Source organism: Nicotiana tabacum, chromosome 13, assembly GCF_000715075.1.
Source record: "Nicotiana tabacum cultivar K326 chromosome 13, ASM71507v2, whole genome shotgun sequence".
NCBI lineage: Eukaryota > Viridiplantae > Streptophyta > Magnoliopsida > Solanales > Solanaceae > Nicotiana > Nicotiana tabacum.
This window is the reverse complement of record NC_134092.1, coordinates 71,176,837-71,248,925: the sequence shown is the minus strand read 5'-3', so window position 1 is coordinate 71,248,925 and position 72,089 is coordinate 71,176,837. Positions and strand designations below refer to the sequence as shown.

The window sequence follows — 72,089 nt, the reverse complement described above, 5'->3', positions numbered from 1 at the left end:
ATACTAGTACTATTCAATGGTACTAACGTTCCTTTTGCCGGGGGCGCTGCATCTTTTAAATAGATACAGGTGGTTCCACAGTAGGAGATATTGATCAATGATAGCAGCACACCTTCTTTCCAGCTGACTTGGTGAGCCCCACTTCATCTCGGGGTCATGTATCTTTTGTTCTTTGTGTATTCTGTTTGAGGTATAGTTGGGGCCTTGTTGCCGGCATTATCATTGCACTCATCTTTCTCTATAGAGGCTCCGTAGACATAGTGTGGGTTGTATAATGGTGCTGGGGAAGTCAAACTCGTGTGTTGTGCTTGAATTACTAATTCCACTTCAGATTATGAAAAATGTGTTTGGAATTGAGACTTTAAAATAAAGTAACTGATGGTAAGAAATTGGTATTGCAACATGATCACTTTATTGGTTGATTAACGAAAACATATGTATTCTATTTATTCATGAATGAGTTTGGGTAGAAGGAAATCTAATAGGGTTGCTCGGCCGGGTTCACTCGGTTGAGCGCCGGTCGCGCTCCTCGATTTTGGGGCGTGACAATCAGCCTCAGGTGCGAGCTCGCATAAGTGAGCCAGCAGCCGCAGAAGCTGCCCAGCGTAGGTTGCCCAGTGATCGTAGAAGTGAGGCAGGGACCGCACCTGCGGAGGCGCGGGTCTGAAGCGGGCGATCGCAGAAGCGGAAGCAGAATAGGTCGCAAGTGCGACGCGCTCGCTGCAGAAGCGAGCTCGCAGATACGAGACGTTAGTCGCAAAAGCAGAGGAGGTCAACCCGGGCTTGGTCCGCACCTGCGTGGCTTTGTCCGTAGAAGTGAAATCGCAGGTGCGGCAGTGTCATCGCAAGTGCAAAAATTCGATGGGCAGTGAGGTTCATTTAAGTCAGGAGTTAAACCATTTTTGACTCATTATTTCATTCATTTAGCGATTTTAGAGCTTTTGGAGAGGGGTTTTCACCTAGCACTTTGGGGTAAGTGATTTCTATATAGTGTGAGTTTAAAACAAAGATTATGGGCGGATTTTAACATATAAAATTGTGAAAATCATGGGTTTAGATGAAAAATCTAGGTTTTGATAAAAATGGAATTTAACCACGAAAATGATTATGGGATGGGATGAAAATTATATATTTGAGTTCTTAAGGTTATGGGTAACAATTTTCTTCAAATATTTCCGGAATCCGGTCACGTGGGCCCGTGGGTAAATTTTAGGAATCTTTCAATTTGGGTTGGGTAATTACTCTAATAGTTAAATTATGAACTTTTGAACGTGTATTAACTAAATTATATAACATTTGACTAGTTCCGAGTCGTTTGGCACCGAGTTGAGGCTTTAGAATGAATTTGGGGATCGGAAGTGAGTTTGAGAACAAGGTAAGTCTCTTGCCTAACCTTGTAAGAGAGGAACTCATCCACTTAGGTGTATTTTTGTTGTAAATTATTTGTGTGGGGAGCTACGTACGCACTAGATGATGAGATTCCGTGCGTAGCTATATTCCATGTGATGTCTGGGTAGTCTTAGGTTCACATCATGCCTTGTTTGCACTGTTATGTTATTTATGCTTGTTAATTCTCTTACATGGACCCGAGATTAAGGATTTTTAGATTTAAAGTCCCCAGTTTGGATTTCTTATGTTGGGAAGAATTGAACAAATTTTGAAATAACTTTGAGAAATCTATGTTCACTCGCGTCGCAAGTATTTTTGCGAGTGAGGTAAATTCCTCTACTCTCATGAGAGCGGGTTGTTCGCCTCGGCAGGTTAATAGATGCATCTGTGGTTCGTGTCATTCGACCCTCGGCAGTGCACATATTATACATACATATATTTTGGGATCGGGCCGTACGACCTCGGCATAAATCATGCATAATAACACTTGGATCCTAATTATACCTGATATTGTTTTTATTGGCTTGAGAGGTTACAATTATTTAACGATGGAACATGACTTGAGATTTACCATTGGTGAAGGAATTATTTATTCACTGCATGTTTTGAGTTTTATTATTATTTACATAACTTATGCTTATTTAGAGTTTTCGGTATTTATATTGTTAACCCATAGTAAGTATCGAAGTCGACCCCTCGTCACTACTTCTTCGAGGTTAGACTTCATACTTACTGGATACATGTTGTTTATGTACTCACTCTACACTTCTGCACAAACCGTGCAGGATCTGAGGCAGGTGCATCTGGTTATCAGCCCGGCGCGCACTCTTGATACTCCGATACTTAGAGGTGAGCTGCCTTCTGCGCTCGTTCTGCAGCACCCTAAGTCTTTCTTTTGAATTTACTTTTTGTCTTCTTTATTTCAGACAGTAGCTTAGTGTTTTGTATATTCTATTGGTAGCTCATACACTTGTGACACCAGGTCTTGGGATTGTTTAGCTAGTAGGAACTTAATGGCTTTTGAGTATTTATTTCACCACACTTGATCTTATAATTGGTTGCGCTTTATTTTATTAAATTTCCCGCCTCTTCCTTATTTAATAATTTAAAATCAATTGTTTCGAAAATGTTGTACATGGTTAGTTCTCCATTGGCTTGCCTAGCGGTGACGTTGGGCACCATCACGGCCTATAGCGAAATTGGGTCGTGACAAATAATACATCAAAAACCATTCCACGACCTACTATCATTGAGTATGTAAGCGCTACATAATGTAAATACAAAGTCTGATCACCAAAATATAGTACTGTAACGACCCGGCCGATCAATTTGAGTATTTCAGTCGTGTTCCCCTATTTATTGCCTCCTCTATGTTACATTGTGGTTATGTGACTTGACGGGGTGGTTGGTTTTGATTTCGGGTGAGTTTCGGAGTGAATGGGACGCTTAATACTTAAGTTGAGGCTTAAGTTGAGAGTGTTGACCTGAGTTTGACTTTTGTGTAGATGACTCCAAAATGGAGTTTTGATGGTTTGGATAGCTCTGTATGTTGATTTTGGCCTTAGGAGCGTGTCCGGATATTTATTTGGAGGTCCATAGGTAGTTTCATCTTGAATTGGTGAAAGCTAGAAAGTTGAAGGTTTGGAAGGTTGAGAAGTTTGACCGGGATTGACTTTATTGATACTGGGGTCGGATTACGATTTTAGAAGTTGGAATAGGTCTGTTATGTGATTTCTGACTTATGTGCAAAATTTGAGGTCGATTGTAGTTGGTTTGGTATGAATCGCGTTAGTTTTTGAAGTCGGATGTTCATGGTTTCAATAGGCTTGAATTGGGTTGCGATTTGTATAATCGATGTTGTTTGATGTGATTTTTGGCCTCGAGTAGGTCCGTTATGTGTTTTGGAACTTGTTGGTATATTCGAACGGGGTCCCGGGGGCCCCGGGTGTGAGTCAGATTGAAATCGGATCATTTTGGGATTTTGGAAGGTGGCTGAAACTGCTGAAGTCTAGTGTTATCGCACCTGCAGTGGATCTTGCCGCAGGTGCGGACACGCAGGTGCGGAGGGCTCATCGCAAATGCGGGCTGGAGTGGACTGGGGGAGGACCACAGAAGCGGTCAACACTCCGCAGAAGAAGGCTCGCATAAGCAAGCCAATGCGCGCAGAAGCAGATCTTCATGGATTAAGATAAAACCGCGCCTGCGATGGAAATGCCGCGGGTGCGGAGCCTCAAAAGTGAGATCACTGGACAGAAAATGGTAAGTTAGAGGGTTTTCATTCATTCTTCATCGTTTGACCTAGAGAGCTCGGTTTGTGGCGATTTTGAGAGGTATTTTCAAGGAATTCATCGGATTCTAACTTAGATTTGGCTATTATACATGAATCCATCGTTATTTTTCTCATTTAATTAGTGTTTTGAGTTGGAAAATTTGGGAAAAATTTGTGAGACTTCATAGACTATATTTTGAGGATCTGAAAGTCAATTTGAGATCGAATTGAGTAATTTTTGTATGGTTGGACTCGTTATCGAATGGGTGTTCGGATTTTTTATGTTTGGTCATGTTTCGAGATGCGGGCCCATGGTTGACTTTTTGAGTTGACTTTTTATTTTTCTTTAAAGATTGCAACTTTATTGTCCGGAATAATTTCCTATGATTTGTATTTATGGTATGATGTTATTTTGGCTAGATTTGAACCGTTCGGAGTTGGATAATCACGGAAAAGGCTTACTAGCGGATTGAGTTAGCGTGTTTTGAGTTAGTGTCTTGCCTAACTTTGTGTGGGAGAAATACACCTTAAGATTGGTGTTGTTTTGTGTTAATTGTGGTACGTGAAGGCCGTGTTCGGAAGGTGACGAGTGGGAGTGGGTATATGGGCTAAATATGGTAATTGACCGGTTAAAGTTATATAGATTCTTTTGTCATAACATGTTATCTTCATCATCGCTAGTATATCCTAACGTGATTTACTTGACATTGTAAATACTTGTCTCATCTCTTACTTGTTAATTTCCTTACATGCTTATTTGAAGTTATTCTTCTTGCATTTCCTTGTTAATTATTTAATTGTTGAGTCAACTTGCTTGAAGTTGTGATTTCTTGGAATATCTTATTTTTTAATTATGGTATTGAAGTTATAAAGGTCGTGATTCACATTGAGAAAAAAAATTGTAAATTATTGAAATAACTATCTTGTTGAGATATTCACTTTCGGTTTCTACTGTTAGACTTTTGTACATATTTGTGGTTGAGCCATGGGCTATTTATTATAGGAACATTATTGTTGTTGACTTCATTGGCAAGTTGTGGTTTTGGGCACTTGAGGTGCAACTTATGATGGTATAGGGATTGGGGTTGATACGCATGCGGTGAGATAAGGGTGGGCTTGATACGCGTGTTGCTAATAGGGGAAACCCTTGAAGCCACATGGTGTGATAAGGTGGACTAAAACGCGGGTAGCTATTTCACGAAAATGATTTTCAAAACTAAATGTAAGGCTCCCGCGGTGAAATAAGGAAAGATTGTGATATGATTTGTGAAATGAGACTACGAGGCGGTACTTCGGTAGTGATTCTTGTTAATACCTTTCATTTACATCACTTGTGTTTTGTTTGCATCATTTCCTTGGCATTCTTATTATGTGTTTGTTCCATGATTTCTTAATTTCCTTAGTCTTAGTGTAGCTATTCTTGTTATATTTCTTCCTTGTATCATTTCCTTTGTTTTCAAAATTATATTATTGTGGTATGCTATATTGCATAGGTTATTAGATGTGTCTTGACTGTACCTCGTCACTATTCCACCGAGGTTAGTCTTGATACTTACTGGGTACCGCTGTGGTGTACTCATACTACACTTCTATACATTATTTGTGCAGATCCAGGTACTTCATACCAGGCTAGGCATCCGTGACTTGAGCTTGGATCGGAGACTTCAAGGTATACTTGCCGGCATTCGCAGGCCTCAGAGTCACCCTCTATCTAATTTCTATTTCATTCTCCTTTTATTGATACTGATGTATAGGGATGTTTCAGCATACTCATGTCGAGCTTGTGACTCGGTATCACCAGATTTTGGGTGTTATGTTCATTTGTGTTGCGGAGTCCTGTTTTTTATGTTAGTTATTGGTTAAAATGAACGTTTTATTAATATTTTTGTTAAATTCTTCATGTATGCTAGGCTTACCTAGTCTTAGAGACTAGGTGCCATCACGACATCCTACGAATGGAGATTTGGGGTTGTGACAAGTTGGTATCAGTGCTCTAGGTTCATAGGTGTTACGAGTCATAAGCAGGTTTAGTAGAGTCTCGCGGATCGGTATGGAGACATATGTACTTATCTTCAAGAGGCTATGGAACTATTAGGAAACTTCACTTCTTTGATTCCTTATCGTGCGTATTTGTTGACTTCGAAATTCTGAATCTTCTTCTTTCTATTCTATCACAGATGGTGAGGACACGCACTGCTGGATTCGCCGATCAGACACCCACGCCCCCTGCTAGAGCCGGAAGAGGTCGCGACCGGGGTAGAGGATGAGGAGGGGCACGGGGTGCAGCCAAAGGCGCATGTTGCTACCCCTGCACTTCAGTAGACCCTCGCCCAGTTCTTGAGCATGTTTGGTACTATTGCTCAGGTGGGGTTGATTCCACTTGCATCAGCCACATCTCAGGCTGGGGGAGGAGCACAGACTCTCGCAGCGTACCCCAGAGCAATGGGTCCATGTTGACCAGGTCCCATAGGTTATATCGGTGCAGCCGGTTGTCCTAGTTCATCCCGAGGTTAGAGTAGCAGCATCTGAGGAGGAGGAGCTCGGACTCGAGAGGTACAAGAACTACCACCCTCCTACTTTCAGCGGCCTTGCTATAGAGAATGCATAGGGTTTTCTAGAGAAATGGCATCGTATTCTCCGTACCATGGGTATTGTGGAGACGCGCGGGGTTGCTATTACTACATTCCAGCTGTCGGGACCAGTGTATTAGTAGTGGAGGGCTTATAAGGAGGGTAGCCCAACCGAGGTAGCTTTACTCATATGGACTCAGTTTTCATAGATGTTCTTGAGGGAGTTTGTCTCCTAGATTCTTCAGGATGCATGGCGCGTAGAGTTTGAGTAGCTGCACTATGGTACTATGACCGTGTCAGAGTATGCTGTTGGATTCAGTGAGTTGTCCACATATGCACCTGCCTTAGTTTCCACAGTCAGAGAGCGAGTCCGTCAATTTATCGAGGGGCTCAACTATGGTATTAGATTCAGCATGGCTCAATAGTTAGAGACAGATACTTCATATCAGTATGTGGTAGAGATCGCATGGAGATTGGAGGGTATGCAGGGTCGGGAGAGGGACGATAGGGAGGCCAAGAGGCCTCGAGATTCTGGCAGATATAGCAGTGCATGTGCCCCAGTTGCTGCCTGTCATGGTAGAGGTTATGAGAGCCGTCAAGTTCAATCAGCACTTCCATCTTCTAATGGTACTCCAGTTACTCCGAGGCCTCAGGCTACCCATTATGCACCGCCATTGTCTAGCGTACCTCCTGCACGGGGTGCTTTCAGTGGTCAATCCAGCCGACCAGGCCCGAGCTAGTTTCAGCAACCACGTCCTCCAATATCTTTTTTTTAGTGTGGTGATACTCGTCATATGGTGAGGGACTGCCCAAGACTCAGGAGGGGTGCACCTCTACCAACTACTCAGGATCCACGTATTCCATAGGGTCTCCAGACTTCTCAGGTGGTGGTTACTACTCCACTTGCTGCTCCACCTGCACAGCCAACTATGGATGGAGGTCAGGCGGGTAGGGGTCACCCTAGAGGGGGAGACCAGGCCAGATATTATGATTTTTCGGGTAGGACATAGGTGGTTGCATTAGACGCAGTTATCATAGGTATTATTCCGATTTGTCATAGAGATGCATCAGTCTTATTTGATCTATGCTCCACTTATTCATACGTATCATCTTATTGTGCTCCGTATTTGGGTATATCTCGTGATTCTTTGAGTTATTCTATTTATGTGTCCACGCCTGTGGGAGATTCTATTGTTGTTGACCATGTGTATCGATCGTGCTTAGTTGTTATTGGTAGTTTTGATACCAGAGTTGATCTATTATTATTTAGTATGGTAGACTTTGATGTTATCTTGGGCATGGACTAGTTGTCTCCCTATCATGCTATTCTAGATTGTCACGCCAAGATTGTGAGGTTGGCTATTCCTTGTTTGCTGCGGTTGGAGTGGAGGGGTACTTTGGGTTATGTTCCTAGCAGGGTTATGTCCTTCCTTACAGCACAGCAGATGGTTGGGAAGGGGTGTGATGCATATCTAGCCTTTGTGAGAGATGTCGGTGTTGATACTCTTACCGTTGAGTCAGTTCCCGTAGTGAGAGACTATCTAGATATATTTCCGGCAGAACTTCCGGGCATGCCACCCGTTAGGGATATCGATTTTGGTATTGACTTGTTTTCGAGCACTCGGTCCATTTCTATTCCACCATATCGTATGGCCCTAGCGAAGTTGAAGGAGTTAAAGGAACAGTTACAGGAGTTGCTTGATAAGGGTTATTCGGCCTAGTGTGTCACCTTGGGGTGCTCCAGTTCTATTTTGTGAAGAAAAATGATGGTTCTATGCACATAAGTATTGATTATCGGTAAATGAACAATGTTACAGTAAGGAACATATATCCATTGCCACGCATTTATGACTTATTTGATCAGCTACAAGGTGCCAGAGTGTTCTCAATGATTGATTTGTAGTCGGGGTATCATCAGCTGAAGCTTCGGGATCCAGATATTCTGAAGACTGCTTTCAGGACTCGGCATGGTCACTATGAGTTCCTTGTGATATCATTTGGGCTGACCAACGCCCCAGTAGCATTCATACACCCGATGAATAGTGTGTTCTAGTCGTATCTTGATTCATTCATCAGTGTGCTTATTGACAACATCTTGGTGTACCCCTGCAGCCAGGAGGATCATGAGCAACATTTGAGGATTGTGCTCCAGACCTTGAGAGAAAAGAAGTTGTATGCAAACTTTTCAAAGTATGAATTCTGGTTTGATTCGGTGGCGTTTTAGGGTCATGTGGTGTCGAGCGAGGTGATCAAGGTAGATCCGAAGAATATTAAAGGAGTGCGGAGTTGGACCAGACCATCGTCAGCTATTGAGAACCGAAGTTTTTTTGTTTGGCCTGATATTACCGTCGTTTCATAGAAGGTTTCTCATATATTGCTGCACATATGACCAGATTGACCTAGAAGGGCGCTCCATTCAGATGGACCGAGGAGTGTAAGAAGAGCTTTCAAAAGCTCAAGACTACTCTGACTATAGCCCTAGTATTGGTGTTGCCTACGGGTTCGAGGTCTTATACTGTATATTGTGATGCGTCGCTGATTGGTCTCGACGCGGTGTTGATGCAAGATGGTAGGGTGATTGCCTACGCGTCTAGACAGCTGAAGGTGCATGAAAAGAACTTATCATGTCCCCGACCTGGAATTAGCAGCTATTGTTCATGCCTTGAAGATTTGGCAGCACTATTTGTACGTTATCCCTTATGATGTCTATACCGGCCACCGGAGCCTACAACATTTGTTCAAATAGAAGGACCTTAACTTGCAGCAGCGGAGATGGTTAGAGTTTCTTAAGGACTATGATATCAGCATTCTATATCATCCCGGGAAGGCCAATGTGGTGGTTGATGCCTTGAGTCGAAAGGCGGAGAGCTTGGACAGTTTAGCATATCTACAGACAACGGAGAGGCCATTAGCATTGGACGTTCAGGCCTTGGCCAACCAGTTTGTTAGATTGGATGTTTCGGAGCCCAATTAGGTTCTGGCTTGTGTGGTTTCTCGGTCCTCCTTATATGATCGCATCAAAGAGCGTCACTATGATGATCCCCATTTATTTGTCCTTAAGGACACAGTACAGCATGGCGATGCCAAGGAGGCTTCTACCGGAGATGACGGTGTGTTGCGGATGCAGGGCCGATTATGTATGCCCAATGTGGATGGGTTACGAGAGTTGATTCTTCAGGAGGCCCATAGTTTGCGATACTCCATTCATCCGGGTGCCGCTAACATGCACCAGGATTTGAGGCAGCACTATTGGTAGAGGAGAATGAAGAAAGACATAGTGGAGTATGTAGCTCAGTGCCTAAATTATCAGAATGTGAGGTATGAGCACCAGAAGCCAGGTGGGTTGCTTCAGAGACATGAGATTCCTGAGTGGAAATAGGAGTGAGTTACCATGGACTTTGTTGTTAGGCTCCCACAGACTCAGAAGAAATTTGACGTAGTATGGGTGATTGTGGATAAGTTGACCAAGTTGGCTCATTTCATTCCGGTGGTGACTACTTATTCTTCAGAGCAGCTGGCTCAGGTCTATATTCGTGAGATTGTCCGACATCATGGCGTGCCGATATCCATCATCTCTAACTGGGGCACGCAGTTTACATCGCACTTATGGACAACTGTACAGCATGAGTTAGGCACACGGGTTGAGTTGAGTACAGTATTCCACCCTCAGACGGACGGACAGTCTGAGCATACCATTCAGATATTGGAAGACATGCTTTGTGCATATGTTATGGAGTTCGGGGGTTCTTGGGATTAGTTCGTGCCGCTTGACGAGTTTTCCTACAACAACAGCTACCAATTGAGTATTCATATGGCTCCTTATGAGGCCCTATATGGGAGACGGTATCGTTCCCCAGTTGGTTGGTTTAAGCCGGGAGAGGCTAAGTTATTAGGCACGGATTTAGTTCGATATGCCTTAGAGAAGGTCAAGTTGATCCAGGATCGGCTTTGTATAGCCCAATCTAGACAGAAGAGTTATATGGATCGGAAGGTTCGGGATGTTGCATTCATGGTTGGAGAGCGGGTCTTGCACCGGATTTCGCCCATGAAGGGAGTTATAAGGTTCGGGAAGAAGGGAAAGTTGAGCCCTATGTATATCGGACCTTTTGAGATTCTTGAGAGGATTGGTGAGGTATCCTACAAGCTTGCATTGCCACCTAGTCTATCTGCAGTTCATCCGGTGTTCCATGTTTCTATGCTCTGGAAGTATCAAAGTGATCTGTCCGATGTGTTAGACTTCAGTTCAGTCCAATTGGACAAGGATTTGTCTTATGTTAAGGAGTCGGTGGCCATTTTGGGTAGGCAGGTCCGAAAGTTGATGTCACGCCCCGAACCTAGGAGCGAGACAAGCACCCGGTGCCTCACCTAACCTGGCGTACCAAATTACGACTAAGGGACTCTGAACACATAATATCATACTTTGGCCATGGGGCCACCTTGCAAGATAATTTGCGAAGCAAAATATAAAACTGAATGGAAATTAGCGCTAACTAAACATCAATATAAAGCTAGGCTGAAAAGGCCGTCATAGCTACTACAGCTGACAAACCACCAAATTATACATACCAGGCCTACAAACCCAACATACTGCACTAACCAACAGGATATGTCTACAAGCCTCTACTGATAGATGTACTATGATCGGAACAGGGCCCCGACCTACCCATAACATATATACAGATATACATAAGATGTACACAACACTCTAGACCTGGCAACTCCGAAAGACGTGGAGCTTACCGATCAGGCTGAACTCGGGAAACACCTATTGAGGAGATCTACTCGTCTGTCTATCTGAACCTGCATGCATGAAATGCAGCGTCCCCGAAAAAGGGACGTCAGTACGAAATAATGTACCGAGTATGTAAGGCAATAACATAACTGAAAATCGAAACTGAACTGATAATATAATAACTGGAAGTAACTGGGAGTCAAAGATGATCTGGAGATATACTTACCTGCTAATACTGACTCAACTCCTTCAATATAGTAAGTAAAATAATTGTACGGCCTTATAAGGCTCGGTATATATAACTGCTCTGCCATAGTAGGCTCGCTCATAGGCGCTCGGCCATACTAGGCTATGTATCTCGACCATGCTGGGCTCGCTCATAGGCGCTCGGCCACAGTAGGCTCGGTATATAACTTTCCATCTGATTAGAGGTTGCCCAATAGGGGCCTGCCCATCGATTATAGCTCGATGGTAATGAAAATACTGTAATACTGTATATATAGGCTTGCTGCTCTCTTGACTGGAAGAAGACAATACTAAAATTGAATATAGAGTCTCGATAAGGAATAATATTGTAACTTATGAGACTAGAATAGTGTGAATAAATTCATGAATATGAACTTCTCTTTTTGTCTCATTACTAATACATGTAGCTACGAGATCATGCCAAAATGAAGGAAGGCTTAGCCTTAACATACCTTATCACAATCTTTCCAATCACCAAGTTGAACTCACCTCTTCGCACCTTAATCTACAAGAATGATAATAATACTATCGTTAAGTTACGAAAGGTACAACTATCGCACAACGAACGACAAACCTATTTTGTATTAAAACGGGCAGCATCTCCCCTATAATCCTTACTTCCTCCAAATTCAAGATAACACCAACAATACAAGAACAGAACAATAACAACATATATACATCATTTTCCAGCCCTATATACACCATCAAATACTACAAAACAGCCCAACACACCCCAATCTCTTCGTACACAAAACGACCACCGTAGTAGTGTCAAACGACCCGAAAATATTATGACGAACGACCAGCCAACCACCCTACATTCATATGGTGTTTATAAACCCCCTTCATCCTCCAAAACTCCACAAAATAGTAGTAAAACACGCAGCCCAACAGCAACACAAAATAGTCCACAAAACAGTCCGCTACAAGTGAATAACTCGAACTCACGGCTTCCGATCACCGTCCCGTGAGTTCTTACAAGTATAGAATGACTTACCATAAATTTACAGAAGAAAAATTGGATGAAAGAGAGAAGTAAACTCACCTTATTTGTTGGATAACTCAGCTCTTATCTTGGTTCTTCAAACTCTAGGTTTTACCTCCAATTGGAACTTGAAAGGGAGAGAAAATCAATTAGGGTTTGTGGGAAATTTTTGGGAGGATTCTTTGCAGATCTTATATTTGGTTATTATGCTCTATTTTAGGTCTAATATATGAAGAAAATAGGCCCTTAAAAGGCCTCTTTGGACGACCCGAAATGGCCCATTTTTTTGGGCTCTCATTTAAGCAAGTAGGTGACACACTTACTTGTCACCTAGCAGCTTGCGCAGTATCGCACAAATGCCCATATCTTTCTACTCCAATTTCGTATTGAAAAAAGGTTTAATGCGTTGGAAAATAGACTCATAGATCTTTAATTTGATGGGTGGAACACCCCATAACTCTAAGTATATTGGGAGAAAATCGCAGTTACATTTGACCTAAAGTTTCAGTAAAACTTATGAATGTAACTTGTGATGACCTTCATCGACTTTTGTTCCACAATTCTCTTAACTTCAAAACATAACACACGGATGTCATACGACTAATATAAATCATAACATAATCTCCTTATCATGTTAAGCACCCTAGTCTCACCCCAAAGGTATATGTTATAACATTCCCAACTTGTCGACTTTCGACGAAACATTATTTTCTTCAATTGCTTTATCTTCTGAACCGTCCAACCCTCTTTGTACTTGTTGTTCATGATCTTCAATATTTGTAACCTCAGAGATAACATGATTAAATTAATTTATATACTTTTAAATATTATCTCATTTTTGGTCCTACATTAGTTTGCTTACGATGCATTTTTACGTACGAAAATATAGGGTGTAACAGTTGAGGTCAAAGAGCATTGCTTCAGTGAAGGTTTAGTGGAGGGCAACCAATCGAAGAGGCGACTTGGGAGACCGAGCATGATATGCGTAGTCGTTATCCTCATCTTTTCATCACTTCAGGAATGTCTCTATCCTCGTTGAGGCTTAAGTTGAAAGAGTTGACAGGAGTTTGATTATTGTAGAAAGGAATCCAGAATGGAGTTTTGACTGTTCTGATAGCTCCGTGTGGTGATTTTGGACTTTGGAGCATGTCCAAATATTGATTTGGAGGTCCGTATATTCTTTTGGCTTAAATTGGCGAAAGTTAGAAAGTTTAAGGTTTGGAAGGTTGAGAAGCTTGACCGGGAACTTTATTTATTTCGCGGTCGAATTCTTATTCCGAAAGTTAGAATAGTCTGTTGTATCATTTATCACTTATGTGCAAAATTTAAGGTCAATGGTAGTTGGTTTGGTATGAATCGGTGTTAGTTTTGGAAGTCGTATGTTCATGGTTTCAATAGGGTTGAATTGGATTACGATTCATAGAATCGATGTTGTTTGATGTGATTTTTGCCCTCGAGTAGGTATGTTATGTGTTTTGGAACTTGTTGGTATATTCGGACGGGGTCCCGGGGGCCCCTGGTGTGAGTCGGATTCAAATCAGATCATTTTTGGATTTTGGAAGATGGCTGAAACTGCTGAAGTCTGGTGTCATCGCACCTGCGGTGGGTCTGGCCGCAGGTGCGGACACGCAGGTCCGGAGGGCTCATCACAGATGCGGGATGGAGTGGACTGGGGGAGGACCGCAGAAGCAGGCTCGCAGAAATGAGCCACCACCCGTAGAAGCATGACCGCATGAGCGACTTCCTATCCGCAGAAGTGGAACTTCATGGCTTATGTTAAAGCCGCAAAGACAATGGAAATTCCGCAGGTACGGAGCCGTCGAAGCAAGATTGCTAGGTAGAAAAGGGTGAGTTCGAGGGTTTTCATTCATTCTTCATCTTTTGACCTAGAGAGCTTGGTTAGTGGCGATTTTGAGAGGGATTTTCAAGGAATTCATCGGGGTAAGTGATTCTAACTCGGATTTGGCTATTATACATGAATCCATCGTTGTTTTTGTCATTTATTTAGTGTTTTGAGTTTGAAAATTTGGGAAAAATTTGTGAAACTTCATAGACTTTATTTTGAGGATTTGAAGGTCAATTTGAGATCGAAATTGAGTAATTTTTGTATGGTTGGACTCGTTATCGAATGGGTGTTCGGATTTTATAAGTTTGATTGGGTTCCGAGACGCGGACCAGGGGTTGACTTTTTGTTTTTCTTTAAAGAATATAACTTTATTGTCCGGAATAGTTTCCTATGGTATCAAGTTATTTTGGCTAGATTCGAGCCGTTCGGAGTTGGATAATCGCGGAAAAGGCTTACTAGCGGATTGAGTTAAGTATACTTACCTTATTTGGTGAAGATCTCAGCTCCTAACTTGGTTCTTCAACCCTTAGGTTTTCCTCCAACTAGAACTTGAAAAGAAGATAAAATCATTTAGGGTTTTGTGTTGAATATTTTGGGAGAAGTTTGCAGGGGTTTATCTCTGATTTTTGGCTCTATATTGAGTAAAATATATGGAGTAAATCATTCCTTAAAAGGTCTCTTTGGCCGACCCCAACTAGCCCCTTTTTGGACATATTTGGCCCTTTCATTTAAGCAAGTAGGTGACACACCTACTTGTCACCTATTCAATTTGTGCAGTCTCGCAAAAATACAGATATCTCTCTACTCCGATGTTGTATTGACAAACAGTTTAATGCGTTGGAAACAAAATTCATAGATCTTCCATTTTATGGGTAGATCACCCAGTAACTCTAAGTATATTTGGAGAAAATCTCATCTACATTTGACCTAATATTCAGCACATTTATGAATGTAATTTGTGATGACCTTTGCCACAACTCGCTTGACTTCAAAACATAACACACGACTATGATACGACTAAAATAACTCATAACATAACCTTCTTATCATGTTAAGCATCCTATTCTCACCCCAAAGTACATGTTATAACATTCCCAACTTGTCAACTTTTGACGAAACTTATTTTCTTAAATTCGTTTAGCAACTAAGCCTTCCAACCCTCTTGGTACATGGTATTCATGATGTTAAATATTTGCAACCTCCACCGTAACATGATTAACTTACTTTATGTACTTTCAAAGATGATCTCATTTCTAAGATTACATCAATTGACTTACGATGTACTCTCACGTACACAAATGTGGGGTGTAACATCATTCCCCCCTTTGGAACATTCGTCCTCGAATGTTGACTGATGCGCTTATCAATCTCATAACCTATAGCTATTAGGAATACTTTAGTACTGTCCTTTCCATCTAGGCAACTGTTCTGTGAATAAATCCAGAGTCCAGGGCATTCCCCTTTTGGCCTCATTCTCACACCACGACTTGTGGCCGGAATTCTTCCAATCTCGTAACTGTTGCTACCTTCTGACATGCAGCCCGTACGACTCTTTCCTTGTATGTGCGCCTATGCGACTCTTCTCTCCCTTTTCCTCCAGCTTTTAGCCAATCTCTAGGCCTCACTTTGTGAACATATACAGTACTATGACAAGCTGTCCCTCAGGGCATCTGTAGGTGTACTAAAGTTGTTCGCTCGGTACTTTGTCGAAATTACAACTATTGCTATATTTTGTTTTATAGACTCGGTTATCTATCCTTATGGCTTTACTGCATCTAGGTAGGTCATACTATACCATAATACTTACTTCGGTTTTATTATTATCGAGGTTTGCTACCCAACTCCAGGTTACTCTCTCGCTGCTTCTCCTATATGTTTAAATCTAAGTCCTTTAATGCTTCCTCATTACTGTTCATCTTAAGAATGACAGACTAATCTCATCTCATACTTTGGAATGTTTATCCATCTATTGTTGATTCACCTTAATGTTGATCTATAATCTACCACTGATAACTTGAAACCTCTTACGTAATACATTATCACTAGGGCTCACGTCTCATGGGGGAACATCTAAAGTGATTTGTCTGATCCACCTAGGGACGATACTATACTTCAATAACCAAATTTATAGCATCCCAACATGATTCATCTTATGGGGGTATTCTAATCCTGTGCAAATCATGAAATCCCTTTTCTTTGAATCATTACTCAATAAAAGGCCTAAACGTCATCCTCTTATCTATCACAATTTTACCTTTATTTTACTATCAGGGCAGCATTCTATTTCTTCTAAATGCTCCTAGGCTTAGACTCATCCGAGTTCGTACAGTATACTGAGCTTTCTATAACTTACGGAAACCATCAGCTCTCTTGTTTTGATGGCTTAATCCCGAGGCTTTACCTATTCTTATCATCTTCTTACTCACCTTTCCTTATCCTTACTCCTATCTACCTAAAACCTTGTCGCTCTACCATACTTTAGCTTATGACCTACACATATCTATTTATACTACTCGCAACCTTCATTTAACTTGCTAGCACCATAGATTTCCTTTTGTGCCTTCTCAGTTGTCTTTAAACATAAGCAATTACTTTTCCTGGTCGTTCTACCACTTTCTGCATGAATACATGGCTTATCTTAGTGCCCACGAATACTGGAATTTCTTGTAACCCATATGATCTCGAATATTACTTTCGATTTTACTTCCCGTTCATTAGTCACGATAGGTGCTACTTTCTCATGGAGTGCATACAATGTTGTAGTGAGACTGTTGTTACAAGATCATTTCTTTTTTAGATCATTATGCTTAGGTTGAAGCTTGTCCCTTATTTCCTCAGCTAGTCTTTCGTTGTAGTACTTAGGGAAGACCCTCTAAATTTTGTAAAGCTATGAGCTTATTACATTGTATACCCGACAGAATTTTTGATGTTCTTACTCGCCTATAATTATCCTTAGTAACTTGCCTCTGTGCCCTTGTGCTCGTAGGGTTGCTTCTGAACTAAAATTTTGATTGTCTCCCCAGTGGAACTCTCTTTTATCTTCGTAACACTTATACGGTTCCTTTAACTACCCCAACTCTTATCTGAATATTTCTGAAGGATTACGACGTCATATCTGCGAGACTGAATTCCCAATGTTGGGGTTCACTACGTTTACCTTGCATGATCTGCTGATTTATCTATATCCTCTTGTCTAGCCATAACTAGGCTCTTCCTGAATCAACTACTAACTACTCGTTGGTCCATTCTCATATCTATATTCTGCGTAATCTCTCTAGGGTTATGTCCTTTGTCTTAACTCACCCCTCACACTGGCTCCTTATGTATCAAGTTTCCATTCATACTTATTTATCAATAAAATCCTGGCCAGGAACCCTTACTGCCTCTCCCTGGCATCGTTCTTTCAAAATGTTCTGGAGTCGTAACATATATGTAGCATCTGAATAAATGCAATCTCATTCATTTCGCCTTTTTACCACATTATTCCTTTACTAATCCATAGTTACTTGAACTACTTAACTCCGACTTAATACCATATCACACCATCTTCCTCCCTTCAGGGGAGTACTAAGCCTCTGATAACTACTCTGATACCAAGCCTCAAATCACACATAATAATATCAAAATCATGAATCATCGATCAAGATTAATCTCTTAAGTTCATAAACTTCAAATTTCTAACCAAGCATCCGATTCAAGCCTAACCTATCCGAAATGAACCCAAATTTTGCATACAAATCCCAAATGACATATTGAACCTATTCCAACTCCTGGAATAACAATCCAAACCCGATATCATCAAAGTAAGCTCCCGGTCAAACTTATGAACATTGCAAACCTTCAAATTGCCAACTTTCGCCAATTAGCGCCAAAACCTTCCAGAAATATCTAAATATAAATTCGGGCATACCACCAAGTCAAAAATCACTATCTAAATCTTACGAACCCATCAAAACATCAATCTGAGGTCAAATATACAAGAGTCAAACTTGTTCAACTCTTCCAACTTAAAGCTTCCTAGTTGAGAATCATTCTTCCAAATCAATCCCGAGTCACCTGAAAACCAAAACCGACGATTAACACAAGTCATAATATATCATATAAAATTACTCAAGACTTCAAACAGCTGTATGAAATGCAAATGCTAAAAACGGTCGATTGGGTCATTACAAGTGTGTGTGTATATATATATATATATATAAAAGAATCAAATTATTATAATAAATTTCGAATATTGAAATTTTGTTCTAAGGCTTATGGGCTAGGGTTAAAGGAAGTATCTTCAGTCGGGATTGTGTTAATGGCCTTATATGGGTTGTGGGGACGTGCGACCACCCATAGGTATGTGTATAATGAGTTTATACAGTGATTTGAAGACTTTGGAATGACTCTTGGCATGTTCGAGGACTGATGTATGTTTAAATAGGGGAGAATGTAAGGACCCGGCCGATCGTTTTGATTTCTAGCATTTTGTTATGTGATTTGGGACTTTGAGTGGCTTCATATGGTATATTATGACTTGCGTGCATGGTTGGTTTTGGTGTTCGAGAGGTTCAGGATTGATTTGATAGAGAGATTCTCAATTGGTTTCGGTTTGGAAGCTTTAAGTTGGAAGAGTTGACCTAGGTTTGATCTTTGAGTAAACGACCTCGGAATCAGAATTGATGGTTTTAGTATGTTCATATGATGATTTTAACTTGGGTGTATGTTCGGATTTGAATTTGGACATTCCTAAAAGGTTTTGGCTTTATTTCTCGAAAGTTGGCAATTTGAAAAATTGAAGATTTCATAAGTTTGACCGGGAGTTAACTTTGGTGTTATTTTACTCCTATTGTGGTTTTGAAACTTTGGATAGGTTCATTTAGTTGATTAGAATTGTGTGCAAAGTTTGGTTGTAATTCGGAACGTTTAAGTGTAGTTCAAACGCGTTCGACGAAGGTTGAATCTTTGAAAGTCAAGAGAATGGTTTGATCTTTGATTCTTGGTTTTGATATTATTTATGGTGTTTTGAGCCTTCGGATAAGTTTGGATGATGTATTTGGACTTGTTGGTATGATTGGACGGTGTCTCGAGGGACTCGGGTGTAATTCGAGGTGGTTTGAGATCATTTCGGCAGAGTTTGCACTGTTGGTTTTGCTGGTGTTAGGTACTCATCGCATTTGCGAGAGAAGGCACGTATTTTCTAAGTACATATAGGAATAAAGGAATTTTTGCATCGCGTTCAGGATGGTTTGTACACGTTCTCGAAGGTATGGCCCATTGGCTTACGCGATCGCGAAGCTGCTTACGCGTTCGCGGAGTATGTTTTGGCTAGGGGAAGGATTGCTCTACGCGTACGCAATGTAGGTACTGCAAACACAAAAAAGTAATTGGAGGGCGGTAGAGTTGTGCATCACAAATGTGATGGTCTTGGTGTGTCAGCGAAGAAGGGTCGATTGGCAGCTATTATAGCTCGTTTCTCGGGATTTTAAGCTCATTTTCTCATATTTTGAACCCTAGGCTTGGAGACGGGAGATTTCTCATGGAGTGATTTCTACCTATTTGTGATTATATTTCATGAATATACATGGATATTTAACCCCTAAAATATGGAATTTTGGAATGACATTTGGGAGTTTTGTCTACACCTTAAAAGAGTGTACTTTGGGGATTTGTGTATCGATTTGGGCTCGGTTTTGGAAACTAATTATATATTTTGACTCGGCAGGTTATGAGTCATCGGATTTTGGTATTGGTTCTGGATTTCGGGCACACAGGCCCGGGTTAACTTTTGTTGACTTTTCAAAAATTCTTCAAAGAACGAAACTTTATGGATTAAGATCGATTTATATAGTACTGTTTGACTTTATTCATTGATGATTGGCTTGGATTTGTGTGATTGGAGGTCTAGAGCAAGGTTTTTATGCGATTTGAGGTTGAAGGCTAGCCCAGATGAGGTAAGTTTCTTGGCTAATATTGTTTAAGGTATAACCCTTAGGATATGACCTTATTTGTCTAATTGGAATGTGTGAGAAGCGACGTATATGCGAGGTGACGAGAATATATACAGGTGCTATATATAATTCGGGATTAGTCTTAGGACTATATCATGCCTCGTTTTGGATACTGTGTTTCTAGGTATAATGGTTATTATGTTTGTACAATTACGTGAACATCTTGAATCATGCTAGAGATCATGTGTAGGTGTTGATTTCCTGTTTGAACATGATATTCGTTATTGTATGGTGTACTCGCCTAACCTGAATTGTAATTGTACATTTCGCGCATGCATACACTTTTGCATGCTATTTTCCTCAGTCCATTAGTATGTATTTTGATATCTGTTGATTGTATACATGTATTCTTGTATATAATTTCTGTGTGATGGATTGGATTGACAACATGTGAGTTATCCTAGCAAAGTGTTATGAATCTGGCACATGAGTTATCTGTGCAGTATTATGATTATGGCACGTGATTTGTCCGTGCGGCATTATGATTATGGCACGTGAGTTTTACGTGCAACATATGAGTTGTTCGTGTAGAGTGTTGATAAGGATCCATCCCCGTAGGATCGTCCTCTCATGTTTCTATCTTGATGGCGTACACGCAGGTTGTGGGAAACCGACGGGTTTATGGTTGACGTGGATTATGGAAAATTTATTAGTGGTTGGACTTTGCATATCTTATCTATTTGCAAACTCCTTGGATGTATACATAATTTTTACTGCATATCTTCTCTATATGCTAGCTTCATAATGTATACATGCCTTTTATACATATCTTCTCTATATGCTGCCTTAGTTGATGAAATGATTCATGGTACATATATTCTTTATATGTTAGTCCGTGTAACATGACTTGTTTATTCATGCATATCTTCTCTATTTGAAAATGCTGGCAGTTATTTCATATTTATGCATATCTTCTCTATATGAAACTGTTGATAATTTAATGATGGTAGAAGCATATCTTCTCTATATGGAAAGTTGTTAAACTGGTATGAAACTTGTGCATATCTTCTCTATTTGCGGATGTTGACGAACTATTTGATATCAAATACATATCTTCTCTATATGCTGAACTGTTAGTTTGGTTACAGTACTTGTGCATATCTTCTCTATGTGCACTTATGGCCTTATCTGTACTCTAGGCTTAGATTTCGATATTGTTGGTGTGTGTATGTATATGGTATTGAGCTGTACAAGTTAAGTATTGTGAGTATCTTTGGACTTAAAACCTTGTTACTAACCAAGGTTAGTCGGGATACTTACTGAGTACATGGGATCGGTTGTACTAATACTGCACTTCTGCACTTGGCGTGCAGATCTTGGAGCTGAGCTGCAGTGGATGGCGAAGGCTAGCATTGGAGTTTTACCAGAAATTCATATTCAAGCTACCACTTGTTCATGATAGTTTAGGATTTATAATTTTGTTTATGTAAAATTCAAACATATGTATTTATTCTTCGTACCATCTTTGTAAATCTTAATCTTAGTCATTCTTGACTTGTACTACCAATATTTGAATTAGTTGTATGGATTTTTCGCCATTTGATTTGTGATTGTATCGGGTTGCACGCTACAACGGTATTATATATGGATCGGGTTATACGGTCCAACAGTAATATGAGTGAATCGGGTTGCACGCTGCAACAATATTATTATCAGACACCCTGCTGCCGAAAATCCCACGGGGCGGCCAGTTGGCGACCCCGTTCCCTCTTCTTTTTCTGCAACTTTTTCAGACTACTATCGCCACTAGCCCAAGACCAGCAAGATACCAGAAGCAGAGAACAAACAAACCCGCCGGAAAACCTTCACTGTCGACTAGGCCGAAAAATGGTGACGACTGCCAGCCTTCACTCCCATTCCAGATCTGTCACCTACTACCTTTTTTCTGATTGGAATTGTCAAAAATGAATACGGAGGGAGGCATAGGTATTTGGAACTAGGAAGAAGGGAAATAATGATGAATGCACTTAACATTGGATTCTTATAAAATCCACTATTCTTATTTTGGTTATTAGAACCTTCAAGGTTCAATCTGAATTTTTCTTTGCCCAATTTTTTGCAGATGAACTGGTGGTCATGGGTTCAACGAGTAAGGAGAAGGGTTTGGGAAAGCTTCGAAGAAGAATTAGGGATGATTTTCTACTTTTTCTGTTTTTTTTTGTCTTTTTTAAAATACACATGGCATTTCATAATTCGTTCATTTTATGCGTCAGTGCGGTTGTATTTCACGCTTGTAATGTGTTGGACTGGGGTGTTCATGAATTGCACTTGAGTCGAGAAAAGGTATCAAAATGGTAAAAGGGTCAGTTAAGGTGTCTGTCTAATTTTTTAGGACAATTTAAAGGGGTTGTTTATGTATTTTTGCCTATCAATAATAATCAATATCCGCTAACAGTATTCATGGTGCCAAATTTATCATCTTTTCACAACATTCAGCTCTTTAACTCATGAATATATGTATGAAAAAATATAATTAAGAGGCACCAGATCATAACAATAGAAATGTGAATAGAAGCCCATATAGCTAAAAGATGGCTATGGCTAATCATGTAATTCAATTCATCTCAACAATTCAATAATCAATTTTTATCATTCAAAAGTCTTTTCATGATATTTAACATGAATTGATTAATCCATGTTGTTACATCCCGCATTTTCGTACGTTAAAGTTTCGTCATAAGTTAATCAACGTAAACTCGGGAATGAGATTATTTTGAGGTTATAAGTATTATGCTATTTCAAATAAGTGATCAGTAAATTCGTGAAGGTGAGAGGGTAAGCAAATTAAAGAAAATGAGTTCTGTTGAAGGTTGTCATTTTGAGATAAAATACGGTCCAAGCTATAATACCTCGTATTTATGGACTAGTGCCATACAAGGTACCACATGACCATGATAGCAAGATGTATAAAGTGTGTTAAAAGTGAGTAGTAGTATAAGTAATTTGAGATAATTCTTAATTATATGGATAATTAGATAATTATTGGTCAGTGGGAGATTAATAATGTAATTGAAAATTAGTGGATAAGTTAGGTGGGGACATCACCCCCACGTGGCAGCAAATGAAAATGACTAAAAAATCTAAAATGTGACTCTTGGTTCATGAAGACTATGTGGCATATTTAGAAAAATTGTTGGCTAAGTCATCCCCAAAAGTGGGGGCCCACAAACCTCAAAGATAAGGGATTGTGATACATCATTTAAGAGGTAAATACATGAGCTGCTACTAACGAATGGAATTCTCAAAGGAATTCTTAATCAAAGAAAAGGGATTGTTATACATCATTTAAGAGGGAAATACATGGGCTGCTAGTAACGAATGGAATTCTCAAAGGAATTCTTAATCAAAGAAAAGGGATTGTTATACATCATTTAAGAGGGAAATACATGGGCTGCTAGTAACGAATGGAATTCTCAAAGAGATTCTTAAGAATCCCTACAAGGTGCAACTTGAATTACAAATTCTAAGGGAGCACAGTACAATCTTTCTCAAGAATATCATACGGATTTTTCTCTACTTCGATCTGTTATTACGTGTTTTATCACAAAAGACGTATGTTAGAGGGATTTTCAAGAGAATAGGCTCACGTATATTAAGGCTATCCCTTTTTTTTGGCATGATCCACACGATACAAACGAAACGAGCAAATGCACAACTTTCATAAATGACTCTATTCATAGAAGTACTAGGGTTGAGTAAGGTACCGGGTGCCCATCACGGCCCATCGGTTTGGGTCGTGAGAAAAGTAGTATCAAAGCAGTTCTGTCCTAGGGAGTCTAAAAGCCGTGTCTAGTAGAGTCTTGTTTATAGGTGTGTTGTGCACCACATTTATAAGCAGGAGGCTACATGGCATATAGAACTGTCACTCTTTCTTCTTATTCTAGATCGTGTGGTAGAGCTCACTTGTAAGAATTCAGACTCCTAAATTCTATTTTATTCATAGCTCACTTGGAAGAAGCTTCCCTAAAGCAAGCAATGTGAGTAAAGTTAAGCTTAAGGGACTATGTGTGTCAGTTACACTAAGTGTCACCCTTGTAAGTAAGGAATTTTGTTATCCTTAGTATAGAAGGATTACCGCAAGGCGGGTAAAAGTCATAAATGATGTGAAAAGATGCCAAAGAGGAAGAGGTAAAACATCTATAGGTAGATCGTCATAGCTCTAAATCGTAGTACTCCCCAAAAGGGGATAATATGGAGTGATGTGGCATTAAGTCAGAATTATATGGTCCTATTAACTATGGAATGGTAAGGGATGCGATAAAATGAGAAAGGGGATGAGATTGCACTTATTCAAAGCCTACGGATATGCTATGATTCCAGAACATTATTCAAACACGATGTCAAGGAGAGAAAGTAAGGGTTCCTGCCTGGGATGTTATTGATAAATAAGGAGCCAGTGTGAGACGTAAGTTAAGATAAAGGAAATAACCCAAGAAATATTACGCAGAATATTGATATAAGAATAGGCCGACGAGTAGTTAATAGTTGATTCAAGAAAAGCCTAGTTATGGCTAGACAAGAAGATACAGATAAATCAACAGATCGTGCAAGATAAACATAGTGAACCCCAACATGGGGAATTCAGTCTCGCAGATATGACATCGTGACCTTTGAGAAATATTCAGATAGGAGTTGGGGTAGTTAAAGGTACCGTATGTGTGTTACGGAAATAAAGGAGAGTGCCACTGGGAAGACAGTCAAAATATCAGTTCAGAAGCAACCCTACAAGCACAAGAGCATGGAGGTAAGTAACTACGGATAATTATAGGCGAGAAAGAACATCAAAAATTCTATCGGGTATACGATGTAATAAGCTCGTAGCTTTACAAGAGTCAGAGGGTCTTCCCTAAATACTACAACAAAATACTAGCTGAGGAAATAAGGAAGAAGGCTTCAACCTAAGCACAGTGACTTAAAGAGGAAATGGTCTTGTAAAAACAGTCTCACTACAACATTGTATGCACTCCATAAGAAAGTAGCACCTACCGTGGCTAATGAACGGGAAGTAAAATCAAAAGTAATATTCGAGATCATATGAGTTGCACGAAATTTCTGGCATACGTGGGAACTAAGATAAGCTAAGTATGCATACAACAAGGGGCAGAAAGACCATGCAAAGTAATAGATTACGTTTAAAGAAAGCTGAGAAGGAACGAAAGGAATTATTTGATCAATGATCCAGAGTTAGTTACGTTATGAATGCACTTAATATTTCGGAGTATTATCCATGCAACATATATGTTGACAAGCATATAGTCGTAGAAGACTCCGGTATAAGTTAAAAAAAGAATTGAGTCCAGGTCACAGACAAAGGATTGAATTGTTAAAAGATTGTATCGTGGATATTCCATAGCGTCCATGAAAGGCTAAAGTAATGACTAATACCATGAGGCACAGATCGGAAGATAGCTTAAGCCTACATAAAGGCTGATCAGAGGGAAGAGGAAACTAAAGAGTTACATCAACTAAGTTAATTAGAAGTCTGATTATTGGATCCAAAAACATTATAGAGATCGTGATTGAAAACATTGCAGAATCACTCTTAGTATCAGAAGTACAAGAGTACAACAACCATATTCTATGAAGAGTACCAGTCTCACAAGAAGTCAGTATGTGGATATGAATTATACCTATGTGGAAGGAAGGTCATGAAAGAGATAGAAGATGTGATGTGAGATTTTAAGGTAAGTAAGGTAAAGGTGAACAACGTACGAGATACTTAGGTGAAAAAGGTTGTGAATAGTCCATACTTCAAGTAGAAGGCTAGAAGCACTGGGATTCAGTATCCATGAATGATAGCGGCATCGTCAGTGGCATATTTTCCAGCCTATGGTTTCTAGGTATCGAGAAGTCTAATTAAGAGAGTAAAGAAGAGTTAGAGACGATGTGATGTCTCGCTTGATGTTCCAAGATGACATAAGAAAATCTATGATGCAAGCAAGTTGAAGGAATATTGCGAGTAGTATAAATAGATATGTGTAGGTCGCAAGCTAAAGTATGGTAAAGTGACAAGGTTTTAGGAAGACAGGAGTAAGGATAAGAAAGGGCGAGTGAGAAGGTGACGAAAATGGATAAGTCCTCGGGATTAAGCCCATGAAAACAAGAGAGATAATGGTTTCTCTAAGTTATAGAAAGCTCAGTATAGCCTGAATAAATTCAAAGGAGTCTAAGGCTAGTAACATTTAGAAGAGATAGAATGCTGCCTTGATAGTAGAATAAGGGTGTAATTATAATAGATAAAGGATGACGTTTGGACCTTCGATTGAGTAATGATTTGAAAAAAAAAGGGATTTCATGGACGACACGGGATTAGAATACCCCCCATAAGATGAATCACATTGGAATGCTATGAAATACAGTTATGGAAGTATAGTATCGCCCCTAAGTGGATCAGTCTAATCATTTTAAATATTCCCCGAGGAGACGGGAGCCCTAGTAGCAGTGTTACATAAGAGGCCAAGTTATCAGTAGTAGATTGCATATCAACATTGAGGTGAGTCAACAATGGATGGATAAAAGTTACAAAGTATGAGATGAGAATAGGCCATCATTCTTAAGATGAACGGTGATGAAGAAGCATTAAAGGATTTAGATTTATACATATGGGATAAGCAACGAAAGTAACCTGGAGTTTGGTGGCAGACCTCAGTAACGATAGATCAAAGTAAGAGTTATGGTATAGTATGACCTACATAGATGCAGTAAAGTCATGCGAATAGATAACCGGGCCGATGAAATAAGATATAGAAATATTCGTAAGTTCGACAAAGTACCGAGCGAAGAACTTCAGTATACCTATAGATGCCCAGAGGGACATCTTGTCAAGCTCTGTATACGTTTACAAATTGAGGCCTAGAGATTGGCTAAAAACTGGAAGAAAAAGGAGAGAAGAATTGCATAGGCTCACTTACAAGATTAGAGTCGTACAGGCTGCATGATAAAAGGTAGCATCAGTTACAAGATTGAAAGGATTCCGACCACAAGTCGTGGTGTGAGAAAGAGGCCTAGATGGGGGAATGCCCTGGCCTTTGGATTTATTCACAGAACAGTTGCATAGATGGCAAGGAGAGTACTAAAGTATTCGCAAGAGTTATAGGGTATGATAATGATAAGTGCATCAGTCAACATTCGAGGACGAATGTTCCAAAGGGGGAATGATGTTATATCCCGCATTTTCGTACGTTAAAGTTTCATCGTAAGTTAATCGACGTTAGCTCGGGAATGAGATTATTTTGAGGTTATAAGTATTATGCTATTTTAAACAAGTGATAAGTATATTCGTGAAGGTGAGAGGGTAAGCGAATCAAAGAAAATGAGTTCCGTCAAAGGTTGTCATTTTGAGATAAAATACGGTCCAAGCTATAATACCTCGTATTTATAGACTAGTGCCATACAAGGTACCACATGACCATGATAGCAATATGAATAAAGTGTGTTAAAAGTGAGTAGTATTATAAGTAATTTGAGATAATTCTTAATTATATAGATAATTGGGTAAATATTGGTCAGTGGGAGATTAACAATGTAATTGGAAATTAATGGATAAGTTAGGTGGGGACATCACCCCCATGTGGCAGCAAATGAAAATGACTCAAAAATATAAAATGTGACTTTTGGTTCATGAAGACTATGTGGCATATTTAGAAAATTTGTTGGCTTAGTCATCCCCAAAAGTGGGGGCCCACAAACCTCAAAGATAAGGGATTGTGATACATCATTTAAGAGGGAAATACATGGGCTGCTAGTAACGAATGAAATTCTCAAAGTAATTCTTAATCAAAGAAAAGGGATTGTTATACATCATTTAAGAGGGAAATACATGGGCTGCTAGTAACGAATGGAATTCTCAAAGGAATTCTTAATCAAAGAAAAGGGATTGTTATACATCATTTAAGAGGGAAATACATGGGCTGCTAGTAACGAATGGAATTCTCAAAGAAATTCTTAAGAATCCCTATAAGGTGCAACGTGAATTGCAAATTCTAAGGGAGCACGGTACAATCTTTCTCAAGAATATCATACGGATTTTTTCCTACTTCGATTCGTCGTTACGTGTTTTATCACAAAAGACGTATGTTAGAGGGATTTTCAAGAGATTCGGCTCAGGTATGTTAAGGCTATCTCTTCTTTCTTTTTAGCATGATCCATGCGATACAAACGAAACGAGCAAATGCACAACTTTCATAAATGACTCTATTCATAGAAGTACTAGGGGTGTCTATATTCTTAATTTCCCATGTGAATTATGATTATATCTTCTGTTCATGGGTCTCAGAAAAATACGTAGTTGATAAAGTTGATCCGAAAGGCATATTGATTTTATGACATTCCGAGAAATCTTATTAACGTATTTCATATGCACTTCATTCATTTATAGATGTACATTGACTCATGACCAGATGGAATTATATACACGTATATTATATGTATATGGGATATGGGAAAAGGTTACGGCGTTATATACGCACCACCACCTGATCAGCTAGTATACGTTGATGATTTGCCCACAGTGGCCGAGATGATATGATGGGATGCCCTCAGAAGCTTGATGATGTTATGAACGCATATACCTATGCATGGTATGACATTTATACACATATGTATGGCATTGTAAATATGAAAAGATTCACAGAGCTATTCAGACTTACATGTTGAGTCTTTTACTCTATGTTTCTCTATGTCTTTTATTTACTGATTTTTATTCCTTACATACTCAGTACATTATTTGTACTGACGTCCTTTTTGCCCGGGGATGCTGCATTTTATGCCCGCAGGTCCCGGTAGACAGGTTGAGAGTCCTCCAAGTAGGCTATCAGCTCAGCGAAAGGTGTTGGTGCGCTCCATTACTCCGGAGTTACTTATTTGGTCAGTATGATATGGACATGTATTGTTTAGTATGGTGGGGACTTGTCCCGACCTTTATGGTGTTTATCTACTCTTAGAGGCTTGTAGACATATGTCATGTACGTGAAAGATTGTATGGCCTTATCGGCCTATATTCAGTGTACGAGTGATCATTTTGGTCTTATAGGCCCTATGTCATATGTATAAGTTTGTATTACATGTTGAGTCCTCCAATGTTGAGTATTTCCTCATGTTTTATTCTACTTATCTCACGACAGCCTCTCCGGCTTATTTACCTATGATAGTATGATGCGAAAAATACGTTACGTTGGTACTCGGTTGAGTAAGGTACCGGGTGCCCATCACGACCCATCGATTTGGGTCATGACACATGTAACCACCAAATCATGAATCAATAAGACAAGTATATGACTATGACTTAACAAAGAAGCTCAATATGGAAAAATAATTATTTATTCCAAATTCAACATGTCATAACCCTAAGCATGCTCCTAAGCCTCAATTACGAGTTATTACGTAATCGTCGAATCAATAAAGCATGGATAATAAGTTCACATCGTCCAAACAAGGCATAAACATAAGCCAAACTCTATCAGATATGGTCATAACCTAGCTACGCATATACGCTCGTCAGCTTGCATATACGTAGCTCCAAAATCAAGCAACATGTTGCAAATACATCACCTATAGGGAGAATCCTCTCTTACAAGAAACTTATCTCTACCTGGTAAGCTTCAACCTTCCAAAATAGCTTTCCCTGTCAAATCAACCTCCAAACGACTTGAATATAGTCAAATACAACCCAATAAAGTTAAACAAAGTCATAAGAATTAATTTTAAATAATAAAGCTTTAATCTATAATTAATTTTTTAAAAGTCAACAAAAGTCAGCGCGGGCCCACATGGACAAAACACAAGTCAATGGGTAGATCTCAACTACCCATAACCTCACCAGTCCAAATATATAATTAGATTCCAAAACCGAGTTCAAATCGACCCTCAAATATCCAAAATACACTCTCTTAAGTTGTAGACAAAAATCTCAAATTTTACCTCAAAATACCATATTTCAGGTGTTATTAATCCATGTAGATTCTTGAAATATAACCGCAAATGAGTAGAAATTACGTAGTCTTTAGTCTTGTATGCAAAGCTCCTTTAAAAATCGCCTATCTCCAAGTCTTGGGTTCAAAATATGAGAGAATAGGCTAAAATCTTAAAATACTACTTAATAAGTCTGCCCAAGCATACCCTTCGCAAACACGGCCCACGCCTTGCATTCACGAAGTATAAAATAGCCACCGCAAGAAATACTCCTATGTGAATGCGAATTCTACCTCACTAACGCGAAGCTCAACTCCGCCAAGCCTATGCAAACGCGAGTCTAGCTCCGTGAACGCGAAGGCCAAACCTTTGCCTGACTCCACAGCATCGCGAATGTGATCACCTACATGCGAACACGATGCTCCTGCCCACAACCCTCTGTGAATGCGACACCATGCATACGAACGCGAAGAACAAAAGTCCAATTGGCCAATCCTTCTCCGCGATTGCAAGACTTGCTACAACCATCAAATTACAAATCTGAGATCGTCTACTCAAAAGTCAAATCTTGGTCAACTCTAGCAACTAGCTCTACTTTGTGTGCTTTCTGCTTATCAACTTCTCGGCAGTGGTACATTTGATTACTTAAGTGGACTAGATCATGCTAAACTTATCTTATCCTTGCATCAATTTCCACCTGATCATTCGGATTGGGGGTTTGTTTGATCCTGGCTCTAGTTTGCTTACTATATTCCTTAGAGTTACAAGAAATAGTGTAGTCTATTATGCTTCGAGCGACTTGGATCCTGATATGTTTATAATGTCAACCTTGTGCAATTCTTGCATTATACACTTAAAACTTCAGTTGCACAGTACTGTTGATGCATACCAATGGGTGATAACAAACTGTGTGGGCAAAAATGCTCTCAAAAAAATTATTATTGGTGGTCGTTATGATAATTATGCTATTAATGTTGGAACTCTTAGCCTTGTGATGGATATGATTTCGAGGATGGACAACTAGTGGGGGACAAGATGCTCATTAAAACACCCCAACAGAATGAAGCTGAGGAAATGGACAACCATAAGTTTGCTCTCATTTACTTTACTAGGAAATACAATGACACGGAGGTTGCATATTATTGTATATATGATATTCCTCTCACCTTGAAGCTCCAGGATGAGGCTAAGGCTTTTGTAAAATCAGATTGTATCCTTGCTTCTAGGCAACTAAATGAATCTTATGGAATCAGCTTCCCTTTTGATTCTGGTGCAGCTCTGTTCAACATGACCCATGGTGGTACGAAATTAATATTTTGAGATTTAAGAGAATCTTTGAAATTAGTATTTTGCTATACATGAACACTCAAAAGGAAGCTCATGTTGTTTGGTCCATGGAACTTCACAGGAAGTTTGTTGCATCTCCTACTCAGTTGGGCATCAAAAAGCTAACCCGAAGAGGATTCTTGACCTACTGAATGTTGAAAGGCTTGCTTATTCAGAAAAATACAGTAGTTGTAACGAAGATGCAATATTCTACAATTTTACTAGTTATCGGAATGAGTTAGTGTATTGTGCTATTAGAAATTCTTCATATTTTTCGCTTGCTACAGCTCCTGGTATCACCGGAAAGCTTTCCCAAAATATTGTATTTTCTTTCTCAAACGACCAAACACGTGAATTGATACCTTCTCTTTTTTGCCCTCAGAAAAGGAATGGTTGGTGGGGTTTGCGTATTGCAAGTAAAAGGCATATCTCTTCCATAGAGGTATCTGAAATGATTATATATACACAAATACTTATTGCTGAAGGAACGTTTAATAGTACTTAAAGGAAAGGCTGAATTGGTGAAAGTAAGTTTCAATGTTGCGGTAATCTTTCAAATACTTGTTTACCAGATTCTTCCTATACTTAAGTTTCTTGAGATTCAGCTATATGTTTGGTTCCATATGTCGCTGTTCATTGCACATGTGGATTTCTTATTACTTGTGGCTTGGTATAATGATAAGTTGGGATTTCACTTGGGTTTTTCTACTGCTCGATTGCTGCTATCATTGACTGGTTGACCTTACTCAAAACAACCTTCCAGTTGAGTCACTAGAAATTTCTTTATACTGTTAGAGTAATACAAGTCAAATCCTATAACATATCCTGTGGTGCTCCATGTACATAAATGAGTACAGAATACTAAATAAGCTTGCAATTGAACTTCAAGACTCTTCATCTGCTTCGTAATCTTCAAGATCTTCTTCGTCAATAGACATGATTTTAGACGGACCTTTCCTAGCAGTTCTTAGTTTAGCATTATTAGTACGAGCCTTGAACCCCAACCTTGAGTTCTTGTTCACATCATTACTCACTTCATCTTCGTTTTTCAAGTCACTAGGCGGTAAGAAACAATCCGCAGAGAGTCCCTTTATGTTAAAATCGACTTCTTCAATGGTCCAAACCTCTTCCATTCTTGTCCTAGTGTGTCCTTCTGAGTTCTCACCAAACCTAAATAAAGAAACAGATGTTCTTCCACCATGTGCAATATTAACTCCGTCGAGTGTTCGATAATCGAGTATTAATGACTCCATTGTTGTTTCCCAAAAGACATCATTTCCTGGGGCTTTGATTCTTAGAAGATGAGTGTCTTCAAGCTGGAGTAAGAGCCCTGTTCGTTGGCTGAAGTAACCCCAAACAGTGTGCCTCATTACTTCAACGTTGCTGCTGCTTCTTGCTTTCAGAGTTGAGGGCTCTGTTTCAAGCTTTAGTACAAAACAGTCTTCTGCATTCACCGACTTCTCTCCAACACAAATGGAATTGGAGAATAAATTGGCAACGGATTTGGGATCAAGACCCTGCTAACATGATCAATTTCAGCCAGTTAGTTCTACAAAAGCAAACTTACTCGTTCCACATTTCTTATTCTTCTTTATTGCCTGGGGTTTTTAGTCCAGGAATTTGCCATCTTCAGAAAGTATATATTGGCTTCTAGTTTGTTACTCCTCGTTTTATCTTATATTTTACTATGCACGAAATTTATAAAAAAAGACATAATTTGATAGATATAAAAAAGTACCCTTAAAACTTATCATCGCAAATATAGCAGACGGAGAGGAAGAGGTAGAGGTAGGCCTAAGAAGTATTGGGAAGAGGTGATTAGTCGAGATATGGCGTTGCTCCGATTTATTGAGTACATGACCATGGATAGAAAGGTGTGAAGGTTGAGAATAGAGGTAAAGGGTTAGGTAGCCGAGCATTGTTCGTGTTTGTTGCAGTAGTTTTGATACATCACTTAGCGTCTTTTGTGTATTTTTGTATCCCTAGACTTCTGTTATTACTTGTTACTGCCTTTATTTCGGTTTTCTATTTGTATTCCTTAGTGTTAGTTTTGTATTTCGCTTCGGTTGTCAAATTTGGTTTGCTTGCTATTGCCCCTTCTATCTATCTTCCCTGACACAAGGGTCTACCGGAAACAGTCTCTCTGCCTTCTTAAAGGTAGGAATAAAGTTTGTGTATACTTTATCCTCCCCAAACCCCACTTGTGGGACTAAACTGAGTATGTTATTAATGTTACAAATATTGCATACATTTATATGGCTATAAAGCATTTTATTAAGTTAGAAATCGAAAGTTTAAAGTTTAAAGTTTACACTTTTCAAGTGTATAAAGATCTTTATTCTTTTGAGTAGACTAAAAAGAAAAGTCTCATATAAAATGAAACCAAAGGGATTAAGCTTGCCCTACTGATTATTTTGATGGGTCATGTGATCTGTCTTTACAAAATACACTCCAGAAAAAGGAAAACCAAACATAATGTAAATCTCATGACATATATGAGATTAAGTTTCATAACTTTTTATCAAAATTGAGGCTAAGATTTGTGCGCATTCACACCAGAGTATTGATTTCTTGGTCTAGATAGCTGATCATAGAGGTTGAGGCTAAGATTCTTACACATTAAGAATAGATGCCAATTTGAGTACTCATTAAATCAATCATTGATTTGGTGGAAGGACAACTCAGGTCCTCATGGGGATATGTCTCGTTAGAGCCATAAATAAAGAAAGGAAAATTCCTTTGGCCACAATGATCCAAATTGGATTATTAAAGTAAAATCACACCCAAATTAAGGTTTTTGGATAAATTTTATACCGAAAATGCCCTTACCACTAATTTTGAATTTCTCTTCATGATTCTCTCTCACTCATTTAATGTTTGTCTTTCCAATACATGGAAAATATCAAGCATGCAAACCCTCTTTCCCATAAATCTTTTTTTTTTATCTTTTTACGTATTTTTTCATCCTTTTTTTGTAGTATACACGTATATATTTCGAATATATTCATCTATATACATATATTTTTAGAGAAAATACTTCTTTTTAGAAAAGAGAGTTATAATACTTCTTAATTCTTAATGTTATAATACTTCTTTTTAGAAAAGAGAGTTATAATACTTCTTAATTCTTAGTGTAAAGAAAATATATTTTTATATTTGATATAATAATAAAAAGATAGTTATTAAAAATTAAGATGAATAATAAGATATTGTTAGCTTCGATATTTCATTGCTAAATGTTAGCGCCACTATATTAGCGATGAATTTCACTTTTTTTTGTAAAAAAATCCATATTTAAATTAATATATTTTCTTTTTATTTAGTGATGAAATCATAAATATAACATTATTTCATAGATAATTAGTTAGGAAACATCATCAACCACTAAAATCAGTTTTTCTTGCACTAAAACTGTCATAAAATTCTTTAATATATGAGTACTTATTTAAAATAAGTGTTTAGATATATGAAATTATTTTAAGTACTTATTCAAAATAATTCAGGACCACATATACATAAATAAATGGATAAATAAATATATAAAGTCTTCACCATATGAGTACTTAAATTAAGTGTTTATATATAAAAAAGGTACTCCAAATACTTATTTAATAAAATAAGAGTTTAGATATAAGAAATTACTCTAAATACTTATTTAAAAATAATAAAGGACCAAACTTACGTACATACACACACACATTAATCAACTCTTATATATATATATATATATATATATATATATATATATATATATATATATATATAGCTTGATAAGTCAAGGAGTCAGTTGATAAGCTTTGATACCTTAAGTATACTGATCTATAACTTAAGATTAATTTTTATATTTTAAAATTTGTTATTTGAGAATTAGAAAATTCTTTGATTAAATACAATTACTAAATAGTTTATATTTTATAAAAATCTAACTTTTATATTTAAAATTCATTATTCCTAAAATATCACTATTTTCTTTTTGGATTAGCTCTTGTAATGACTTTGGTAATCAAAGAATAATATTTATTTAACTATTTATTGTAGTTAAATAATACTATTGATCTGGTAAATGCATGACAAAAAGTTATAACCAGCTAACGGAGTTTATTGTCTCTTCGAATTTTGTGGCTATATTATCTTATCATAACAAATAATTAAAGTTATTAAGCAAACTATTGCCATGATTATTTATGACATGAATAAAAAAAGAAATTTTTTCATTCAATATTTCTTGCAAATTATGTTAAGTACATCGTTACGATTCATAGTTATATTGACCGTTTATATAATAGCCAATATATAATTTCATTCATTAAGGTCATACGTATCGGCCACTAGTTATTCATAGCAACTATATAACTCCATTGACTAAGGTTGTAGTCATATAACCTATGTTAATTACATCGTTGCGATTCATAGTTATATTGGTCGTTTATATAATAACCAATATATAATTTCATTCATTAAGGTCATACGTATCGGCCACTAGTTATTCATAGCAGCCATATAAGTTCATTGACTTAGGTCATAGTCGTATAACCTATGTTAATTATATCATTGTATTGAATTGACCGTTTATATAATAACCAATATATAATTTCATTCATTAAGGTCATATGTATCGGCCATTAGTTATTCATAGCAACTATATAAGTCCATTGACTAAGGTTGTAGTCATATAACCTATGTTAATTACATCATTGCGATTCATAGTTATATTGGTCGTTTATATAATAGCCAATATATAATTTCATTCATTAAGGTCATACGTATTGGCCACTAGTTATTCATAGCAACCATATAAGTTCATTGACTTAGGTCGTAGTCATATAACTTATGTTAATTACATCGTTGCAATTCATAATTATATTGAATTGACCATTTATATAATAGTCAATATATAATTTCATTCATTAAGGTCATACGTATCAGCCACTAGTTATTCATAGCAACCATATAAGTCCATTGACTAAGGTCTTAGTCATATAACTTATGTTAATTACATCGTTGCGATTCATAGTTATATTGAATTGACCGTTTATATAATAGCCAATATATAATTTCATTCATTAAGGTCATACGTATAGGCCACTAGTTATTCATAGCAACCATATAAGTCCATTGACTAAGGTCATAGTCATATAACCTATGTTAATTATATCGTTGCGATTCATAGTTATATTGGCCGTTTATATAATAGACAATATATAATTTCATTCATTAAGGTCATACATATCGGCCACTAGTTATTCATAGCAACCATATAAGTTCATTGACTTAGGTCGTAGTCATATAACCTATATTAATTACATCGTTACGATTCATAGTTATATTGAATTGACCGTTTATATAATAACCAATATATAATTTCATTCATTAAGGTCATATGTATCGGCCACTAGTTATTCATGGCAACCATATAAGTCCATTGACTAGTCTTAGTCATATAACTTATGTTAATTATATCGTCGCGATTCATTGTTATATTGAATTGACCGTTTATATAATAGCCAATATATAATTTCATTCATTAAGTTCATACATATCGGCCACTAGTTATTCATAGCAACCATATAAGTCCATTGACTAAGAAAAATTAGACGAATCTAATAAGAATTAAGAAAATAAGTTTTGATCAAATTTCATTTATGGTGAAAACTAATTATGATTGACTCCTATTTTTATAGTAAATAGCTTTTGCCTTTTGCAAGCTTTCAAAAATTAAGATTCTTATTTTAATGGCTATTCACTAACCATGTGATCCGTTTTCTTCCATTCCACTTTTTTTTTAATAATATTTTAAAAATATTATATTGAGAAATAAAAATAATAGTAGGAACATTGTTACAATATTGTATATAATGTGTTTAAAAATAAGAAAATAATTTTTTATGATTAATATCTTAATTGAGAACGATTACTTTAAGTCTGAACGCATAAGATGATTTTTTAAAAATTGGGTCCAATTTAAAAAATAAAAGGATATGACTTATTTGAATTTGAGATGAGATTTTTTAAAAATATATATATAATGAGAAAAATCATATTTTGGATATGAGCAATAGAGTCAAAGTTTCTTTTAAAATAATTTTTAGTTTTTATTTGTATTATATTAAAATGAGTGTGGTGCAATAAATATTAAATTAAACAAACTAATGTTTCTTGTACTACCAAGTTTCTTGGTTTGAATTCATGTTTAGTTTAAGGATAAAAAAATGAAAGGTTTGTTTTGGTGATGTGTAGATCGTATATTTTATTAAATCAAGTATATAATTAATTTTTATTAAATATACAGTATAATTTCTATACACATAAAATACACAAAGTATATAGAGACTTTTCATCTTCATATGTATGAAAACATATATCAATTTTAGTTGCTTAATGTATTTTGGGAATAGAGATAAGTTACTGTATTTATTAATGTGATTTGGAGGAAATATTATTTGGGGAAAAGATTGCAAAACTGAATAAGGTTATGAAAGTCTTTTTACGAGTGTGGCCACATTTGAGCCAAATTAATGTAAAAAGATAAAACTAAAGCTGCCAATGACCATGGAAATAATCTTTATAAGTAGGTCGTCCACCTCCAAACTAAAGTCAAAAAGAATATTGATCTTCTTGATTATGATTTCACACTTCCCAAAACCCAAGTTCCAGTTAGATAGATTAATTAGACATGAGGACCCACACAAAGTAAAAGAACATGCATCGTTGTCAGTTGGAACAGTCAAAGAATCTTAGGCTTCCCACTCATCATGTGGCAAAGAAAAAACCGACGTATTTGGCAATTATTGTCCCTTCAGAAAAAGGATACATTTTCATGTTGCTCGAGTTTTGTGGAGAAATTGTCTGTCCGTTCACTTGTTATAAGCTTGTTTTAGATCATGGCTAATAAAAGGAAAATTGACCATTATTCAAGGATTGAGTGAGAGAAGGCCAGTTATTTTGATGAACTAATGAATATATAGATTCAACAATTAAAAAGTTGTTGGCAGCACTATATACCTTAATACTCTTAAAATTTTCAGGTTTCATATTGGAAGTATTAAATTCAATCGAACCCATTGATTTGTGCTAAAGTACCTGTAAGGAACGACGAAGAGGCCTGGCAGGACCACGAGATGCATGGGAATTATGCCATGGAGTTTGCCTCCAAGCCACTTTACCATCACTTCCAGCACTAATTTTACACCCTGAAACCACCAGCTCTATGCTCCACAGGTCAGGTCTCTTTTGCCACAACACAAATCCTCCCATTTCACCAGGCCCATTTTTCACACTCTTAATCTTCATCACATTACCGTTGTTCAATCCCATTCCATCTCCAGCAATAAACTCAGACGCCACCATCTTTATTTTCCCCATTGCATACATACTATCAATGGAATTTAGAGCATGTTCTCCCCCTGCTGCTGCTATGTACTGTTGTACTATATATTTCGCCACTGAAGCTTCCTGAACATGTTAAAAATATACCAATTAAATAAATAAAAATATGTTCAACTAAACTTTTTAGATGATATGGTCATACAATCCAATATGATATCGGACAGGTAGAGGTTTTATGTTCTAATCTCCCTGTTGCTAATCATCCATAAAAAAGAATCCGGTTGTGAGAGAGCATGTTGAATTAACTAAATAAAAAATGTATTCTCTAAGGGGTCGTTTGGTAGCTGATTACAAGGTAAATTATTCATGCATTAGGAGTAATATAACTAATACCATATTTGGTAGCCTTTAGTTACTTTGCACAAAAGTCACCCAACTAATGTTATGTTTGATTGCTTTTTCCATTAGGGGTATAAGTAATACATGAATAAGTTAAGCAACAAATCTATATACAACAACAATATCCCAATGTATTCCCACAAGTAGGGTCTGGAGAGGGTAGGATGTACGCAGTCTTACCCCTACCCTGGAAGGGCAGAGAGGCTGTTACCGAAAGACTATCGGCTAAAGAAAGGATGTAAGAAGCACTTATAGCAAGTAATAATAATACATGATATTTAGAAAACTAAATCCAAGATAGCAAAGGAGAAGATGAAAGAAGTACTTATCACAAGTAATAACAGTGCAAGATATATAGTGATATCAAACTAAAGGGATACTGATGCAAAGTACTAACAATACAAGATATATGGAAATAGCAAACTAAGGGTGAAAGGGATACCATACTAACACTAATATTATTGAACTAAGGAAGCCAAAGGGAAACGCTCAACTACATACAAACCTTCTACCCTAATTCTCAACCTCTACACCCTCTTATCGAGGGTCATGTCCTCAGTAAACTCAAGATGCGCCATGTCCCGCCTGATCACCTCTCCTCAAGACTTCTTCGGCCTACCTCTACCCTTCCTCTCACCCCCAAGGCCAACCTCTCACACGTCTTGACCGGGGCATCTGTGTTTCTCCGCTTAACATGCCCGAACCATCTCAGCCTCGTCTCTCGCATCTTTTCCTCCACAGGGGTCACTCCCACCTTATCCCTAATAACTTTATTCTTAATTCTATCTAACCTCGTGTGCCCACACATTCATCTCAACATCCTTATCTCCGTTACTTTCATCTACTGGACATGAGAGCTCTTAACTGACCAGCACTCTGCCCCATACAACATAGTCGGTCTAACCACTACTTTGTAGAACTTCCCTTTAAGTCTCAACGGTACATTCTTATCGCACAAGACACCGGACGCGAGCCTCTACTTCAGCCACCCTGATCCGATACGATGTGTGACATCCTCATCAATCTCCCCATCACTCTGAATCACAGACCCAAGGTACTTAAAACTCTCTCTCCCGAGAATGACTTGCATATCAAGCCTCACATCCCGTCCACTTCCTGGGCAACACCGTTGAACTATGTACTCCTATTATTTATGCAAGGTAAAATATGGAACAACTAATACATGTATTAGTAATACATGAATTAAACAATCAAAATGACCAAAGAAATATCATATATATTTTAAATTACACATTGTATAATTAAAATAAAGTAAATATTGAACAAAAAATTGTCTCTACATTACAATCCATAAATTACTAATCTATGCATTATTAGTCTTTACATAACATATCTCCTTCATAATTAAACCATGTATAACTAAATCCCAAATTAAACCATGCATAACTAATTCCTACATAACTAAATCATATTTAACTAATCCCTACTTTATTAATAGTTGCATAACTCTAACCAGTAACCAACGACCCCTTAATGGTTTAAGCTTTTAAACCATGCTGCCACAATACTCCAACTTACTATGGGATGATCGTTGATTTTTGTGTTGAGAGAGTGGTCGCAACGGATAGGATGAGGGATCAACGGAGCTCCAACAACGCCAAGCAAGAGTTGAATCTCAGCATTTCGGCTACCAAAAACGGAAGCAGCAGACTTGTCCATGTGAGATTTGACCCCAGAATTCTTGTTCTGCCGTGCCCTGTGCTTGTTGGAAGCAAACATTTCTTCTGGGATGGGGACTTCCAGCACTGTTTCCAGCCCATCTTCTCTATCCAAGTTGGGGCACAATGTTCTCATCTGAATAATGTCAAAGATAGCTAGAAAGAGAAAAATGATTTTGATGAATGATTAAACAAGTGTTATATGGAAGAGAATTGGGGTAATAAATAACTTATTTTGTTCACTTGGTAGGGGGTCATTTTTGGGGTTAGGAAGCGAGAAAGAGAAGAGTGCCAAAAGAAAGAGTTGGATTCAAAAGGAGACTTATTTTAAGTTAAACAATTGAATAAAAGGAAGGATCAACCGACAGTGGGCAGCCACAACCGGACGTGCTTTTCTTTAATTTGTCTAACGACGTGACAGCACGCATTTTTATCTCTTGCCCAGCACTTTTGACTGTTGGTCCAAGTATTATTAGGAGACTAAGGAAAAAGAATATATAAAGGAAAATCAGTGAGTCTTGATTAATGTGAGTGAATAAAACCCATGTAGTTCTGGAAACTAAAGAATCTGAAGTGAGTGATTATCTTCCAGGTGCACATCTCATGTTTGACCTTTCACATAGTTAGCAGGAGAGGTAGATCTATAATTTAAAGTTTATGGGTTTCTATATCGACCTTAAGTAAATATATAATAAGTAACTGGGTTCACAATCAAATATTTATGAATATTTAATTAATTTTTTAATACATATACAGAATATATACAAAAGCTACTGGGTTCACGGGAACCCACGTATAATAGGGTGGATCCGCCCCTGGTTAGTAGAGATTTTGTTTTGTCTAGGGACGGACATACTTGCCCTAAGCGATGTTTATTTTTTTATATATATATATATATATATATATATATATATATATATATATATATATATAAAAATAAGCAAAATAAAAATATAAAGTATAAGCGAAAAAAATAACAATGCTTGTTATTATAGTGATTTATTCATTTATTCATTTTTTAACATATTGATACTGCTTCTATAAAATCCTACATAGGCCATACTCAATACTACATATGATAACTTGAAAAATAAATTAATAACTTTTTATTATCAATTAAATTGCACTTACAGTCTTTAAATTTTTTACACGGTTAATTTATATAACTTAAAATCCCATTAGTATCATTCACCCTGTACATTAGTGTTAGCTGCATCTTGTAGTAGTGAAATTTTGCAATTTGTTTCGGAGTCCATTTCAAGTATGGATTTCAATTTTGGTTTCCTATAGAATAAGCATGAAACTGGTAGTTCACTCTTTCCTTCTGTACATCTTATATTCACCCTCAAGAAAAGTTGCCTTGAAACAGAGAACAAGTTGAATTAAAGCAAACTGTTTTTCGCATTGAAGAGAAAGAAGATTGAGTCACCCTTCTTCAACGAAACTTTCTCTTCTCAGTTTTGTTGTGCGCGTGTGTATATTATGGCTATGATCGAATATCTCAAATTGAGTGTGTTTGTGTATATATACGTGCATCTCTATATTTTTTTAGCCATCTAACCATTGCTTATCAATCATCTTTGAGTTTCTATCTGATTAACAGCATGTTTGGCCAAATTTCTAAAATCCGCTTATTTTAAGAAGTGATTTTCAAAAAAGTATTTTTGGTGAGAATTGGTTTGTGTTTGGCTAATTAATTTAAAAAACACTTTTGAGCAGTAATTAGTGTTTGACCAAACTTTTGAAAACTGCTTCTAAGTGTATTTTTCTCAAAAGTACTTCTCAGAAAAATACTTTTGGAGAGAAGCTACATTTTTCTGCTTTTCAAAATCTGCTTCTGCTTCTCCTCAAAAGCATTTTTTCCTTCTAAAAGCTTGGCCAAACACCTCAATTTTTGGCCAAAAGCACTTTTGGTCAAAAAAATATTTTTGGCCCAAAAAAAAACTTGGCCAAACAGGCTATAAATCTTAATTCTCTTCAGCCTTTTTTAATAGCGATATCCTAATTTCCATCTTTACAAATGGCTTTTTCAGCCGAAATGAACACTTGCCGTGACATAATTCCGTATGTGTCTCCAATAGATATTTGCTCAAATAACGGTATGTTCTCTTCTAACTAAGATTATTCTTTTACTAGTGAAATTTAGTTTTTTCTATTTGTGTAAAAAATCTATGAACTAGGTAAGATGCTTGAATCTTTAGTATAATTTTTTGAATATTTTAGAAAATAGAAAAGTTCTCTTACAAAAGAAAGATTTTTTCTGGTGGTGTTTTCAAGAAAAATTTGCATAACCAAATGAATTTTTTGTTAGGTTTTGTGAATGTCGTGAATGAGAAATGAAAGAGCCACCTTTTGAATTGCACCTCTTCTTTTTATCCTTTCATTGTTTATAAATTTAGAGGCTTAGCCTCATTTTTCATACATGGAAAATCTGATAACTTCTCTCATCTTTTCTATATTGTTGCATTATTTTCCAAATAAATATAAGTGTCAAGTGTGATTTGCTGCGTTTGTTGAGTTCACTGAAGTTCTGTGATTTGTAGTACCGCTACCACAGAATCGTAATTCTGTTCTATCCTGAAAGAAATTCATCCAACATCTTAGGCAACAGTGAGAGATTAAATTTCTTAAGGACATATAAACAACTTGTGAGCTCGAAATATTTTATGATTTTTTATTAAACTAATGTTTCTTTGCTTCTCTGATTTTCTAATTTCAAACACAAATTTTACCAAGATTTTTTCACTGACCTTTTGAGGAACTTGAGGGACGATATCCAAGAGGGTTTATGAAGTTTCATAATTAGGTCTGACTTCTCTCTAGGAAATTACCACCACCGACTTCCCTACACCATCCACGAGTTCCCTGTACCACTAACCATGTCTCAAGGTACTACGGCCAATGTAATCCCAAAAACCACATCAACATCTGTTAAGGCTTTAACTACTTTAAAGATAAACTTATAGCGAATGAATCTGAAGCTACTATCTCCATCTCACCCCCACCGCATTACCACCAACCAATGGAAATAATTATCGTATGGAGCGAAATTGGTTAATTACAAATAGCTAAATAGCGAGGTGACACGTGAAACTGATAACAAACAGAAGTTGAATCGATGAATAATCGGCATCGATTACGATTACGAAGTGCGTAACCGGTACAAGATGGATCTCGAAGGGAGCACAACCGATGGCAAAAACTCAAATGCTTGACATCGGATAGCATTTAATGAGCAATCGTTACAGAGAATATTTGCATTAAAAGTCAGTCGTTATTCACCCATCAATGACATTTTTATTCTCATTCAAGAAGGGTTTGATTTTAGGATCTTGTCTCCCTAGGAATAGTTATAAATATCAGGTTGGCAACTCTTGTAAGACATGAAATATTTGGAACACAAAACCGTATTTCATTATTCTACACTCAATCTAATAGTTTTACCATCACTTTATCATTGCTTTCATCTCTGCCCTCGGAAAGACCGAGTTCGAAGCTAGGCTCGTTATCTTCTTTAATTTCAGTCGTTAATCTTGTTTTCCTTGTTATATTTCTCTATCATTTTTTGATCAAATCGATTCGCTTGTTTATAAACCACATTACAAATTCGACTGTACTATTTTACAGGTAAGCAGTTTGGCGCCCACCGTGGAGCATAGACAACTGCGTAATTGCTTTGATTCATTCATTTATTACTAACAAGTTTTGGTTCTTTCTTTAGTAAAAATCATATATGGCAGCTAATGATGTCAACAACATACATAACATTGAAGTACGCATTGAACGGGAAGAATTGTCCCAGCGTGATGACTCAATCAGCGAGATCTGCAATGAATGGGACGAGACAACCCTGGTTCGCTAAGGTCAGTACCCTCGACATGTGCAGGACCCAACTCCTGATGATGCGGAGGAGGAATATATCATAAAGACGGTCAAACTCCTGAGGGAACAATAGAGAGCAATATTGGATTACCTCTCAAGGCAGGATCGGGTGATGACGGAATTAAAACAAGCGTTGTCAGGTTCTTCCAATAACTCGAATGGAAGGGGTCCGATTCCTCATAGTGTTCCCGCAAATCAAACTGCTCAGAGAACCGATAACAACACCCACGGGATGAAGTCGGTTTTGACGAAGCCGAAGGGACCGGTAGCTTATCTTGGAATAATAACGGGAGTGAACCTTTCAAAACCGAGCTCATGAGAGAAATGAACGAGCCAATGGATCATAATGTGAAGGAGTTTCACTCTCGGATGGATCAGATTCCGGACGCACTACTAGTGTTAAAGGGTCCATATTCAAAAGAGTACACGCAGTTGCCGTTTAAGCCAACTGCAGCACCAAAGTTAATTCCGAAGAGATTCAAGATACCGGACATACCAAAGTACGATGGGACTTCGGATCCACAGGAGCACATCACAGCCTACACTATGGCAGTGAAAGGAAACGGTTTAGCTCAACATGAGATCGAGTCGGTTCTGTTGAAAAGGTTTGGTTAAACCCTCACGAAAGGGGCCCTGACATGGTACTCCTTCTTGCCCGAGCATTCAATTGATTCTTTTAAAATGCTTGCAGATTCGTTCATAAGGCCTATGCTGGAGCAAGAAAGGTTCAGGCCAGAAAGGCAGACATATTCAGAATTTTGCAGGGCAAATCTGATCTACTGTGAGAATTTGTGATCCAGTTCCAGAAGGAAAGGATGTTGGTACTAGCAGTTCCGGATGAGTGGGCAGCAGAGGCAATTACGAAGGGTCTAAACCTACTGAGTTTCGATGCCTCCCAAAAATTGAAGGAGAGTTTGCTCAAGTTTCAGGCAACCACATAGGTAGATGTCCATAACCGCTACAAATCAAAGATAAGGATAGAGGATGACCAACTTGGCTCTTCGGTGCCAACCAAGGGATGGGGTCAAGACAAAAAATCATGACAAGTTTAAAAATAACTTTGATGCAGATCGACAGTCCTCTAGGGGTTGTTTCCTACCGTACGAGGGGACCGATAGGCATAGCAGCAAAGGGTTGCAGTCATCGTATCGGTTTGCTCCCGACAGAAGAACAGACCACGGTCGGAACAATAGGTCATTATAGGAGAAATAGGTGCCAGGGATCGAGATTCCGTTTATTCGAGGTTATCAGACAACAACTTTAAAATTAGCTTGATAGAATTGGTGTCGGCAATGAGAAATATCAAAGAAACACGGTTCCCAAATCCAATCATATCGGATCATAACCAAAGGGATCTCAGTTTATGGTGTGAATATCGTGGGACTTACGGTCATAGAACTAGGGAATGCCGACATTTTCGAAAGGAGGTGGCTACATTGCTAAAAAAAATGACCATCTTAGAGAATTTAAGAGAGCGCGCCAAACACAATTATTGCCGGAGCCGGGACAATGCGGATTCATCGAAAGCAGAAGCAGGATCACCTCGGATGACAATCAACATGATCTTCGGAGGAAGCGAAGTTAATGGGGTAACTTTTTCAGCAGCGAAGAAGACGAAAATATCGGTGACTCACGGCAAGAGAGTCCGAGATGTTTCGGAGGACGACATCACCTTTACGGAGGAGGACGTCGACAGACTTCTTCTGCCATACAATGACGCTTTGGTAATCTCCCTTAATATTTTAGATTTCAAAATTAAGCATGTTTTGGTTGATCCAGGAAGTTCAGCCATCATCATCCAATGGAAAGTTCTGTAGCAACCGAAATTGACCGGGAACATCATTCCGGCGACAAAGCTCCTAGCTGGCTTCAACTTGACAAACGTGACAACCCGAGGAGAGATTTTGCTACCCACTCACGCCGAAGGTGTAACAAAGACCACCATGTTCGAAGTGGTAGATGGCGACATGGGCTATAACGTGATCCTCGAAAGGTCGTGGATACACGAGATGAAGGTCATGCCCTTGACATATCAACAATTATTGAAATTTCCGACTCCAGAAGGTATCGGGCAAATAAAAGGAGACCAACCAGCGGCAAGGGAGATGAGCGTGGTAACCGTTTCTAGTAGCAAGGAAAAAGAGCCCAACAAATAGCAATTACAGGAATCGATGCCTTCTCCCTTTTCCAATGAAGACGACAAAGGAGAGGAGTCATCGAAATCCTACCAGGTTTTGAGATATTTTTAGGTACTAGAGGAGATGGATGCGACCAAATCGATCATTGAAGAACTCGAGCAAGTGGCTTTGTTCGAGAAGTTTTTGGAAAGGAAGTTTCATTTGGGAACGGGTTTAAATCCCGAGCTCAGGTTAGGATTTATAAATTTTCTTAAAGCTAAAGTTAACTGCTTTGCATGGTCGCACTCGGATATAACAGGTATCCCATTGGAGGTAGCGGTCCACAAGTTAAGCCTGGATCCAAACTTCCCACCGGTAAGGCAAAAGAAATGCCCGATAGTGGAGGTCAGGAACATGTTTGTTAAAGAAGAGGTAACCCGACTACTCAATATCGGTTTGATCCGGGAGGTAAGATATCCTGAATGGTTAGCCAACGTAGTTGTAGTACCCAAAATGAATAACAAATTTGGAATGTGTGTAGACTATAAATATTTGAATAAGGCGTGCCCTAAAGATGCTTTCTTGTTGCCAAACATTGATCAAATGATTGATGCAACGGTCGGGCACGAGTTGATGAGTTTCCTTGATGCTTATTCCGGGTATAATTAGATTAGGATGAACCCGGAAGATCAAGAAAAAACTTATTTCATCACAAACTTTGGCACATATTGTTATAATGTGATGCCTTTTGGGCTTAAGAACGTCGGAGCCACTTATCAGAGGCTCATTAATAAGATATTTGAAAAGCAGATAGGAAAAATGATGGAAGTGTACATTGATGACATGTTAGTTAAATATTTAAATGCAAGGGATCATCTGAAACATCTCAAAGAAACTTTCGACATTCTAAGGAAGTACAATATGAAACTCAACCCCAAGAAGTGTGCCTTCGGGGTTGACTCCGAAAGTTCTTGGGGTTTCTCGTCTCACAAAAAGGGATTGAAGTTAAACCCGCAAAATCAAAGCCATTAAGGACAACCCGGATCAGCTAACAAGCGTGAAAGAAGTGCAGACACTGACCGGCAAGTTGGCGGCTCTCAGCAGATTCATCTCAAGGTCCTCAGAAAAGTGTCATCACTTCTTTTCACTTCTGAAAAAGAAGAATGGTTCATATGGACTCTGGAATGCCAACAGGAATTGAAAGACCTAAAAACGTACTTGTCTAGCCCTCCGTTATTGTCAGAACTGGGGAAGGAGAGCAGTTTTTAATCTATCTAGCGGTCTCAGAAGTAGCGGTAAGTTCCGTTTTGGTCCGAGAAGAAGAAGGTACGCAATTTTCTATTTATTAGATTAGTAAGATATTGTCAGGAGCGGAGACTCATTATCCGTACCTCGAAAAGATGGCCTTAGCTTTCATAGTTTCCTCTCGAAAGCTTAGACCTTATTTTCAATGTCATCCGATAGCCGTCGTGACAACCTTTCCCTTAAGGAATGTTCTTCACAAACCTGAATTGTCAGGACGTTTGGCTAAATGGGCGGTCGAAGTTAGTGAATTCGACATTGAGTATAAACTGAGGACTGCAATTAAGTCACAAGTTTTGGCCGATTTCAGTTCGGGATTAATGCCTTTGGCTGTTAAGGAAGCAGTGCTAGTGTCGGGAAGACATCGGGAGTTTGGACCTTGTTTATGGATGGAGCTTCCAACCTAAAATGGTCCGGTCTCAGAATAGTTCTTATCACGCCTTCGGGGGAGACCCTAAGGTAGGCCATTTGAATTATACCATTAACTAACAATGAAGCCGAGTATGGGGCTTTGATTGTAGGATTTAAACTAGCTCGGGGACTAAGTTCCGAGGTCATCGAAATAAAATGCAACTCCCAGGTGGTGGTAAACCAAGTGTATGGGATTTTCGACATAAATGAAGAACGCATGCAGCAGTACTTGAACAAGGTTCAAGTGTTACTTGCACGATTCAGAGAATGGTCAATCATCCACATTCTGAGGGAATAAAATGTGGAAGCTAATGCATTGGCTAATTTAGGGTCATCTACGGAGATGAAAGGATTTGATTTCGGTACAGTCATCCAACTGCTGCATTCAGTGTTGGATGTAGACGGCTATTGCGAAGTCATTTAGACCAACTTCATTTGGGACTAGAGGAACGAGTTCATTAAATATCTCAGGCATGGTAAATTACCCGAAAACCCAAAGGCGTCCCGGGCACTATGGACAAAAACAACTCGTTATAGCCTCGTAGATGGGCAGTTATACAGGAGATCATTCAAAGGACCACTGGCTCAGTGTCTAGGGGCCTCGGAGGCCAACTACGTGATGAGAGAAGTCCACTAAGGAGTTTACGGAAATTATTCTGGTGCAGACTCATTAGTTCTAAAGTTGATCAAGTCAAGTTATTACTGGCCCCAGATTGAACAAAGATGCAAAGGCATTTGTACAGAAATGCGACAAATATCAACGTCATGCATAGTTAGTGCACCAACCAGCATAATTTTTGCATTCAATGGAGTCTTCATGGCCATTCATGAAATGGGGAATGGACATAGTTGGACCTTTACCACCGAGCCCCAAAAAGGTAAGATTTCTGTTGGTTTTAACTGATTATTTCACTAAATGGGCTGAATTAGGTCCATACCAAAAGATCGAAGAATGCCTTGTTGACTTTATATGGGACCTCATAATCTGCCTATTTGGAATATCGAAGGAAATCACATGTGACAATGGGTCTCAGTTCATAGGTTCAAAAGTCACAAAGTGCTTGGAAGGGTTAAAGATCAAAAGAATTACTTCTTCGTCATACCACCCGAGTGCTAACAAACAGGCAGAATCAACCAACAAGATAATTATTTAAAACCTTAAAAAGAAGTTAGAAGATGCTAAGGGCAAGTGTCCCGATGAGCTACCGAGAGTGCTATGGGCATATCAAACAACGACAAAGTAGAGCACGGGTGAAACTCCATTTTCTCTCTTATACGGCTCGGAGGCTCTGATACCGGTGGAAGTGGGGGAGCCGACTTTAAGGTTTTCCCAAGAAAACGAAGAGGCAAACAATGAAGCGTTGCTGGTAAAGATGAATTTGCTTGAAGAACACCGGGACCTGGCATACGTGAGGATGGTGGCTCAAAATCAAAGGATGGAAAGGTATTATAATCGCAGGGCGAATATCGGTTATTTCAAAGCGGGAGATTTGATTTTGAGGAAAGTTACTCAGAGCACTTGGGAAGTCAACACTGGGAAGCTGGGACCAACATGGGAATGTGCTTACCGGGTTTTAGCTATCACCGTCAAAGGATCATATGAATTGGAAAATCAAGATGGAGTCAAACTATCCAGCAATTGGAATGTGACTTGCCTCAAAAGGCATTATTGCTGATGATTCCTATCGATACTAAAAGTATGTGTTGCACTCTTTTTTCCTTCGACCAGTTTTTGTCCTAATCGGGTTTTTCTGGCAAGACTTTTAATGAGGCAGCAATGAAAAGCATACTAAAAAGGAAGCATCATCGGCAAAGGCAAGACCTTTAAGTATCAAGGCACCAAAATTCTCACATCGATGGTAAACAACAATGTGGATGGTTAAATAATCTTTGGCTCGATGGCAAGCCTCGCCTTCTATTATTAAAAAGGATTGTTTAACTGTTCACAAGTTGTCTCCACCGATAAAGCATCAATATGGATACAAGACTTCCAGTGTACGAATTCACATTCGAGCACTGGGGTGGGGGGAATGCATGATACGGCACCAAGAGTGCCACGAAAACCGGGCACTGTAGGAACCAGGATCAATGTCTTATAAGAACCGGGGACTGCATGTTCAGCCCCATAGAAATAAGTTATACAAGTTAGCCACATGTATTGGCAACTTTATTTACTTAAGCAAGTGAATGCATATGTACTTTAAAAGATAGAGGGAATAAAATAAAGTCCTTTTATTTTTATCTTATTTCTTGTCCAAATGATGAGTTAATTTTATCATTTGAAAGTTAACAAAAACTTCAAATGCTTGTGCTGGAATGAATAGGAGGCATCTTCTTCAAGAGAACTGTAAATATAAGGGCCCTCTCTTATGAAACCCTTACATAAAGGGTAGATTCCGGAAGTGATTATGCCTGGAATTAAAAGTTATCGGGTGAAGAAATATACCCGAAGCTTTATCAATTAAATGGAAAAAGGATATTTTTGCACAAAACTTGAGCAAAAAATTCTCTTATTAAAGTGCCAAACTCAATAAAAGTTTTGGCATAATTACAAAAGATAACAAAAAAAAGAAGAAAATTATACATTATTCATTGCTGCCATAACCCGAAGGGAGAGAAGGGTCTACGTTTCCCCCGATAGAAGAAGGTGGATCCACTACTGGTTTGGGGCCTTCATCTTTTTCAGTCTCCCCTTCGGTTCCCGAATACTCGAAACTAGTATTTGAGGAGTCAGTTACAGCAGGCCGTGTAGTAAGATTTTCACGAGCAGTTAACTCCAGTTCTCAGGCCTTCGCAATGCAATCATCAATATCGACAATACCCACTTTCGCCTCTTCCAAAGTCTTCCTCATCATATGATATATAGTATAGGTCTTCTCAAAAACGAGGGGATCTTCATGATCCTTGAGTTTTGCTCGGAGTTTATCACTTTTGGCCTGGAGCTCTACTCTTTCAACCTTCATGGCACTGAGGCGGGAATCAAGCTTAACGTTGGTAGTTGAGTGAAGCCGATTTTGCTCCATGGGCCTCTTAAGCCTCACTTCCATTCTGGCTCTCTTCTCCTCGGCAACATTGGCCTCCTCAGTTTTGGAGCATAAGTTGGCCTTTAAATTATTAATTTGCTCCTTGAAGGCAGACTCGTGCTCAGCAGCAGCGATTACAGCATCCTAAAGTTCAACCCAACCCACTTAGCATTGGCCTCTCTAAGGTCTTTGTGCAGTTGAGCAGCTTCTTGGCTGTGGGCTCTCTTATCTTGCTCGGTTTGCTATAATCGAGTCTCAAGCTCGTCCATCTGAGCAACTTTTTCCTCCAGCACCGGGAGGCGCGCGACAAGCTAGTTCCTCTCATCCAAAGGTTGATCCCGCTCAGAAGCAAGTCCCTGTTTATCCAGGAGTAACCTATGTAGGCCCTCGGAAGCAAGGAGGTTGGCCTAAAAAGGGGTAAAGTTAAGCTTATCATGGAAACATGTAAACGGTAAAGAAGATAGAAGGTAATTAGGATGATACCTGCGCCGCACTGTGCATGCTGTTGTTTATTAGGAACTCCCCAAAAAGGGAGCCCATCTTTTTCCAATCCTTCTCTGAAGCCGTTGGCTTCAGATAATTAGCATGCTCCATCAGCTTGGATAAAATATGACACTCTTTTGAAATTGAAAGAGTGGCTCTTTGCCTCCCTCGAGGATCTTGGGAGGGGATTGAGTAATTGTTCCCCAAGTTCCCACGGTTGGGAGACCAAGGGGGAGAATCATTCCTTTCTTAAGCAGATGTTACTGGTGGAGGTGATGCAGTTGGTGCTGGTGGCGAAGGAGCAGCGGGTGTTGATGGGTAGAAAGCTATTGGTGTAGATGGAAAAGTGGCAGCCGGTGTGGAAGGAGAGACAGTTGTTATCTGCTCAGAAGTTGGTGGTGGAGGAAGGTCAGGGATTGAACTCCTTTGACCGGAGGCATCAATAGGAGCCCGAAAACAGGAATCAACATTTTCAACCAAACCTATTTCCGTAAAGAGTCTCCTGAACCTCCTATGTCAAAGGATTTTGGAGCTCCCCCGATTGAGCATCCAGTTGAGCTGATGAAGATCTCCTTTAAAGGTAAGCCTCTTCATCACTGGCTTCTCCTTTATCATCGAGGACCACTATGACTGTGGCCGGCTCGGTGGATATTTTATTTATTCTCTTCTCCTGAGTCTCAGTCGAGGAAGAACGTTTTCTCTTCACTTTCTTGTCCTTGGACTGGGGACTCCGCGAGGAGGAGCCCTCAACGGAGGCTAGAGCAGATCCACGAGCTCTGCTTCAGGCAAGGACATTTTGCAACACCCTCCTGGCCTCCTCAGGGTCATGTAGGGCGTCGACTTCGGGGCAGGTGACGAAACCCCTCGGAAGCCTTGTATAAGGAAAAAGTGGAGTTAGGCAATTTATTCATGAGATTTCTTGTGTTCGAACAAGGATAAACGAAAGAAGGACTTTTTCTCATCATGATTCTTGGCCTTCCACCCATATATGGGAGCCATTTCCTTCCACCGTCGAGATTCCAGAGTTGTAATGTCTAGATTATTCTGAACCATCGGTCTAGACTGTGAACCCGTGGTGGTTCCCAGCAGGTAGCTGAAACGAAGGAAACAGAAAATCAGCAAAATAGGAAATTATCTTTTCATGAATAAAGGAAGTAAATAATAGAAGGCTTACAGAAAAGGTTCCACGACTCGAGAAAAGCTGGAGTTGTGGTTGGGATGTTGTCTCTAGTAGCAATAACGACGAATTGTTCCATCCATCTACGGTTGTTGTCATCGTCTACGCTGGTGAGAAGGGCATGGTGACCACGCTTGCTGAAGTTTAACACTCCCCCACGAAAAATCTTGGGAGAGGAAAGGTTCATCATATGTGTAAAAATTAGGGTTTCCCCGATCTTAGTGCACAATTGACGAAGATAGGCCACCGTCCGCCATATATATGGGCCTACATTTGCTAAGCAGACTTGATATCAGTGACAAAGTTCCAAAATTATTAGGTCGAGCACTTTATGCGACCCCAAAGAGAAGGGACCCGAAGTAAAGGGATACATATAGACATACGTAAACCCCTCCTTGGAGTAGGTAACTCGCTCTACCATATCTGGAACAAGGATCTCAATATTGGGGAAGTTGCAGTCGTCCTTCACAATTGGGATACTAAAATGATGAATGGACTGTGAACTGGCCAAAATCGGTGGCTTTGAGAAGTTACAGAGGGGTTTTTTTCTTGGAGATCGTTTGCAATGCTGAGATGGAGTGGTATGATGGTGTTAACAGTAGGAGGATTAGACTGACCTTCGACCTCTTGGCTTTGTTTTTATTCGGGCCTCCACCAAAGAAAAAACCATTGTTTCCAAAGGAAACAGTGTAAGAAGACATGGTATTAAAAGATAGGTAAATATGTTCTTACTGAGGGAGTTGAAGGTTGTAAAAATCTCTAAGGAAATTCAGAGAAAGAAAAGGATTGTGAAAGTAATAAAAGTGAAGAAGTAAAAATAATGTGTAGTGAAAAAATATAGACAGCAAAAATCATGGTCATGATTTCCACGAAACCCAGCAAAAATACTTGCTGAATCACTTGGCAACACGTGTTTGGAATAATAAATGCTAAGAGATGTGCGTCTCTTCAAATGTCAGAGACTGTTCAGGAACTTTCCTGCCAAGAAAGGAATTCTCATCCACTTCCTGGTAACACTAAGTTGCGTCACCGGAAAGTAGGGGAATTATCTATATGGAGTGAAATTAATTGATTAAAAATAGCTAAATAGCGAGGTGACACGTGGAAACGAGAACAAACAGAAGTTTAATCAATGAATAATTGGCATCGGTTATGAAGTGCGTAACTGGTACAAGATGGATCTCGATGGGAGCATAACTGATGGCAAAGACTCAAAGGCTTGGCATCCTATTGAATCTAATGAGCAGCCATTACAGAGAATATCTGCATTCAAAACCAGCCGTTATGGATCCATCAATGACATTTTTATTCTCATTCAGGAAGGGCTTCATTTTAAGATCTTATCTCCCTAGGAATAGCTGTAAATATCAGGTTGGCGACTCTTGTAAGACATGAAATATTCGGCACACAAAACTGTATTGCATTCTTCTATGCTCAATCTAATAGTTTTACCATCACTATATCATTGCTTTCATCTCTGCCCTTGGAAAGACCGAGTTCGGAGCCATGCTCGTTATTTTCTTTAATTTCAGTCGTTAATCTTGTTTTCCTTGTTCTATTTCTCTATTATTTTTGGATCAAATCGATTCGCTTGTCTATAAACTATGTTACAAATTTAACTATACCATTTTATGGGCAAACAATTACCAATATGAAGGATACTCATACTGCTTCATGCGCTCAAAACCATTTATGAAGTACAACTAATGCTGGAGTATCAACAACATATTTATTCTCCTTAGAAATTCTCTGTCATAACTAAATTATAAGGATAAAGAATCCTTCATAAGGTTTTAAAGAGAAAACTCATCGATGTATAGAAACCAATGGAAATTGTTTCTCTTATCGATCTAAGTGAAGATTACTACATTGTCAAATTCCAGAAAGAGGAAAACATGATATGTTCACTATAGAATGGACCTTGGTTCATTTTTGGTGTCACGATCCAAAATTCAAACCCACGGGGTCATGATGACGCCTAACACTACTTGCTAGGCAAGCCAACACATTACGATAAATACAAAAGAAAAGAAACTAACGATCAACAACATAATGAAAATATAGAGTAAAAATAACTCAGAAGCATACATAATAAGTCTAAAGATCAACACTGACGATCAACCATCCTAAAATATGGAGTCACGAGTGCATGAGCTACTAGAGTTCACCAAATACATTGTCTTGAAAGAAATACAATATTGTGTGGTAAAACAAATAATATAGAAGAAATGGAAAGATGACTCTAAGGCTTGCGAATGGTATGCAACTCAACCTTAAGTCCCCTATCTGGTATTAAGCACCTCTCGGGACTCCGTTGACACCAATATCCAAATATGTACAAGAAATGCAGAAGGGTAGTATGAGTACAACTGGCCCAATGCACTCCGTAAGTGACGAGCTTAACCCCGATGAGGCTAAGACAAGACACCTATATATAAACCTATGTAGTTAAGTAATGAGAAATAACAAGGTGACAAGTAAAATATCAAGTAAGATGACAAGATAACAACATGTGCGAGAGCTAACAAGTATATAAGTAAATAGATATACAACGATAAAATAAAGGAAGGTACTAATAAAGTAAACCACAATTTATGCTTCTACTAACAACTTCAAACAAACCTTTCAAAGACAATTACAAAGCAATGTAGCCAAGTCCTTAATCTGTATAGTAAAACAAGAACAAACAATACCAACAATCGGCACGATATCACCCTTCGTGCTTTTACTCTCAACCTCACAAATAAAGCATAATAGCAAGCACGGAAACAACCTTCGGGCAAATTCTCTCTTCTTCACAAACACGGTAATACACTTCGTGATAATGTTGATATATATATATATATATAAAGAAGGCACGAAAATACCCTTCATGCACAATCACTCTTCCTCACAAGCATGGAAACATCCTTTGTGCGATTCATTCTTCCTCACCAAGCATCACATATAACACAATACCAAGCAAGGTGGGAAGCATAACCAACATCAATAAAAGTAATTGAACGTAACTCGCCAAATGAAAATTTACCATCACTTTTGTATCAATAGCCAAATCAATAGTTCAACAATCTTAACGCCTAATATCTCAATAAGCTCAACATAACTAATAACATGGATAAGAGAAATCAAAGAGTTTCACAATTTGTTTAGAGCATGGAAGACATTTACATAAAGTAACATGGTAAATAAAGCTAGTTCTACCCGCATGCTTATCCCATAGCAAACGCATATATACTCATCACCTTGCATATACGTCGCCCCCAAAACATAGAACACATAGCAATTAAATACCAATACACCCTAATTCTCTCAAATCACGATTAACCAAGACACTTACCTCTTTTCGCAATAAGATTAACATTTCAACACGGCTTTCCCTTTAGAACAAGCCTCTAAACCACCTGAATCTAGTCAAATATTGCTCAAGTAAGTCAAAACAAGCTTTAGAAATTACCCTAGTATAATAAACGTTCAATCTTTAACATATTTGAAAAAGTCAACAAAAAGTTAATCCGGACCTACATGGTCGAAATCCAAAATTAAGACCAAATCTCCAGTTACCCAATCACCCCCGAGTCTAAATATGTGATTTGTTTTGAGATCTGACCACAATTCAAGGTTTAAATCTCAAAATTACAAGATCCTAAATTTCTACCCAAAAACTCTATTTCTACTCTATGAAATCTTAGGTTTAATAGTAAATATCTATGAAAATAGAAATAAAAATTGAGAAAAAAAAGTTAAAGTTACTAACCTATGAAGTTGGGAATAAATTGATCTCTAAAATCGCCTCTATGGTCAGTCTAGGTCTGAATGATGGAATAAAATGAGCTAAATCCCAAATTCCCTACCCTTTTACATAGTTGCAAGTATTGCAATTCCAAAATCTTATTCGCGACTGCGATGAGCGAACGACTGGTTGCAAATGCGAACCAATCCTTAGGCCTCTAATCTCTCAAATGCGACATTTTAATTGCAAATGCGAATAATAGGACCTTTGCAAATGCAGAATGAGCTTAGCAAAAGTGAGGCTATCCCTTCTCTCTCAGAGTCGCAAATGCGACATGAGTCTTGAAATTACTAAGGTTTAAACCCTCACCAAAACGACCAAATCTTCGCAAAGGTGAAGCTAGCACTCGCAAATGCGAGCCACATTTGCGAAAAGACCGTCACAAATGCGAGGTCTGCAGCACCAGTAATTCCATATCCTAACCAATTAGTCTGATACTCATTGGAAACTGACCCGATCCCCTCGGACTCCTATCCGAACATTAACGCAAGTATAACAACATCATACGAACTCGCTCGTAAGCTCAAATCATCAAAATAACATCTATAATCAAGAATCAAACACCAAAACTCAAAGAATTTCATATCTCATACTTTAAAATTTTAACTTTCCACATTACGCGCTGAAACAGTCTCGGGTCACCCAGGATCCAAACCAAACATGCGTACAAGTACAAAATCATCATACGAACTTACCGGAATTGATAAAATACCGATCCACAATTGTTTATCAATAATGTTGACCATGGTCAACTCTAACCATTTTCAGGTTCAAAAATCAGGTTTTCTTTAAAAGTTCACATTTAAACTTTCTGGAAATCAACAAGGGCCACACGCACAAGTCATAAATTATCAATAGAGCTACGAAAGGTCTCAAATTACAAAATGGGGAGCTAGTACTCAAAATGACCTATCGTGTTGTTACATTCTCCACATCGAAAAGAAATGTTCATCCTCAAACGGACATAGAAATGTACCTGAACTGATAAAAAGATGTGGATATCTAATCCTCATGCTGGACTCAGTCTCCCAAGTAGCCTCCTAACCCGGCTAACCTCTCAAATGCACGTTCACATAAGGAATATCCTTAGATCGCAACTTTCAAACCTGCTGATCTAGAATAGCTACCGGCTTTTCTTCATAAGCCAAATCCGCATCAAGCTATCGTGCCGAAGTCCAAAACATAATAACTATCTTCATGGTACTTCTGAAGCATAGAAACACGAAATACTGGATATACCCCATCTAGGCTAGAAGGCAACGCAAGTCTATAAGCAATCTCCCCAACTCTCTCCAAGATCTCAAATTGGCCAATGAACCTCGGGCTCAATTTTCCCTTCTTCCCAAATTTCATCACGCCCTCCATAACCAAAACTTGGAGAAGAACCTTATCACCCTCCATGTAAGCTACATCACGAACCTTCCTATCAGTATAATTCTTTTGCCTGGACTGCGGTATACGAAGCTGCTCCTGAATCAATTTCACTTTCTATAAAGCATCACAAAATCTATGCCCAATAATCTAGCCTCACTAGGCTCAAACCAACCAACCGGAAAATGACATCGCCTCCCATATAAGGTCTTATACGGAGCCATCTGGATACTCGACTGCTAGTTGTTGTTGTATGCAAACTCCGTAAAGGTAAAAACTGGTCCATTGACCTCCAAAATTAAAGTGCATGCCCTTAACATATTCTTCAAGATCTGAATGGTCTGCTCGGACTGCTCGTCCGTCTGAGGGTGAAATGCATTACTCAACTCAACCCGCATGACTAACTCACGCTGAACCGCCCTTCAAAAGTGCAAAGTAAACTGAGTGCCGTGAACTGAGATGATAGAAACAGGTACACCATGCAGGTGAAAAATCTCTGTGATATAGATCCTAGCAAATTACTCCGAAGTATAGAAAGTCATAATCGAAATGAAATGTGCTGACTTGGTCAACCGGTCCACAATGACCCAAACGGTGTCATACTTCCTCAATGTCTTTGGTAAGCCTACCATAAAGTCCATAGTGATGCGCTCCCACTTCCATTCCGGTATCACCAACTTTTGAGTCAAACCACATAGTTTCTGATGTTCATACTTCACTAGCTAACAATTCAAACACCGGGAGACATGTCTAACAATGTCTTTCTTCATCTTTCACCACCCATAATGTTGCTTTAAGTCACGATACATCTTCGTGATAGCTGGGTGAATAGAATACCGTGAGATATGAGCCTCCTCAAGGATCAACTCTCTCAAACCATCAACATCTGAAACACAAATCTGGCCGTGAAGCCGCATAACACCATCATCCCTAATCACAACCTTCTTAGAACCACCTCGCCGCACCATGTTTTTCAACACCAACAAGTGAGGATCATTAAACTAGCAAGTCTTGATGCACTCCAACAGAGATGACTGCACCACAACACAAGCAAGAACCTTACTAGGCTCTGAAATATCCAACCTCATGAACCTATTAGCCATGTCATGAACATCCAAAGCCAATGGCCTCTCCACTGCCGGTATAAATGCCAAGCTACCGATGCTCTCTGCCTTCATACTCAAGTCATCAGCCACCACATTAGCCTTCCCCAGATGATACAATATGGTGATATCACAGTCTCTTAATAATTCCAACCATCTCTGCAGCCTAAAATTAATATCTTTTTGCTTGAATAGATGTTGGAGACTCTAATGATCTGTGTAGACCTCACATGGCGTGCCGTATAAGTAATGCCTCTAATCTTGAGTATGTGCACAATGACTGCTAACTCTATGCGCGAGGTAGTTCTTCTCATAGATCTTCAACCGACGAGATGCATAGGCAATTAGTCAGCCGTCCTGCATCAATATCGTGCCAAGTCTAATACGCAATGCATCACAATACACTGTGTAAATCCCCAAACTTGTGGGAAACACCAACATTGGGGTTGTACTCAAGGCAGTCTTGAGCTTATGAAATATCTCCTCACACTTGTCAGACCATTTGAAAAGAGTAACCTTCTGAGTCAACTTGGTCAATGGGGCTGAGATAGATGAAAACCCCTCCACAAAACAGCGATAGCAGCCCGCCAAACTCAAGAAGCTCCGAATCTCTATAGCTGAAGTAGTTCTAGGCCAATTTTGAACTTCCTCAATATTCTTAGGATCCACGTTGATACCATCAGAAGACATAACATGACCTGGGAAGGCAACTGATTCCAACCAGAACTCACACTTCAAAAACTTGGCATAAAGTTGAGGATCCTTCAATGTCTGAAGTACAATTTGCAGGCGCTGCTCATGCTTATCTCTACTACAAGAGTAAACAAAAAATGAAGATAATCACAAAGGAATACAAATAAGGCTTGAACACCTGGTTCATCAGATCCATGATGGCTGCTGGAGAATTAATCAAGCCAAATGACATCACCAAGAACTCGTAATGACCATAACGAGTCCTAAAAGCTGTCTAAGAGACATTCGATGCCCTAATCTTCACCTGATTGTAGCCTGATCTCAAATTAATCTTGGAAAATACTTTGGCACCCTGAAGCTGGTAAAATAAACCATCAATCATATGAAATGGACACTTGTTCTTGACGGTAACCTTGTTCAAATGCTGATAGTGAATGCACATCCTCATCAATCCGTCTTTTTTCTTAACAAATACCACTAGAGCACCCTAAGGTGTCACACTCGATCTAATGAATTCTTTATCAAGTAAATCTTGCAACTGATCTTTCAATTCCTTCGACTCGGCTAGATCCATAAAATACAACGTAATAGATATAGGCTGAATGCCTGGAACGAAATTAATACAAACGTCATAGTCTTGACATTACAATCCAAGAGAACGTGATAGGGGACAACCAATGCATACCAAGAATGTCCTCAAAATCCACCATATCCTACAATAAAAGATCAACTATAGTATCAAAATGATTAATAGTAAAAATACAAGACCGGTACACCCAATCAACTACTATGGAATCTCCAAACGGTGTAGACACAGAAACAGGAACATCAAGATAATTATGAGGCATACTCAAGTGCGAAGCAAAATATAAAGATACATAAGAATATGTAGAATCCAGACCAAACAACACATAAGCATCTCTATGACATATTGAGATAATACATATAATAACTGCATCGGACGAATCTGCCTCGGGCCTACCTGAAAATGCATAACAATGAGGCTGAGCCTCACCAACTTGTCCTCCACCTCTAGGACGGCCTCTCATTGACTGGCCCCCACCTCCGGCTGTCTAACCCCAACCTCTAGTTGGCTTAGCGGGTGGTGAAGAAACTGGTGCTAAAATCATGGCATGAGTACCCTATTGTGGCATACTGCACTCCAACCTAGAGCAAAGCCCCGCAACATGCCTCAGATCCTCACACACATAGAAAGACCTTTGTTGATGTGGTTACTGAACCTGGAGTTGTCCCTGACGACTTGAATAACCACCATGGTAGCTCTGTATTAGGGGGTGCACTAACAGGAACTAGAGGTGCATTGTATGCTAGCTGCTCGAAATAAGGTTCGTAAGCACTGTGGCTGCCTGATGAAGCATGTGTGACCTGTAGTGCTGATAGCACCGGCCTGATAGAATGGCCTCTACCAAAAGAACCCCCACCTACAAATGAGGCACCAATGAAACCTCCAAAATGATAGGGCCTCTTGTCAGAGGTTGTCTCTCTTCCCTGGCCTCTAATGCGCTCTATCCTCCTGACAATCTCCACTACCTGAGTGAAAGTAGTCTTAGTCTCGGCCTCTCTGGCCATCTAAAGTCTGATGCCTTATGTAAGATCCTTTATGAACCTCTTCATATTCTCCCTCTCAGTAGGGATCAGGATAGCTGCATGGCGAGACTGAGTATCTGTCATGCTACTTGAGTATTGGTAATGTTTCTTGCTGAAGGCGCTCGAACTGGCTGCGCAACTCATCTCTCTGAGTAAGGGGAATAAAATTCTCCAAAAATAAATGTGAAAACTGAGCCCATGTAAGAGAAGGTAATCTCGTTGTCCTGCCCAACTCATATACCCGCCACCACTTTTAGCGAAATCATGCATATGAAAGACGATGGACTCAACTCCATTGGACTTCACTAGTACCAGTTTGCACAAAATATCATGGCAACGGTCCAATAAGTCTTGGGCATCCTCTAAAGGTGCACCGCTAAAATGAGAGGAAACAACTTGGTAAACCTATCCGACATCTTCAAATCATCAGCTGACATCACGGGCCCATCCCCATGATGTGTAGTAACAATCAGTCGAACTACCCCAACTAGTAGAACTCCTGGGGTATGATAACCATGGGCCATCTCTCTGTGTCACGACCCAAATCGGAGGGCCACATCGGGCACCCGGTTCCTTTCTCAACCAAGTACCAACATACTATATCTTTGTTATAACACCATCATGGGTAAATGGGCCAGAAGGGCCGCCATGAGATAACCAGAATAAAACATAGGGGAATATTATACATAGGATGACCCAACATGATATAGAAACTTATACATGTGACATACGGACCTATAAGGCCGACATGATCATTTGTACACTCAAAACATAGGCTGACAAGGCCATACAAGTATCCATATATATGACATCCGTCTAAAAGCCTCTAAGAGTACATCATAAGGCCGAGATAGGGTCCCAACATACCAATCAATAGATATCCAAAGCATACTTACCAAATAGGCAACTCTAGAGCAAGTGGAGTGCACCAACACCTTCCGCCGAGCTTATAGCCTACTAGGAGGATTGTCAACCTATCTATCGGGACATGCGGGCATGAAACGCAACGTCCCCAGGCAAAAGGGATGTTAGTACAAATAAAGTACCGAGAATGTAAGGCATGAAAAGCAGTATATAAAAGACATGAAAGAAACATGGAGTAAAGGACACTCAACCTGTAAGTTTGAATAGCTCCGTGAATCATAAAACATTTATAATGTCATGCATATGCTTATAAATGTCACATATGCATAGGTATATGCGTACATAACATCATCAAGACTCTGAGGCCATCCCATCATATCATCTCATCCTCTATGGGCAAAATCATCAACGTATACCAACTAACCAGGTGGTGATGCATATATAACATTGTAACCTTTCCCCATACACCATATACATATAATATACGCGTATATAATGCCATCTGGTCATGGGTCAATGTACATGTATAAATGAATGCAATGCATAATGAAGTAAGTTAATAAGATCTCTCGAAATGTCATAAGATCAATATGCCTTCGGATAAACTTTATCAACTTACGTATTTTCTGAGACCCATGACCAGACAATGTAATAATAGGACACATGGGGACTCAAGAACATAGGCATTCCTAGTACTTCTATGAATAGAGTCATTTATGAAAGTTGCACATTTGCTCGTTTCGTTTGTATCATATGGATCGTGCCAAAAGGAAAGAAGGTATAGCCTTAACATACCTTTGTTGATAATGACTTAATATATACTGCCCGTGGTACTTCAACGGAGAATTGGACAGCACTTCCTCTATATTTCCTCACTTTCCTGAATTCAAAATTGCGCCAAACAATAATATCAATAACCAGTCCTATCCATTATATGATTAACCTTGGTTTCCCTATTTCGACCCTTCCATAACATTACTTAGCAATGAAGTACCATTCGACTCACTTCAAGAAAACAAACGTTACTGCTACCTTTCTTGAGAAACACAATTGTTTAGCTAAAGTAGTCCATATTGGAAAGAAACGTTGTTACTAGATCTCAAAAGGGAGAATCAACACTACTGCTATATTTGTATAGCACGTTGTTGCTATAAAAGGAAGGAATTATTGTTGCTATTAAGTACTTAGATATTGCACATCAAGGGTTACTAAAAGAGAAAGAGGAGAAAAATCCTTCATTGCTTTCTACGTGTAGTTGCAGCCAACTTTTCATATGAACTCTTGTCTAATTAATTCAAGATATTGCTGCATATATTTACCAAATAAGAGAGAATTTAGCTCTCAAATGATGCCATATGATTATGGACCATAGGGTCCACCTAGCAAGCTAAGCTCTTATCCTTTCAAATATGCCACTTACTACCCATTAAATGCATAGTCACATTGTTACTTTCCCTCATAGTGACATGTGGAGATTTTGTCCCCTCACCAATTATCCAACTATAGCTTTAATTAATTCTTTTATCTCTACTATTATCCTACATGCTATCTTACTGGACTTAGTAATATTATAATTAATCCCCATTTTACTACTGGGTATAACATCGACGTAATACTACAGGGTGTAACATTGATGTAATACTGCGGGGCGTAACATCGACGTAATACTGCGGGGTGCAACATCGACGTAATACTACGCGGTGTAACATCAACATAATACTGCGGGGTATAACATCGACATAATATTTAGGGGTGTAACATCATTCCCCTCTTTGGAATATTCGTTCTCAAATGTTGATGATGCGCTTATCAGTTTCATAACCTACAGCCCTTACGAATACTTTAATATTGTCCTTGTTATTTAGGATACTGTTTTGTGAATAAATCCAAAGCCCAGGGTATTCCCCCCTTTGGGCTCTTTCTCACACCACGACCTGTGGTCGGAATTCTTCCAATATCGTAATTGTTGCTACCTTATGTCATGAAACTTGTACGACTTTATCCTTGTATCTGCGCCTATGCTATCTTCTCTCATTTTTTTCTCCAGCTTTTAGTCAATCTCTAGGCCTCACTTTGTGAATATATGCAGTACTATGACAAGTTGTCCCTCTAGGCATCTGTAGGTGTACTAAAGTTATTCGCTCGGTACTTTGTCAAACTTACGACTATTGCTATATTTTATTTCATAAACTCACTCGGTTATCTATTCTTATGGCTTTACTGCATCTAGGTAGGTCATACTATACCATAACTCTTATTTTGGTTTCATTATTATTGAGGTATGCAACCCAACTCCAGGTTACTCTCTTGCTTCTTATCCTACATGTATAAATCTAATTCCTTTAATGCTTCCTCATTATTGTTGATCTTAAGAATGACAGCCTAACCTCGTCTCATATTTTGGAACTTTTATCCATCTATTGGGGATTCACCTCAATGTTTATCTATAATATACCAATGATACCAATGATATTATAGATAACTTTTATCCACACAACACCTATACCAATGATAACTTGAAACCTCTTACATATCACATTGTCACTAGGGATCACGCCTCATCGGGGAACATCTGAAGCGACTTGCCTAATCCACGTAGGGGCGATATTATACTTCAATAAACGTATTTCACGGCATCCTAATGTGGTTCATCTTATGGGGGGTATTCTAATTCCGTGCAATTCATGAAATCCCTTCTTTATGAATCATTACTCAATCGAAGGCCCAAACGTCATTCTCTTATCATTTATAATAATTACACTTTCATTCTTCTACCAGGGCCACATTCCATCTCTTCTAAATGCTCCTAGTCTTAGACTCCTCTGAGTTCATTTAGGCTATACTGAGCTTTCTATAACTTACCGAAACCATCATCTCTCCTATTTTCATGGGCTTAATCCCGATGACTTACCTATTCTCACTTGACTTTTCTTATCCTTACTCCTATCTTCCTAAAACTTTGTCTCTCTACCATACTTTAACTTGCAACCTACACATATCTATTTATACTACTCGCAACCTTCCTTTAACTTGCTTACACCGTAGATTTCCTTATGTTATTCTGGAACCTTAAACGAGACATCACATCGTCTCTAACTCGTATTTACTCTCTTAACTAGACCTTCTCGGTACCTAAAAACCATAGGCTAGAAGATATGTCACTGGCGACACCGCATTCCTGGATACTGAATCCCAGCACTATTAACCCTCTATCTGAAGTATGGACTATTCACAACCTTTTGCACTTGAGTATGTCATACGTTGTTCACCTTTACTTTACTTACCTTAAAATCTCGCATCGTATCTTCCATCTCTTTCATGACCTCCATTCCACATAGGTATAATTCACATCCACAACTTGAAGCTCTACTATAATACTTGCATATCTGGCGCATACACAATCCGGTGGGAGCCTCATACTAACTTCTTATGAGGCCGGTACTCTTCTAACTGGCTTTATTGTAAAGCCGTTATAGAATATGGCTGTTGTACTATCTCTCTTGTACCTCTGATATTAAGAGTGATTCTGCAATATTTTCAATCACAATTTCTATAATTATCTGGGTCTAATAATCAGACTCTTGATTTACTTAGCTGATGTAACCTTTTAGTTTCCTCTTCTCTCTCAGCCTTTATGTAGGCTAAAGCTATATTTCGATATGTGGCTCATGGTATTAGTTATTACTTTAGACTTTCATGGACTCTATGGAATATCCATGATATAATCTTCTAACAATTCAATCCTTTGTCTGCGGCCTGGACTCAATTCTTTCTTTTAACTTATACCGGAGTCTTCTACGACTGTATGAATGTCAACATATATGATGCATGGATAGTACTCTGAAATCTTAAGTGAGTTCATAATGTAACTAACTCTGGGTCATTGATTGAATAATTCCTTTCGTTCCTTCTCAACTTTCTTTAAGCATAAGCAATTACTTTTGCTGGTCTTTCTGCCACTTGTTGCCTGAATACCTGGCTTTTCTTAGTTCCCACGCATGCCAGAATTTTCATACAACTCATATGATCTTGAATATTACCTTTGATTTTACTTCCCTATTCATTAGCCACGGTAGGTATCACTTTCTTATGGAGTGCATACATTGTTATAGTAAGGTTGTTGTTTCAAGACCATTTCTTCTTCAAGTTACTATGCTTAGGTTGAAGCCTTCTTCCTTATTTCCTTAGCTAGTCTTTTGTTGTAGTACTTGGGGGACACCCTCTGACTTTTGTAAAGCTGCAAGCTTATTAAATCATTTACCCGACATAATATTATTTTTGATGTTCTTCCTCGCCTATAATTATCCTTGGTTACTTACCTCCACGCTCATGTGCTTGAAGGGTTGCTTCGGAACTGAAATTTTGACTGTCTTCCTAGTGGCACTCTCTTTTATTTTCGTAACACTCATACGGTACCTTTAACTACCCCAACTCCTATCTAAATATTTCTCAAGGATTACAATGTCATATCTGCGGGACTGAATTCACTATATTGGGTTTCACTATGTTTATCTTCCATGATCTACAGATTTGTCTGTATCCTCTTGTCTAGACATAACTAATCTCTTCCTGAATCAACTTCTAACTACTCGTTGGTCCATTCTCATATCTATATTCCAGCGTAATCTCTCTTAGAATATGTCCTTTATCTTAACTTACCTCTCGTATCGGCTCCTTATTTATCAAGTATTCATTCGCACCTATTTATCAGTAATATCCTGGTCGGGAACCCTTACTGCCTCTCCCTACCATCGTGCTTGCGTAAAGTTCTGGAGTCGTAACCTATCTGTGGGATTTGAACAGTGCAATCTCATCGCTTTCTCATTTTTATCGCATTCTTCCTTTACTATTCTATAGTTCCCTGAACCATATAACTCCTACTTAATACCATATCACACCATCTTTCCCCCTCTCTTCATCTTTGGTGTCTTTTCACATTTTCAATAGTGTTACTCGCCTTGCGGTAATCATTCTATAACAAGGATAACGAAATTCCTTACTCACGAGGGTGACACTTAGTGTAACTGGCACACATTGTCACTTAAGCTTAACTTTGCTCATATTGCTTCCTTTAGGGAAGCGTCTTCCTGAATGACCTTTAAAGATTATTCTTCTGTTGTCCATTCTATTATCACCGAAACATGATCTCTAAAATTCTCACGATACCGGCTATTTTCAAATCATTCGGTCCCTAATTCATGTTTACTTTATCTTGTTCAGTAGTCCATACTGATTTCTATTACTTCGGGGTCTAACTTTTGCTTTTGGTAATCATGTTGGAATTACCAACTTATTTCTCGAAATGAGGATATGACTTCATGGCCTAAACCCTTTTATTGATTCAAGGCATGTCTCCTCTTGTCTTTCCCTTCACTTGACTATAGACTCTATCATCCTGTCATATTTCGATTTGTCGTTATCACTCACTTATCACATCATGCTCATAATGCTTCATTTACTCTCTTCTTATTGCCTGCTAATATTTTTGTCTATCACTTTATTCTGGAAACTTCAACAAGACATTCTTTTGCTTTTAGCTCCCCTTACTCCATCCACTACTTTTCGGGTCGCCTAACATTCTCTTTCTACTAGGGACGGGAGCCATACTAATGTAAATATTTATCCCTTCTAGGATTCCAGTGCCTATCTTTGTAATTTTTTGAACATTCTAGTATTCATATCTAGCTATACTATTCTAGAGTGCACCATCTGGGTGTCTCACAAGGAGAACTATTACCATGTTTGCAATATCCTTCGAAAATGTCAGCTAACTCTAAGAATCCATCCACCATTTTGGGTTACTCTAACCCCAGCTGGATCATGATATCCTGTCATTCTCTTAAACTATATATGTTAGCTCCCATAGGGCATAACTGAGATGGGTGTGGCCAATTGTACATACCTCTGTTACTGTTGAAGGTAACTTAAAATGCTTATATTTATCTGCCTGAATTATAAATACTGATAATTTTCATTGACTGGTACCTTGTACCCTTATTCACCTTGATTCTTTTACTTGTTAAAACTTGTATCTACCTTCTGATTCTCTCGTTACTTTTTACCACATGTGTGGATAGATATTCATGCCTTGGGGATCCTTTTAGAGAAGCTTACACATCTTAGTACACACATGATCTGTTGAAGACCATACATTTACTCATCATAAGCATGATGCAAAATCGAGTTCCTCTGACTCAACTCTTCCACAGCCATATTTAATCTCTTACCAACGGTCTTTCTATATGTAGGTATCGTTGTATTACAAATAAGATAGAACTGAGGAGTTTGAATTCTTACAACTGAGCTCTACCACACGATCTAGAGTAAGAAGAAAGAGTGACAGTTTTAAATGCCCTGTAGCCTCCTGCTTATAAGTGTGGTGCACAACACACCCATAAACAAGACTCTACTAGACACGGCTTGTAGACTCCCTATGACAGAACTGCTCTGATACCACTTTTGTCGCGACCCAAATCGGAGAGATGCGACGAGCACCCGGTGTCTTACTCAATCGAGTACCAATATAATGTATCTTTCTTATTACACCATCATGGGTAAATGGGCCAGAAGGGCCATCGTAAGATAACCAGAATAAAACATAAGGGAATACTAGATATAGGACGACCCAACATAATATAGAAACTTATACATGTGACATACGGGCCTATAAGGCCGATATGATCATTTGTACACTCAAAGCATAGGCTGACAAGTCCATACAAGTATCGATATATATGACATCCGTCTACAAGCCTCTAAGAGTATATCATAAGGCTGGGATAGGGCCCCAACATACCAATCAATAGATATCTAAAGCATACTGACTAAATAGGCAACTCCGGAGCAAGTGGAGTGCACCAACACCTTCCGCTGAGCTGATAGCCAACTAGGAGGATTGTCAACCTGTCTATCGGGACCTGCGGGCATGAAACACAACATCGCCAGGAAAAAGGGATGTCAGTACAAATAAAGTACCAAGTATGTAAGGCATGAAAAGCAGTATATAAAAGACATGAAAGAAACTTGGCGTAAAGGACTCAACCTGTAAGTTTGAATAGCTCCATGAATCATGAAATATTTATAAGCATATGCGTATAAATGTCATATTATGCATAGTATATGCGTACATAACATCATCAAGCCTCTGAGGCCATTCCATCATATCATCTCAGCCTCTGTGGGCGAAATCATCAATGTATACCAACTGATCAGGTGGTGGTGTGTATATAACACCGTAACCTTTTCCCATACCCCATATACATATAATATACATGTATATAATGTCATTTGGTCATGGGTCAATGTACATGTATAAATGAATGCAATGCATAATGAAGTAAGTCAATAAGATCTCTCGAAATGTCATAAGATCAATATGCCTTCGGATAAACTTTATCAACTTACGTATTTTCTGAGACCCATGAACAGACGATATAATAACAGGACACTTGCTCATTTCGTTTGTATCCTATGGATCATGCCAAAAGGAAAGAAGGGATAGCCTTAACATATATTTATTGATAATGACTTAATATATACTGCCCGTGGTACTTCAAGAGAGAATTAGACAGTACTTCCTCTATATTTCCTCACTTTCCCGAATTCGAAACTGCACCAAACAACAACATCAACAACCAGTTCTATCCATTATATGCTTAACCTTGGTTGCCCTCTTTCGACCCTTCCGTAACATTACTTAGCAATGAAGTACCCTTCTATTCACTTCAAGAAAATAAACCTTGTTGCTACCTTTCTTGAGAAACACAATTGTTTAACTAAAGTAGTCCATATTGGAAAGAAACGTTGTTACTACATCTCAAAAGGGGGAATCAACACTACTGCTATATTTGTATAGCACGTTGCTGCTATAAAGGGAAGGAATTATTGTTGCTATTAAGTACTTAGATGTTGCACATCAAGGGTTACTAAAAGAGAAAGAGGAGAAAAATCCTTCATTGCTTTCTACGTGTAGTTTCAGCCAACTTTTCATATGAACTCTTTTCTAATTAATTCAAGAAATTGCTGCATATATTTACAAAATAAGAGAGAAGTTAGCTCTCAAATGATTCCATATGATTATGGACCATGGGGTCCACCTAGCAAGCTAAGCTCTTATCCTTTCAAATATGCCACTTACTTAATATTAAATGCATAGTCACTTTATTACTTTCCCTCATAGTGACATGTAGAGATGTTGTCCCCTCACCAATTATCCAAATATAGCTTTAATTAATTATTTTATCTCCACTATTATCCTACAGGCTATCTTGCTAGACTTAGTAATATTATAATTAATCCCCATTTTACTACTGGGTATAACATCGACGTAATACTACAGGGTGTAACATTGATGTAATACTGTGGGGCATAACATCGACGTAATACTGCGGGGTGCAACATCGACGTAATACTACGCGGTGTAACATCAACATAATACTGCGGGGTGTAACATAGACGTAATATTGCGGGGTGTAACACTCTGGGGTATGAGTAGCGGGAGTCTGAACTCCTACCCCATCCTGAGAAGTGGTTGGTGCCATGGGAAACACACCGGCCTGAGCCATACTTTCCATGAGGCCAACCATGCAGAGTAAGTCATCTGAAGCACTAGGTAGGATTGAACCCCTCCGAGACCTGAGCCGGTCCTGCTTGCTGGACCTAAACTAGAATCTCATCATCCTGAGCTATTTGAGGCTCGACTATGTGTATTACTGCTAGGTTGAGCTCTACCTCTACCTCTGCCTCTGCCCTTGCCCCGGCCCCTACCCCTGGTAGTGGGTGCAATCTGGGGCTCTGACTTCTGATCAGCTGCGGATAAAGCACGTGTCATCACCATCTGTGAGAAAATAAGAGAAGAAAGATTCAAACTTCATGATAAAACAAAGTCGCACATTAGAGAGAGAAAGAAAGTGAGGTTTCCTAAAGCCTTATAGCCTCTAGAAGATAAGCAGAGACGTCTCCGTACCGATCCTCAAGGCTCTACCAAGCTTGCTCATGAGTCGTGAGACCTATGCAACCTAGGGCTCTGACACCAATGTATCACGACCCAAAATCCCATCCCACGGGGTCTTGATGGCGCCTAACGCTGCTTGCTAGGCAAGCCAACACATAAAGATAAAAACAAAAGAAAAGAAACTAATGATCAACAACAAAATAAAAATAATATAGAGTAAAAACAACTCATAAGCATGCATAATAAGTCTAAATATCAACACTAACGATCAACCATCCAAAGATATAGAGTCACGAGTACATGAACTACTAGAGTTCACTAAATACACTGTCTTGAAAGAAATACAATACTGTCTCGTAAAACAAAACAGTACAGAAGAAATGGAAAGATGACTCTAAGGCCTGCGAATAGCATGCAGCTGTACCTTAAGTCGCCTATCTGGTATCCGCTAAGCATCTCTCGGGACTTCGCAAGCACCAATATATGAATCTGCATAAGAAGTGCAGAACTATAGTATGAGTACAACCGATCCAATATACTCCGTAAGTGTCGAGCCTAACCCCGACGAGGTAGTGATGAGGCTAAGACAAGACACCTATATATAAACCTGTGCAGTTAAGTACCGAGAAATAACATGGTGACA

The 72,089-nt window shown here is 38.7% G+C and overlaps 1 protein-coding gene across 2 annotated transcripts; it reads right to left on the bottom strand.

Annotated features, from left to right (window-relative positions):
* Positions 1-31,759: 31,759 nt before the first annotated feature.
* Positions 31,760-41,001, bottom strand: LOC107781827 (uncharacterized). Of its 2 annotated transcripts, none has more exons than XM_075228036.1 (3): positions 40,530-41,001; positions 38,346-38,717; positions 31,760-32,785 (listed from the first exon to the last, which is right to left on the bottom strand). In XM_075228036.1, the coding sequence occupies exons 1-3, from the start codon at positions 40,803-40,805 to the stop codon at positions 32,150-32,152; spliced, it is 1,284 nt and encodes a 427-aa protein (XP_075084137.1). In that variant the 5' UTR covers positions 40,806-41,001; the 3' UTR covers positions 31,760-32,149. The 2 variants fall into 2 exon arrangements, with proteins under 2 accessions (XP_075084137.1, XP_016458104.1); XM_016602618.2 differs by having other exon boundaries at positions 31,763-32,782; positions 40,530-41,000.
* Positions 41,002-72,089: the final 31,088 nt, after the last annotated feature.

What these genes read in the sequence shown, in the direction of transcription:
- LOC107781827 (XM_075228036.1), bottom strand. Translation starts at nt 40,805, where the DNA reads ATGAGAACATTGTGCCCCAACTTGGATAGAGAAGATGGGCTGGAAACA. An exon ending in AAATCAACGATCATCCCATA is followed by an intron (nt 38,718 to 40,529) that starts GTAAGTTGGAGT and finishes TAACATGTTCAG; the next exon opens with GAAGCTTCAGTGGCGAAATA. An exon ending in CTCTTCGTCGTTCCTTACAG is followed by an intron (nt 32,786 to 38,345) that starts GTACTTTAGCAC and finishes TGATCATGTTAG; the next exon opens with CAGGGTCTTGATCCCAAATC.